This window comes from Adiantum capillus-veneris, chromosome 20 (assembly GCF_014529385.1).
Source record: "Adiantum capillus-veneris isolate H3 chromosome 20, ASM1452938v2, whole genome shotgun sequence".
Taxonomy (NCBI): Eukaryota; Viridiplantae; Streptophyta; class Polypodiopsida; order Polypodiales; family Pteridaceae; genus Adiantum; species Adiantum capillus-veneris.
Genome location: NC_140950.1, coordinates 119,535,495 through 119,607,583, shown reverse-complemented (window position 1 = coordinate 119,607,583; position 72,089 = coordinate 119,535,495). Strand labels below are relative to the sequence as shown.

Genomic DNA, 72,089 nt, shown 5'->3' with positions numbered 1-72,089 from the left:
CCTGTAAGACCATATGCTATAGTTCTCTTTGGTCAGCTTCTCTCCAACAATCTGTGTGACTTGAGTTGAACTTTCTGCCATCTTCACTCTCTCAATTTCTTCTAAAGGATTTTGACAAAATTTTGACAGAGTTTCGTTTGTATTTGGAAAATATCTCAAGTGACAATCTCAACCAAAGTGCTCATAAACACTGACTTTAGATACAATTGAGCTTGGGCCAACACCAATGCGGCAAATAGCTCACACAATATGGGTAAAATAAGCCAGATACAATCACAAACTAGAGCAGAAACTTCGCTCATAGGAGACACTTACACAGAAAAACATGAGGAAAAGAGTGAGGAATTCGGCAAAATGGACAACGCCATCACGTTCGAAACGTCCCAAAACCCCAGTCTACAATGTCAAAGTGCTCAAATCCGACCTCGGATGAGCATTTTACGGCCAAAACAAGCTCCAAAATGAGCAAAAACACACCTGCGGCTGTTCCTCCTCTCTTCTCCACGTTTTTTCTAGTCTTCTCTTTTTTTTTTCAGTTCCCACACTTAGCTTTATTACTTGGGAACCCTTGGCCTTTTAGATGACCTCAAACGGACCCCGAACAAGCCAAAAACTGACGTCGCAGTGCATAGTTGTCACCTTTTTGCATCATTCGCACACTTGGCACTCACCTTTTTCCAATAATGCATCTCGCCACCATGTGAAGTGGCCCCAAAAAAAGGTCCTCATGATGACCTTTTTGCATCATTCTCACAAGCAAACATCCACGTTGTTTCCGTACTTCTTCGCGTACAAGTATTGACCCCATTCGCCCTCCTGACGCCACTAGATGCCATCTGACGCACCTGCTTACCTCATGTCGTCGGCCCGCGGATAGCTTCCTCGAGAATTTTTACGCGCTACCAACTCCTCATTATTATAGAAAAAACACACTGGTACTAGTAATAGTGAAAATCGATGCACTATGTACATGTTGCCCTACCTGTACACATGTGGGCCCCACATAACCACCTGGCTAAGGGAAATGGGCAATCCTTTATTCGATGCACCATGCATGGATATGTACATATGCGCAATTCCTTGCTCCAGAAAACTCCTGATATAATTTTTCCACCCCCTAGTCTGCTAGAGCATTCATGCTCAGCAGTAGCACTAGTAGATGCTCAATCCACCTGGATCAAAAGGCCAAAGGCCTATCGCCTGATTGACAAGAAGCATCATAACACCACACCTACATTTGTCAACAATCAACCAAAATGCACCATAGGAATATCCAACTAACACATCTGCCCTGTCTGGAGTTCCAAAAGCATAAATATTGCATGCCACATTCAATCCAACCGACTGAGACAACTCAAGTGACTCATCACCTGGCATCTTGGCTTCACCAGCCATAGGAACAACCTGCAAATCATGCACCCAAGTATCTAAAAGCATTGTGTGAAATTAAATTTGTTGATATCCAAAGCACAAAAGTATCCCCGCAGCACACATATCCCTAGCATAGGCATCCACATAGCTGAGATTGGACTCATATATGCCAAACCCCTTCTCATCATCATAAGCATACTCATCATCACACATAACTTTATCCACATCATAATCATGGCGAGCACCACTATCCATAGCTTCTAGCATGGGTTCATCAGTCTCCAAGAATACAGATCCCTGCTCTAAACCACAATCATGCTCACAAATCGGTTCAATCACTGCACATACATCAAAATATGGCTTCAAAATAGGTTCCATATCCAACAAATCCACAAAATGGCTCTCAACCTTGCCCTCTTCCCTAATTTCCAAGGAACTAGTATTGAAAGATACGTGCTCATCATCAATAAACTCAACCTCACACTCACACCCAGAATCACAAAGTACACCAGTAGCCAATGCATCCTCTTCAAGACTTTTCAATCCTGTATCCAAAGCATTACTCACCTCTTTAGGCTCTTCCATAAACCTGTCAACCTGCAAGACCTCTTTACGCTTCACAACAGACCTTGGGAAGAAACGAGAAACATCATAGGATAGGCTACTTTTCACCTGCCTAGGCTTAACTTCATCTTCCATGTCAAATCCATTTTGCACATGCATACGTGTATTGATACCATTAAGGCGGTCCGGGGAGGGCAACAAGAGAGGCGACCTCTAAACACCCCTCAAGGCTCCCGTGCTGCTCAATTGGGGCTGGGGCAACCACAAGCACAACACAAAAACAAACCCACAGTCAAACCCAAACAAGATAGGGGCACCACCTAGTTGTGGTATGCGAACTAGGACTCAAGAGAGAATTTGGCACAACCAAGAAAATGCACCACACAACACACACACAAGCAACCTCACACCAAGACACACATGAAATGGACCAGAGAGAGCTAGAGCAAAGGGAAGAGAGAGAGGAAAGGATCTTGCGTAATACCTTATTTGTGACTTGCAAATGGAGATGGTTCGTTATGATGCTATCATAGAACTTGTATAAAACTCACTCAATGCTTAGTGATTGCTAAACATTGCCAAAACACACACACACTGTCTTAGGGTGTGGGAGACCTCTCACCACAATACCCTCTTACAATGGACAAAAAAATGGCAATGAAAAACACACTAAACCACTTTCTAAAATCAAGATCAACCGATAAAAACTCAAAATACACAAGTCACCTTGAATTCACCAAACCGTATTGCACAAATGGAAGGACGAAGATTTGAACGTCGAATCACGCCTTTGATGCACCAAACCTCAATTTATTGATGATGAAGGAGCATATACAATAGTGGTTTTGAGATTTGTGGAACTCACACTCTCTCACTTACAATGTGTATCTTGAAGGTTTCTCTCACACCAAGAGTGAAGCTCACAAGTGGTTGCTACACCTAAGTCTCTCCTCACACATAGAGTGTTGGGGTGCTATGTGAGATATTGGAGGTTGTTTTACAAGAAGGAGAGGAGCCTATTTATAAGTTGGAGACCCCTCATTAAGATTATTAGAAATCCTAATTTAAAAGCTAACAAATCAGGATTATGATTTTTTTGAATATCAAAACATTGCGGGCCTTCTTTGTCTGCTTGAGTCATGGATGTGGGCTCAAAAAAGAGCATTATTGATGGTAGATCAGGTGAAAGTAAAGTTTTAAGTAAGGAGAGAGAGAGAGAGAGAGAGAGAGAGAGAGAGAGAGAGAGAGAGAGAGTTACTTTACACATGTCTTGAGGTGAGGTGTCTTTTATGGTTAGGTCAATGGCTATTTTGTGTTAGTATGTTAGTGGTTAGTGTTAGTAATCACTAGAAAGTTAATGATATATTTACAATGGGTAGAATGGGGGGAATGGTTGAAGTAAGATGGTTGAATGAAGTGAGCAAATCCTTGTGATGGTGAAGCTTGAAGAAGTTTTGGACTTACTTGTATAGGTTCTTAAAATGACTATCGATCTTCTTCTTCGTCTTCCCTTCTTTACTCCACCGCCGCCAAGGTTGATTATCGTGATGAAAATGGTAATTCCGTTGATGAGATCTCTTGATTTGCAGAGGTTAAGCATGGTACACATGTTGAATGTATGTATATATATAAGGAGTAAGATGGAATTGTACTTTGGAGATAATAGAGAGAGGCATAGAGATGGTGTATGTACATGGAGAGCTCATATGAGAGCTATGGAAGTAAGTGGGGAGGTTAATGGTGAAGAAGGTGAGAGAAACCATTGAAGGTGCAGGTTTGAGTGAGGGATTGAGAGAAATGTGTGTGTGTGTGTGTGTGTAGAAGTGTGGAAAGAGGTGAGAGAAGACTATGGGCTACTTGTGAGAAAAGTGGGCAGATTGGGGTCCACTCAAAAAATCATAGCTCACCACTGGTAGCTCCAAAAATCATGAAAAACTTTGAGGTGATTATTCAGAGCGTGGGCTACATTTTATCTTTTGAACACTGCTCCAAATTCGGAGTGGAGATAGGTGCCAAAATTCTCACCAAAAAGCCTGTTTTTTATACCTGCAAAAGTCTTTTAGTGGCCCCCTCCTTTGTTGAATTTGTACAATGCATCCAAGAGTGAGCCCCTCCTTTGTCATATTATAATACAAAGCATCCAAGTTGCCCTTGACCCATGCATGGAGGACTATTATTGGTGAATAAAGAAATATATACATGGTGGGAGTAGTGTATGGACTATTCATGGACTTTAGCTCAATGAGCACATGGTGTTAGAATAATGAGTAAAAATAATAATAGAAATATGGAGGAGTTATGGATACGGAAAGATATTGGAATCATATGATATGGTCCCTCCTTGAATTATTTTGGGTGAAAGAGGAAAAGGTATGCAAGTAAATAATATAATGAACGTAACCAATGAGTAGAAATCAATTTTTGTTTTCACGAGGGTGAGGGTGAAAATGTGGGAGTGATTTGTATAAAGGAAAAATATGAGGTTAGAGTATGTAAATATTGGCAAAAAATATAATTATGGTGTAAGAGGATGAAAGAAGGTGTACATAGGTTTAATAAAACACACACCTAAGTAGAAATATTTAAATAAAATATCAAAATAATTATAAAAAATCCTTATATTTAGGCCATATATACAATGAAATATTTACACACAAAGAGGCCATAATATACTTTTTTTTTTATTTTTTTTAATTTTTTTTGGCTCAACTAGCCTAGTGACTAGCTAGCTGAGGATTTTAAGAAGATATGGGAAAAGCCCCCTAACTCACACACGCCTATTTACAGTGAAATGGTAGGGATAGCCATAGTGTTTGGGTGAATTTGGTAGGGTGAGGTAGCTTACTATGGAAATTATGGAAAGCCGAAAAACGGCTATCATTAGTCCCCCCCTTAGATAATGGTACATTCATGTACCATTTATCCGATCATAAAACATGTATATTATGTAACGTCTGTCTTTGTCTGCTCTTATCTTTGAAGAACGTTTGTTGTATGATTAAAAAACCTTGTGTGATATGGAAGGTTCTCCGAGCCAATAGCAAGATGAAATGAAGTGACGGAGTAAACCTCCTCCATTGAGAATGTTTCCATAAGCACCCCCCAGGATCAAAGATCTTGAAATATCTTTCCCAAAGCGAGATGTATGGTATGGAATCACTTACTGATTTTGGTTGAAGAAACTTGTAGATTTTACTGTTGTCCATCATTGCATCTATCACTATGAATGTGATATAAAAGATTGGTTGCTCTTCCTCCTGTGTAAAGGTGATGTATCTGCTACGAAAATCAAGAGCTTGTATGAGAAAATTCTTGAACTGTAGCTCATAAAATTCATTCAACCTGGGTAGGCTCATCAACAAGTAAAAAATTCTATGACCTTCATGATTTAGGAAAGCTTGATCCATGCTTCGAGCTGCTATTGGAAGATATTGCAAATAGTTTACCACATAAGTAGATAATAGACAAAGGTTTCTATTGCTTCCAATACATTGGAAGAGAATAGATTTTGGTACTGATTGATGAAATATCCACATGTAGCAATCAACAAGTTTTTCATCTATGATGAAGACCAGAAGCATCACAATGTGCGACCTCCATACACCAAAGAACCAAATGAAGAAGATTTGGAAACATCCATTTATCACCAAGTATTCATGTCCTCTTCCGCTTAAGAAGGTATGGTGTCCCCGATGAAAGGTATATGTGAAGAGAGGAGAAGTTTACCTTGAAGAGGTGAAACCCAATATGAAGATGATTGGGGCTTCAAAAGCTTGGATTTCCTTGCTAAGAGATTGTCCCATGAATGAAGAGCCACCCACTAAAACACCATTGGAGAGAATGATACCCTTTTGATAGTTTCCTTTTATGATTTTATCTTTTACTACTCTCCCATGTTCTTCATCCCCTTCTAAGCCCCCCCTTTGGCAAGGTTGTAACTCCTCACATCGTACCACTTCAAAGGTTGATGGATAACTGTTTGATTTTGTGAAACATTTGGCTTCTTGCATGATAGGTTCCTCCATGCTTAACATACATGGGTCATACCAATGCTTTTCAACATCCTCAAACACTTCTTCAAGATTATCCTCACATGGATTCAACTCATACTCTTCTACTTTGTTTTGGAGTTGGCATTCCATGTACACAATCATCTCTTTATGATCAATGTGGTCTATGATCTCTCCACCTATGATTTCATCTTCTTCTTCACTCTCTTCTTTTAGACAAGATACACTCTCAGAACATTCCATAAAATCAAGGTTATCTTCAAGGTCTTCATTCTCCATAGAGTCATGTTGCACTAAAGCTTCGTCTGCTCGGACTAGAAATTGATCCTCCGCCAAAAGGTTGGATGTATCCATTATTGAAACATCAATGCCATTTGAGATATCTTGTGTCGATTTTTGCATGCTTGTGATGAAGGTAGAAGAAAGAGATTCCACATTTGAATCTTGGCCACACACTTTAGCATTTGAATAATCAGTTGGCATGTAAGTAACTTCTTCAACATTTATCCGAGTAGAAGGAGACAAGTATGGCAAAGGAGATGAATCCTTGATAGAAACACTTTCATGATGGTTGGTTCTTCCAGCATGATGGAAACCATTTTTGATGTAGAAGTATTTGTGAAACTTCCTTCTGGCAATAGTGACCGCTTCTTCAAAGGTAGAGGGTCCACTACAAGTAATCTTAGTCTTTAGGAAAGGAGACAAACCCGAAATAAATTGATTCATTTTTACATAATCTGGAAATGTAGAACTAAATCCACATCCTTCCCATTGACGAGAAAAAATATCCTCATAAGCATAGTAGTCTTCACCATGTTGTTGAAGTCTCCCTAGTGAAGCCCATGCTTTCTCCGTTGTTGGAACTTTAGAGAATCTGGCCTTCAAAGCTTTGGAAATTTGGGTATATCCATCTTCAATCTGAGAAGACATACTCCAAAACCATTGCTCAGCGTTGCCTCTAAGGCATAGCAATAGAAAATCCCCTTTTTCAATGTCATCCCTTTTACCAAGGATATGACAAACCATTCTAAAATCAACAAGAAAATCATCAACATCTTCTTCTGGATTTCCAAAGAAGATTGGGATATCATCAAAGGTATAGCGTGTCATAGTCTCTCAATGCTAGAACCACACAAAGATTAGTTCCAAACAATCATCAACTAACTACACAAAGTTTTGAAAGGTCTTTCAACATGAATTCTAGACTTTTATGTGAAAATGTTTTTTTCCTTTCTTATGTTATGCATAATCCGAACCATATTCTAGATCAATTTTTGTTTCCTTGAAATTAAACTCGGTCATACATGTTTTCATGATTCATAGAATCTACTTGATTATGTTGAAATTCAAGCATTCATGGAACTCAACAACACTAAGCACACAATCGCTCCTCAGTGGGGGCACCAAAATTGAGGCGGTCCGGGGAGGGCAACAAGAGAGGCGACCTCTAAACACCCCTCAAGGCTCCCGTGCTGCTCAATTGGGGCTGGGGCAACCACAAGCACAACACAACAACAAACCCACAGCCAAACCCAAACAAGATTGGGGCACCACCTAGTTATGGTATGCGAACTAGGACGCAAAAGAGATTTTGGCACAACCAAGAAGATGCACCACACAACACACACAAGCAACCTCACACCAAGCCACACACAAAATGGACCAGAGAGAGCTAGAGCAAAGGGAAGAGAGAGAGAAAAGGATCTTGCGTAATACCTTATTTGTGACTTGCAAATAGAGATGGTTCATTATGATGCTATCGTAGAGCTTGTACAAAAACTCACTCAATGCTTAGTGATTGCTAATCATTGCCAAAACACACACACACACTGTCTTAGGGTGTGGGAGACCTCTCACCACAATACCCTCTTACAATGGACAAAAAAATGGCAATGAAAAACACACTACAACACTTTCTAAAATCAAGATCAACCGATAAAAAATCAAAATACACAAGTCACCTTGAATTCACCAAACCGTATTGCACAAATGGAAGGACGAAGATTTGAACGTCGAATCACGCCTTTGATGCACCAAACCTCAATTTATTGATGATGAAGGAGCATATACAATAGTGGTTTTGAGATTTGTGGAACTCGCGCTCTCTCACTTGCAATGTGTAGCTTGAAGGCTTCTCTCACACCAAGAGTGAAGCTCACAAGTGGTTGCTACACCTAAGTCTCTCCTCACGCATAGAGTGTTGGGGTGCTATGTGAGATATTGGAGGTTGTTTTACAAGAAGGAGAGGAGCCTATTTATAGGTTGGAGACCCCTCATTAAGATTATTAGAAATCCTAATTTACAAGATAACAAATCAAGATTATGATTTTTTTGAATATCAAAACATTGCGGGCCTTCTTTGTTTGCTTGAGTCATGGATGTGGGCTCAAAAAAGAGCATTATTGATGGTAGATCAGGTGAAAGTAAAGTTTTAAGTAAGGAGAGAGAGAGAGAGAGAGAGAGAGAGAGAGAGAGAGAGAGAGAGTTACTTTACACATGTCTTGAGGTGAGGTGTCTTTTATGGTTAGGTCAATGGCTATTTTGTGTTAGTATGTTAGTGGTTAGTGTTAGTAATCACTAGAAAGTTAATGATATATTTACAATGGGTAGAATGGGGGGAATGATTGAAGTAAGATGGTTGAATGAAGTGAGCAAATCCTTGTGATGGTGAAGCTTGAAGAAGTTTTGGACTTACTTGTATAGGTTCTCAAAATGACTATCGATCTTCTTCTTCGTCTTCCCTTCTTTACTCCACCGCCGCCAAGGTTGATTATCGTGATGAAAATGGTAATTCCGTTGATGAGATCTCTTGATTTGCAGAGGTTAAGCATGGTACACATGTTAAATATATGTATATATATAAGGAGTAAGATGGAATTGTACTTTGGAGATAATAGAGAGAGGCATAGAGATGGTGTATGTGCATGGAGAGCTCATATGAGAGCTATGTAAATAAGTGGGGAGGTTAATGGTGAAGAAGGTGAGAGAAACCATTGAAGGTGCAGGTTTGAGTGAGGGATTGAGAGAAATGTGTGTGTGTGTGTGTGTGTGTAGAAGTGTGGAAAGAGGTGAGAGAAGACTATGGGCTACTTGTGAGAAAAGTGGGCAAACTGGGGTCCACTCAAAAAATCATAGCTCACCGCTGGTAGCTCCAAAAATCATGAAAAACTTTGAGGTGATTATCCAGAGCGTGGGCTACATTTTATCTTTTGAACACTGCTCCAAATTCGGAGTGGAGATAGGTGCCAAAATTCTCACCAAAAAGCCTGTTTTTTATGCCTGCAAAAGTCTTTTAGTGGCCCCCTCCTTTGTTGAATTTGTACAATGCATCCAAGAGTGAGCCCCTCCTTTGTCATATTATAATACAAAGCATCCAAGTTGCCCTTGACCCATGCATGGAGGACTATTATTGGTGAATAAAGAAATATATACATGGTGGGAGTAGTGTATGGACTATTCATGGACTTTAGCTCAATGAGCACATGGTGTTAGAATAATGAGTAAAAATAATAATAGAAATATGGAGGAGTTATGGATACGGAAAGATATTGGAATCATATGATATGGTCCCTCCTTGAATTATTTTGGGTGAAAGAGGAAAAGGTATGCAAGTAAATAATATAATGAACGTAACCAATGAGTAGAAATCAATTTTTGTTTTCACGAGGGTGAGGGTGAAAATGTGGGAGTGATTTGTATAAAGGAAAAATATGACGTTAGAGTATGTAAATATTGGCAAAAAATATAATTATGGTGTAAGAGGATGAAAGAAGGTGTACATAGGTTTAATAAAACACACACCTAAGTAGAAATATTTAAATAAAATATCAAAATAATTATAAAAAATCCTTATATTTAGGCCATATATACAATGAAATATTTACACACAAAGAGGCCATAATATACTTTTATTTTTTTATTTTTTTTATTTTTTTTTGGCTTAACTAGCCCAGTGACTAGCTAGCTGAGGATTTTAAGAAGATATGGGAAAAGCCCCCTAACTCACACACTCCTATTTACAGTGAAATGGTAGGGATAGCCATAGTGTTTGGGTGAATTTGGTAGGGTGAGGTAGCTTACTATGGCAATTATGGAAAGCCGAAAAACGGCTATCACCATGTTCCTCAAGACGCTTAAACTTCCATTCCTTGTGCTTTGCAATGCATATCGCATCTTCAAAAGACTCGGGCGTCTTCAACTCAACCTCGAACCGCAACCAAGGTGACAAACCATCAACAAAAGAACTTTTCTTCAATGAACAAGGGGGGGTCTCATCCTTAAGAGCAACACACCAACGAGTCCATAAATCTGTAAAACCTTGTACATAGGCATCAACACCTTGACAAGAACCTTGCTTAAGATCATTGAGCTCATTCCATACTGCATTTGCATCTTCAAAAACCTGGAAACGCTCTAAAAAAGCTTCTATAAACTTGTCAAGACTCAAACCATAAGAAGAAGCCACTGCTTCTTTAGCTTCCAAATCCATGAACCAAACACAAGCCTCATCTTTCAAAAGCAATCCAAATAGCGTCAAAATCTTCTCTTCATCACACATATTGTTGCTTATGCATGCCACCTCGACTTGCTCCAGAAAGTCTTCTGCATCTTCACCACTTCTTCCATGAAATTCTGGATAAGAGAAAGCCATGGCTACCCAAGCTTAATGCTTTAAGAACCTCTTCGAACACACGTGCAAGAACCCAAAACTTTTCACTACTCAATCCCCAGAAACTTCAATAGAGCTTGTCTTTAGATAAGGACAAACACAAGCACATCAAATGAGTTTTCATAGTTGATCATCGGAATTACAAAAGGCAAAGGACATTCCAGGATCTCTCTTAATCTTCTTGGCCCAAACATAAAGACTATGCGCTGCTAGAAAAAAATCTTCCTAGACACATGAACATTTATTTGGATTCTTTGAGTTAAATGAAAAGGAGTGAATTGAGGTCCATTTTGATCATCCATTAAAGCCAACCATGAAGCTCCCAAGAAAGCACACCTGTCTTATCCTCTGATTTTGCCAAAATTTCAGCAGCATAACATCATAAATGCCTTAAAAGACCAAAAGACCAGCCATCATAACTTGGAAAATTTTTGGCAGAGTTTTCCCAGAAGTAGAGCAGTAAGAACCCAAAATATAGACTGTATATGTATGCATAAACTGCCAACAATAGAACCCGAGCATCAAATAGGACTCACTAGTACATAGCCTATGGCGAGGTCACGAAAAGGGTGCTTCAGCTACCTGTATCACCGAAAGGATCTCCACATTTGAGAATCCCCCAGCTTAATAAAACCTCACGCTATCGACCCTCACACGAAGGCTAATGCAAATCGCGTATAGTCAAGTCTCAGAAATGACTATCTTCTAGACCAAGTCTCAAAAACGATTGGGACTGCCAAATAAAACCAAGTATGGCTCCACAAAGGTGTACAATTGGCAGTTTCTACAAGTAACGTACAATCCAACAGACAATGCACTCAAACATGCGCCAACTGATGCATACCCACGGCAACTGCAAGTGACTGCCGCTTGCCAATGTATCACTGAACTCCAGCTACGTGTACCTGTGTGAATCACCTGTACCTGTACCTATCCCTGTCACCTATAACCTGTAATCTGTAAGCTGTAATCCCGAATCTCGAGGCTTGAAGCTCGAAGCAGAAGGTACTCAAAGAAGATCCTCCGTGGGGGCTCCAAAAGAATGTGAGCGGGATGAAAACACACACAACGCCTCTATAACGACCCGACACACACTCTTGGGAAGATACACACACACACTATGGGGCACCACTCGGCTTACACAACACACCTGACCGAGACAGGGAACACACCTCTGGAGTGAGAGGAGAGAGACTATCCACTTGCCCACTCCACACAGACACACACACACACACCCAAAAAACTCAGCTCAAAAAAGGAGAATTTCTGATGTTTAGATACAATTGAGCTTGGGCCAACACCAATGGGACAAATAGCTTACACAATATGGGTAAAATAAGCCAGATACAATCACAAACTAGAGTAGAAACTTCGCTCATAGGAGACACTTACACAGAAAAACAACAGGAAAAGAGTGAGAAATTTGGCAAAATGGACAGCGCCATCGCATCCGGAACGGCCCAAAACCCCAGTCTACAATGTCAAAGTGCTCAAATCCGACCTCGAATGAGCATTTTACAGCCAAAACAAGCTCCAAAATGAGCAAAACCACACCTGCAGCTGTTCCTCCTCTCTTCTCCACGTTTTTTCTGGTCTTCTCTCTTTTTTTTCAGTTCCCACACTTAGCTTTATCAGTTGGGCACCCTTGGCCTTTTAGATGACCTCAAACGGATCCCGAACAAGCCAAAAACTGACGTCGCAGTGCATAGTTGTCACCTTTTTGCATCATTCGCACACTTGGCACTCAGCTTTTTTCCAATAATGCATCTCACCACCACGTGAAGTGGCCCCAAAAAAAGGTCCTCATGATGACCTTTCTGCATAATTCTCACAAGCAAACACCCACGTTGTGTCCGTACTTCTTCGCGTGCAAGTATTGACCCCATTCGCCCTCCTGACGCCACTAGATGCCATCTGACGCACCTGCTTACCTCATGTCGTCGGCCCGCGGATAGCTTCCTCGAGAAGTTTTACGCGCTACCAACTCCTCATTATTATAGAAAAAACACACTGGTACTAGTAATAGTGAAAATCGATGCACTATGTACATGCTGCCCTACCTGTACACATGTGGGCCCCACATAACCACCTAGCTAAGGAAAATGGGCAATCCTTTATTCGATGCCCCATGCATGGATATGTACATATGCGCAATTCCTTGCTCCAAAAAACTGCTGACAACGTCATCAAGACCGCTCCCACGCCACGTCAGTCACGGCGCCTTGATTGCATGGTGGGGCAAAAAATCAAAGAGGGCTATTATAAGGGGATGTAATGAGAAGGGAGATTGAGGAAAACAAGGGCAAGAAGGGGAAGAACCAAGGAGGCAAGAGAGAACTATCGAGAGGCTTAAGCAAGGAGGACTCTCGCTCTCGGCTTAAGCAAGGAGGACACTCTCGCTCTCGGCTTAAGCAGGAAGGACTCTTTTTCTCTTGACCTTTGCTAACCAAAGGGACACTCTCTCTCTCGGCTTAAGCAAGGAGAGAGCAACCAAGGCTCGTAAGCAATCATAGGAGAAGAAATCCAAGCTTCGGCATAGCAAGAAGGGCAAACTTTGAGAGCTCGGAGCAAGTCGAGCATGAAGGGAAATCGAAAAGTATAGAGCAATTAAAGGCATGAAACTCGAGTCGCGGTCAAGGAGGAAAATCTCACTCTCTCTCTCTTTCGAGCTTGGGCAAGAGAATCCCCCGGCCTTGAGCTAAAGAAATTCGAAGATAGTGATTGAAGAAAAATCAAATAGATGGAACCAGCACAATAGGATTTTCCTCATCAGCAGGCAACCTAATTTAGTTATTTCTTTTTTATGAATTGCGGAGCCGTTAACGGCCTGGAGTAATTTGTTATGGGAGTTTAAGCTCCTAAACTGTCATTAGCATTATTTAATGGCGTTGTTAACGGCACTTCTTCTTGATTGCGTATCAATTTCACCGATGTTACCAATTTTTAAGCAAGTTTTCTACGTCGATAGGATTACCAAGTAATTAATAGCTGTTGTATTGTGCGGTGTGGAAATTTTTTGCTCTCAAGTTTTCCACAGCCAGTAGCCCGACGCTGATTCAAGTTTTCCACAAGCAACAGCCAGTAGCCTGACTCTGACTCAAGTTTCGAACCCTTATCCCCCCACAACAGGTAGACGTCAACTCTTTTTTTATTCGTTCAAAAGTTTCAAAAGGTGAAAGGCTTCCATTGTTTCACACATGGAGGAGCTCTTTCGCCTTCAGAATTTTAAGCTCCATTATATATGTATAGATTTCTAAACTCAAGACATGTCCATCATTATATTTACACACTCTTCATTTAGATAAGTGTCCACTATCTTATTTCAATCAATCAGCATTTTTTGATAGCAAAAAATGCTTGAAAATACAACCCACCCTTTTTCTCTATTTTAGTCACCAAAACGAGAAGGCATCTCTTATATAGCATTTGCCCTTTGGGCAGGTCAAAAAGGCAAAAAAATAAATCGTATTCCATGCCATGGGCAGGCCAAAAATGTTGGCACAGCGAGCCAAGAGCCTGAGAATGAGAGCCCAAGGGTAGCGAGGCCTGGGGACTATCTAACACAGGCATTGAGGGGGTGGGATCTACGGTGGGATGAAGGAGAGCCGTAGATTGCGGCAAAGTAATCTCGGGTACCCGAGATTACAAAATGTACTTTGCACCCGAGATTATTTCACACCCGAGATTACTTCTCGGCCGACCCTCAAACCCTTGACCTCACCTTTGCGATTTCCATGCCCTAACCACGAGCACCCGCGTGTTTATTGTGATGGTATGGGCCCGAGATTACTCTTATACTAAAGGTGACCAAAATTAATCTCGGGTATAAAAAGTAATCTCGGTTATTTTTTATACCGGAGATTACTTTTTGCGGTGCTGACAAGATCTACGACGCTCGATGCTCTCACCGTAGATCCCATGCCCCCATGCCCGTGTCATATAGTCTTGAGGCCAGCCAGCAGGGTTTGAGCCCACAACCTGCCAACCTGGGCTTTCACATATTGGAAAGACACCTTTAAGAATTGAGCAGCGAGCTACAAAATCACCAAATTTTAACACATTGACATAAACTTGTGTGTACACTGTATGCTATCACAAGAAGATTTAGAAATTTTCTCATATAGGAAAACGAGTCTTTTTCAAAGTTTTTCATACAATGCATAACATCATGAGCTTCTGCTCGAGGGGCACCGTATACCTAGCTAGGTACGATTGGGGGCAGGGATCTTCGGCCCCCCCACCGGGCTGGCGGCCCCTGGCCCCAATCGTACCTAGCTAGGTAGTAGGTATGCAGTGACTCTCTCACAGAAGCCCATGATGTTGAGCTAAGTTGAGAATCCGTCCAAAACTTCTTGTGGGCTGATATGATGAACAGGTTGAGACGTCGTGTTCACGTAAAGGAAGGTTCTTCGTCCAATCAAGACTCAGCACTAGTCTGTTAAGGCTGAGCAAGGAGATGTACACGTTGATGTGGACAATGCTTTCTTGTTATTAGACGCAACCATTTATTCCCGAGTTGGCCGGGAACTGATTGTTATCTTGGACTGTAGAGATTGAGAGTTACAGGGCCTGGTCGCGTGAGACCACTCTACAGCCTTCCTGTGGAGCTGGGAGGGCAGGCAACGAAGTGAGCTGCCCAAATAACGGGTGGTCGCATTCACACATCGTCACCATTTTCTAAGAGCCACTTTTTCGCCTGAACCCACACCAACAATTCGAAAATAGGCAGTCGATCATCACACAAAGGATTCAAAAATAGGCAGTCCCATAGTGGGTTGTCGAAGATGACGGGCGCTCGCAGGTTTGCATATTTATAGGCAGCTTATAGCGCTTCATTTCCTTTTGTTGCAGCCCCTGCAAGCCTATGTTGAGACATGAGGGCTCTAAGCAAGAACAAAATTCATGCGTTTTGCTGCTGTCTTTGGTCGCCAAGGAGCTAGAGCTCATGCCTCTACCAGGTCCTCTAAGCGAACTTGGGAGAAGATTCGTGAAAGATAGTGCAGCCGGTTTAGGGTGCTTGTGACATGAGACAGATTTGGGATGATTGCAAATGTATGCTACATGTGGAGGACCTTGATGATTCAACCATTTAGTTTGCATCACGGTAACTTGAAAATGTCAATGCTGAGAGCCATGCATGTGTCTTGAGGAAGAACCTAACCCTACAGCTTGCAACTCCATACCTTTGGGAGAGTGTGACATGTACATAAATTGAGGAAGCATCTCGCATCTGTACTTCAAGCAATGTATTCCAATGATATTGTCTTCAACCAAGTTGCAAGACATGGACTTGGCTTGGCAAGTGAATATAGGGATGAGTGCTGCCTCACCAGCTTGCAAGTCCTTGTCTTATGTCCATTGTTTATGCCTTGATTGTTGGATATGCTTAGCAACACTTATGCGTACATTGAGGTTGTTGTGAAGTTGTGATATGTATGTAGTGAGAGTTCTCAGAAACTGTTGGGCCGAACTACCGATCCTATGATGAGCCTGGCTCTATGTATATTTGAATTTATGCAACAAATTGTGAGAAGATCTGACTAGAACTTGTAGATCAAAGTATGCCAAGTTGTGGGTTCGAAATCATTGTTTGTCACTGTAGCATTTTGATTTGAAGTTGCTATTGGTAAAGCATGGCCTCACAGCAACAACAAGTGCTCTTCTCAATCATGTGTGGTCTACTCTTAATGCTTCTACAATTGCTTCAACGAAGGAAGCAAACACGAAGCCATCTTGAAGCTTCTCGGTTACTAGTTCGCAATCGCCAAAAAAGGTTAGCTTGCACAAGGAACACAGATTGCAATGCATTCACTACTTTATTACAAATGTATATTGAGCGCTTCAGCTTGGAAGCTTGCATTGCACAACGTGCAATCTCAAAGTGGTATGTGAAACCGCGCACACTTAAGTGGTGGAATTATTATGTTGGTTTTGTTCAAGCTGATGATCAAAGATTTAAGAGTATCTTCAGATTACCTTTATCTCTCTTTGAGAACCTCGTTGAGCTTCTTCGAGAGCAGTTGCAACAAGGTAAGATACCGGAGTCATTTCTAAGTATACAGGGTAGAGTTCTTCCGGTTGAGAAGCAAGTTGCGATTGGTATATTTCGTTTGGCAACGGGCACTTCAACCATGGCCATTAGTGAGTTGTTTGGCGTTGGAAAATCTACAGCTGTTGAGACTATCAATCGTTTTGTACATGGCTTCTTGGTCCATCAACGTAAATTTATAGTTTGGCCTAGAAGCTTATCTCAGATCAACAAGGTCAAGGTGGGATTCTTTGCTAGGCAAGGCTTGCCTAATGTGTGTGGGGCTATGGATGCAACGCACATTGTCATGGAGAGGCCGCAAGGTGAGCTAGGCTTGGATTGGTAGGATCGGAACAAAGACTATTCCATGTTGGTTCAATGCGTAGTGGATAGTGACATGCGATTTCTAGATGTTTTTGCTGGTTTTCCAGGGTCTGTCAATGATGCTAGATTGCTTCAAAATCCAGCATTTTATCATTGTCCAAATCGTGCTTTGATTCTAAATGGTGACAAGTATACAAATGGTTCTTTCTCAGTCAGAGAATACATTGTTGCAGATGGTTGGTATCCCTTTCTTCCATGGCTTATGAGACCGTATAGGACCCCCTCCACTCCAACTGAGAAGCTTTTCGACTACAAGAACTCATCTACTAGAATTGTGGCTAAACAGGCTTTCGGCTGGCTTAAAATGAAGTGGAGATACTTGCATGGGAAAGTGATGAAACCACATCCGCACCATTTGGCGAGGGCTATTATTGCATGTTGCATGCTTCACAATATATGCTTGGACTATGGGGAGGACACAGAGCAGCTTGGAACAAATGTTGATAATGCTCAGGAGATCATGAATGAAGACTTGCTTTCAGATGCTGAGGTAATGTGAGACTCATTGGCAAAATTTCTTCACCCTGCATGAAGGTGCATGATAGGAATGTAACGTGCCATCACCCAATATGTACACCTATACACAATTACTTTCGAGTAGGCATGTACCTATATTTATGCGGTGCTTATCCCTGTAGGTTTGAGTAGATATGCTCATAAGTTTGCACGACTTCTGTTACCAGTACCAACTTTCAAGTTTGAGTAGTCTCTTGAAAGAATATGTTCTACTACTGTAGTCCTATGCGCACTTTCAAGTGTACTGGACTTCTTTAAATGTAATCGTGTTAGTTGGGGACTGTTCAAAAAAATAAAATTGGCACAATTTTTGAGAGGAGCTTCCTATTCCAAATGCAATTTCTTATAATAATCTTTTTGCAGGATATGTCTGATCTACATGGCAAGGGTGTGGACACTCTGGGTTGTTTTCATTGGGTGTGAATAATGTCCTCTCTCTTGGAAGGCTTCCTAACAAGGCTACGAGATAACTTACAATGATATCATTGTCTGATCATTCTTCAATTGGTTTACTCTTCTAGCTGCTCGCTGAAAATGAAACATGTGAAGCTTGAAATGTTAGTCTTGTAGAGTATGGTACAACAAGATTGACAAATGTGTCAACATATGTCTAAATGGGTAGGAATTATGTAGTTGCTAGCATGGCAGAAGCAGCTTCATGAGAAGAAAAAATTATCATTTAGAAGCAGCCAGGAAAATGCTGTATGCATGATAAGAAGTCAAAATTGTCCTTTAGAGGCAACCAGGATGTAGCCGTTGGTTTGGTGGAAGTGGAAAGGCTCATAAATTTTCTATTGGGGACAACAAGAATACACAAAGAGAACGAGGCCATTCAAAGATATGCCTGTTTTGCCAATTGGGCGACTCCAAAAAGGTCTTGCTTTGTTAGCATAGTAAGAGTACACCAAAACATGAAATCTGAGATTGCTTTGCAGCATACATGTATGTCAAGGTCTGAGATTGCTAGCCACAGGCCGATGAAAGAGAATTTAGTGCCTGGCGCTTCTATTAAGCTTCTTTTCTCTGGCCTTTTGGAATGCATAATAATAGGAAATGCCAACAAAACATGGCCAGGTGCTTATATCATATCACAAACCATAGACATGCAGGTTTCGTACTGGGATTTTCAGCTGTCTTCGCTTATTTTCTAGTGAGGCAAAGATATCAATCTATGAATTCTATAGTAGCGTCTTAAAATTCAATCCTGCTTCAGAAAAGACCCCATTTCCACTTGTTTATCTCTGTGGTATTATCTGAAAGCAAGAGTGTCTTGCATGACTAGCTGCTTGCAATTAGGAACATTGGATGCTCAGCTTGGAAAAAAAATAGCAACAATATCAAGCATTGGATGCTAAGACATGAAGAAAGAAAACAGTAATAAATCAAGCCAATTTTCTCTCAAACTTTCAAAAGAAGAAAACTTCAAAGTTGCTGAGCTTTCTATTTATATCAAGGAGATAATTTTTGTAACATCAACGCTTGAGGCTGAGGAAAAATAGCATTTAAAGGAAATTTTATACATCAACTTGTTGTCAAAAAGAGATTGGTCTGAATAGCAAATTTTATACATCAACTTGCTGTCAAGCAAAAAGAGATTGGCCTGAACAGCAAAATACATTGAGGAAAGATTTTCTATGCATGGGAACCCCCCCATATATTTTTGCCCTTTTATCAAAATATTTCCCATTATATAAGTTACTTTTGATTTTTTTCTTCCTTTTTCACAAACGTTTCAACCTTTATTAAATAAATAATACTTATGCTAATCAATCACGATGTAGCATAATAAGTAAGCTTTCTTTGTTGATCTCTCTTTTGACCTTAAAAATATTAAATATATATATTCTAGTATTTTCTAATATATTTTTTCATGTATGTATATTATTCCACTCTACCAAATAATTTATTCACTAGTTTTCATTTTCAAACCTCAACCCCACTTTCAAATTTCAATAATACCTCCATCTAGATGATTGCCAATCTTTTCAACACTCTAGGTCATGTTTTCATACACATGAAGGAGCTTACACTTGAAGGCAAGAGAGAAGTCCACTCAAAGGGGACCACCAAAAGACTTTTGCAGCCACAAATAATACATTATTTGGCTGAATTTTTTAAGTAAAGAAGAACCCCGAATCTGAAGGAGCGTTCAACATGAAAGATGTAGCTCGTGATCTCAACTTTTAGCTCAATTTTTTTCAGAATTTTTGGAGTTATGAACACGGAGATATGATTTTTGTAGTGGACCCCAGTTTTCTCGTGTAATGGTGACACAGGCCATCCCCACTTTTCTTCCTTCTAGAATGGCTATGGTTCTACAAGTCTTCAAGCATGATTACAAGAGACAAGGCTCTTTTAATGAGGTCTTGGCTAGTGTAGAGTAATTCTATCACCATTTTTGGAGGATCCATCCTCATCAACAAATATCCACCTTCGACAACCTCTCTTATAATTTTCTTACCTCTCTCTTCTCTCCCTAATAAGCTTATGTCTATCCAAATCTAGACTATTGTAAATGATTTCCTATCCTCTACATCCTACCCACATTCTCTCTTTTTCTCTCTCTATTGACTCTGGTATTTTAAATAATGAGGAGACAAGATGGGAGCCACAGTCACATGCACCCCATTTTCCTAGTCACCAAAGTGGGACACTCACCTCAAATAGAAATATTGCTAAATCCTTCCCTCCTTCCCTATATAAGGAGGCCATGAGAGCTCACTTAGGGAAGAGAACACACACACACACACACACCTATCCATACACACTCTTGTGCTACATGCTTGTAGCATGAACCCTAATCACATAATCACAACACCATCATCATCACCATCACCATGCACAAAAGATGAGCACCACACCTCCACACCACTTGTAATTAAGGGTTGAAGGCAAAATTTCAAGAAGAAGAAGGGTGGACACACTCATGATATTCCTCGCCATCAACTCCCATCTCTCCATTATGCCTCCTACGATCTTGTTCCCTTCTCATTTTCCTGCCATACGCTACCTATTGTATTCATCTTTTGCAAGCAATCAATACACTCCATCTTGGTGCCATACTTTGTGTCGCTTTGGATACATCTCATTGTTAGTATGGTGTATGCTTGTTCCTTGCCTTTTTCTTTTGTGCTTATGTAAAGGTGTGCGAATTTGCCACCATACACACACACTCTCTCTCCCTCTCATATTCCTATCATCTTGCTACTTCCATATTGAGGTCTGCGGATTCGCCACCTTTTGTATGAGATGTGAGCATACTTGCATGTATCCCTGACCTCGTTATCTTCCTTACTACATGCACGAGTAGCGAGCCCATTCTCACTCACTCACCCCTCCTCTCACCTTATTCTCTGATCACCCCATTCCACATTTGGGCGTGGATCTTGAAATTGTTTTGCATGGCATGTTTCATTGTGTATATGTATGCATCCTAGCCGCATATCTTGCTAGGTGGTGCCCCTATTGTGTATTCCCCATGATGAGGCCATTGTGCATAGTCTTGGTGTAGAGGCCACCGGGTCTATTTTTTCACTTCCGCCTCTCATTTGGTGCCCCCACTGAGGAGGGATTTTGAAACCCTTCAGTTTACAAGACTGAAAACCCTAAACTATTGTGAATGGATGAATGAGTATGAAGGATTTTCTAACTGGACGACAGAAGAAGAAGAGCTCCAAGCACAACTAGACGAACTCCGCATCTCCATCGAAGCTCGAGTGCCAGGCGTAACGGTAATCGATTTGAAGTGGGAGAGTCAACCAACACGCAAAACCCAGTGGATATACATAGGCCAAGTGCCAAGAAGAAGGAGAAGGAGGTGGAAACCATGTTCGCAACCTACAACCAACCAACAACAACAAAATGGAAGGAGCTCTGCACAATAGAGAATCAACACTATTCTACTTTGAGAATCGGGTAACTCAAGTCACCGAGGTAATTATCATAGTCAGTTTTCAAGTTGCACCTGATGCTGGAGCACAGATAACAGAAGCATTGGCTCACACTCTCACTAGAGAAACTAGGGATCTACTGAGTTTGTTTCAGGAAAGAACACCACCCTCTCCTACAAGCTTGGACAGTGACTAAGCACCTCTAAGCTTCACATGAATCAGGACAACCTACCTCAAGACAGATCACACATACCAACACGTGTACGCTCAATCAAGGTAATATTGTACTTGAAGATTCACTACCAGCACGTCATTGACACCATGCCCGGTGGGGAGTGGTTTTTTGAGGTTTTGGCATCAGATCAGCCATTTGTTTTACCTTTGGTACAAGGCAATGTACCGTTTGAAGTTTTAATCTATGTCCTAGTATAATAGGGTATACACGCCTCCTTGTAAAGAAGAAAAAAATTTTGCAAGTTAAGAAGTATGTCTTTCTAGCTCTCTCTCAGTAATCATGGCAAGTGTAGCATTTCCAACCTTTACTGGTAAGGTGGGCGAGGATGCTGCAGACTTTCTAGACAACTTGGAAATAGCATGTGTCATCTTTGCGAGAGATGATGATGCTTCGCGCTTGCGCATCTTCCCACTTCTAATGAAGGTGGAGGCAAGATCATGGTACAATGCCTTGGCACAAGAAACCAAGGAACGGTGGGACTTATTAAGGGCAGCCTTTGTCAAGCGTTTTGGAGAGGGCACAACATCAGAGAAACTATGGCAATTGTTGACAGAGTTGAAGCAGGGCAGTATGCTGGAATACGCATCATATGAGTCAAAGTTTGTAGATTTATGGGGGCGATGGGTTGCATCGCTAAGAGAGGATGAGGGGGCACCTGATTTCCTAAAGAAGGATCGGTTTGTGGCTGAGTTATGGCCAACTCTTAAAGAGAAGGTGAAGGGAAGGTTTCCTGCTACGTATGAGCTAGCAGTTGAAGTGGCCTGCCTTAAAGACAAGAAGTTGCACCTACAAGCCAAGAATATCGATGGAGAGGAAGCCGTTAGGACCCCACCACCTCTAGCACCACCTACAACAGTCGCCCAGAGGATTCAACCACAAGAACCAATTGAAGATCAGCAAGACCTGCTCAACCGAATCACCAATCAACTTGAGAATCTCTCAGTCCATTTGATACAACAAGGGCATGCACACAATCGCAACCAAGAGCAAGGGAGAGGACAACGAAGGAAAAACCAAGAATACCATTGCTACAATTGTGGGGAGGATGGTCATGGCATGTACTACTGTCCACAACCAAGGAGACAGAATTTCAACAGAGGAGCCAGACAAAACCAGGTTTCACCACCAAGAGCAACACCACCACCACCAAGGGCACCACGACAAGCACCACCCATGCAAATCTTACAACCACCGATTCAACCACAACTACCACCACCACCACCACAACCTCTCATTCCACCCTTACCCCCACCACCAGTTGGCAATCAAACAGTAAGCGTCATCAGTCTTGAAGGTAAGGGAAAGGAGAAAGTGGAGGAGGATAAGACCAAGGTTAAAGGAGTAGATTCCATTGGGGTAAAATGCGCTAGGCATGGTGAATCTTCTCAAAAGGAAGAAAAGATGAAGAATAAAGGGGAATCTAGCAAAAAGCCGTCCAAGTCACGACGTAAAATTGACATTGTAGATTTCTCTTTGGGTGAATGTTCTAAACCATATGATTTGGTTCAAGATGTTTCTGTGCAGGGCCCAAAAATCACCTGGCCCCAGTTACTGGCCCCAGTTACTCCACCTAGCACCTAGGGTGAGGAGACAATGGACAAAGATGGTTAACACGAGGCGACCAAAGCCAAAGATAGCTGGGGCTATCTCTGGGAGGAATCTAGACGACATACTACCAGTGATGGATTCTTACATCAAAGGGCAACACATCTCCAATATCTACATCGATGGTGGCGCACAAATATGCATCATGAGTGAAAAAATGATGCACCGTTTGGGTTTAGAGGTGAGTCGGCCGGCACCATGCCGAGCCAAAATGGCAAATAATTTAAAATTTCAATGTGTTGGTGTCATAAATGCAGTTAGGATAAAGGCATTCAACACCGAGGTAGATGTGGACATCTTTGTCATGCCACACAAAGGGGAGGGCTATCCTATCATTCTAGGGAGGCCTTGGCTTATGGCTATGAGAGCTAAGCAGGACTGGGACACCGGCATAATCCAGATGAAGGATGCAAAAGGAAGTCCAATACTTTACGACATGAAGATAGGTCAACAACGCGACATGGATCTAGAAACCTCCGAGGATGAGTTTTCTAGTGGTGAATCTTCAACCGCTTCAGAGGAGGAGTCAACAGTGAGTGAAGAAAGTGACAGTAGCATTGAGGTGATGGGGATCATTCTCAAGGACCCTAAGAAGATGGAGCAACCTGATGCCTCATCATCAAGCCAAGGGGAGACACCAGGTATACAACCTCTGGTAGAAGCAAGTAAGCTACATCAAATGCTCTCTAGTGAGTTGTGTGGGAAGGAGTGTGAAGATTTTATTTTGATGCTAAGTAATTTTACCACATTGTTCATTGATGAATATGATAAAATCACTGGCATCACAGTAGCTCAACATCACATTAAGCTCAAGGAGGGAAGTAAACCTGTAGTGCAGAAGCTCAGGCGGCTAGGAGTAATTCAACAAGACGCCCTACTCAAAGAGGTGAGGAAATTGCTAGAAGCCGGTTTTATCTATCCTATTGAAGACTCAGAGTGGGTTTCTCCAGTGGTAGTCACACCAAAGAAGAATGGTAAGTGGAGGGTTTGTGTTGATTATAAGCCTCTTAATGCAGCCACAAAGAGGGACCATTTTCCTCTTCCTTTTCAAGACGAAATACTCAATGAGGTAGCAGGACATGAGCGCTACACGGTATGTGATGGCTACTCAGGCTACTTCCAAATTAGCATCGTTGAAGAAGATCAAAAGAAGACAACCTTCATCACACCATGGGGATGTTTTGCTTACAGAGTTATGCCTTTTGGTCTCACTAATGCTCCAGCCACTTTTCAGCGATATGTGACATTTGTTTTTCAGCCATTCTTTGGAAAATCAATCCGTGTTTTTATTGATGACTTTTGCATCTATAGCTCACGCTCTCTTCATTTGGAGAAAGTTTATGAAGGTCTAGCTAGGCTACAAGCTTTGGGTGGCCAACTCAATGTGGACAAATGCCACATTGGTGAAAGCAAGGTTACTCTTCTTGGCCATGTGATCTCGGCCAACGGCATTGAAGCTGACCCAAGCAAGGTTCAAGCCTTGGTGGCTTTGACCTCTCCTACCACAACAAAGAAATTGGTCTCTTTTCTTCAAAAGGTGAGGTATTTGAGTAGGTTCATTCACTTGCTCTCCCAAGTGGTTCTTCCTTTACAACAAGTTACCCATCAAGAGATCTTCACTTGGAGTGAAGAAAATGAACAACAATTCAATGAGGTAAAACAAATTCTAGCTTCACTTCCCACCATAGCACCTCCAAAGTGGGACGAGCCATTTTATGTAAACCCTAGTGTTGGCAATGACACACTTGGGGCTGTATTGATGCAAAAGGATCCTCAAACTTTGTTCATGCGTCCTATCTACTTCTCTAGTCGAATGATGACCCCATCAGAAAAGGGATACACGGCAGTGGAGCACATGGTGCTTGCATTAATGTTTGCTACCACCAAATTTTGCTCTTATTTATTGTCTATACCATTAATAATCTTAAAAATGGAAGAAGTATTTCCTTATGTAATGCAGCACATGGATGTTTCTTCTAGGATTTCCAAATGGCTCACAAGGCTACAAGAGTTTGACTACACAATGCAAGTGGAGAACTCCACAAGGGCCAGTCTAGGAGGTATTCTCACTCATCGCCACTATGAAAAGAAGCTAAAGATAAAGCCAAATGATCAAGATATTACACCTGTGCTGGAAGTCCCTAAGGTAGAGGAGGCTCACTCTCTTTTCTTTGATGGAGCCTACAAGAGGAAAGTGGACAAAGCTGCAGCAGGCATTGTCATCTTCAACGAGCAAGGGGACAAGGTTTTCTCCATTGGGAATCTCTTGGATTCTCACTCTAACAATGAGGCAGAATATGCAGCTTTAACTCTTGGGTTAGAGTGGTGTGTGACACAGGGCATTCAACGGTTAAATGTATTTGGTGACGCCATGCTTTTAATAAAACAAATACAAGGAACTTGGGCTTGTAAAAATCATATCTTGCTAGGCCATTTGCGCAAAGTCAAGGAACTTTTAGGGAAATTTCAAGTTGTACAATTACATCATGTCCCTCAAGCAGAAAATCAAGAAGCAGATGCTCTAGCTAGAGAGAAGTTGCAAGATGTTTCAGTGGTGGGTGCTATCAAGTTGAAGCTGCCTCTCTTCCAAGGTAGCGATGCTATGCCTGACATCATGAGTTTCTTGGACACAGGAGAGTGTCCTAAGGATCTTACTAAGGGCCAAAAGCAGTGGCTTGTGCGCAAGGCAACAAAATACCGCCTTATCAATGACGACCTCTACTGCAAGGGTAAGGATCAAATTCTTAGGCGTGTACCTCTCTGTAGAGAGATCACTGAAATCATTTCAAGTTTCCATGATGGTGTTTGCGGAGGACACTTTGCACTTGACATCACTAGTAGAAAGATTCTACAAGCCGGCTTTGTATGGCCTAGTCTACATAGGGATGTGCATCATTGGTGTAAAACATGCAAGGAATGTCAAAAGGCAGGGGATAGGAAGCTCACATATGAGCCATAGACTCCTATAATCTCATATGGACCATTTGAGAAATGGGGAATTGATGCTATTGGGCCTTTGCCAAGGAGCCAATCAGGTAAATTTTATATCATCATGGGTGTGGACTACATGACCAGGTGGGCTGAAGCAGTTGCCACCACCCGGATTACAGCTAAGGAAGTGGCTAAGTTCGTATTTGAAAACATTTGTTGCCGTTTTGGCACTCCTCTTGAAATAATTTCTGACAGGGGACCAGGTTTTAGAGGGGACCTTGTAGGAGAGCTAATGGAGAAGTTAGGTATCTCACGACAACACTCAACTCCCTACTACCCACAATGCAATGGTTTGGTGGAAAAGGTAAATGGTATGATCTGCAAGATCATCACTAAGCATGTAAACAATCACAAAAGTGATTGGGACAAGCATCTTATGGCTGCACTTTGGGCTTATCACACTTCATTTCGCACATCCCTTGGGTTCACACCATATCACTTGGTGTTTGGTAAGGAAGCCATTTTACCCATTGAAGTACAATTGGATAGTCTCAGGGTGCTAGCTGGGCAGGTGGAACGTCCTAATGCTCATCTCCACAACCACATTCTTGATCTAGAGAGGCTTCAACTAGACAGAGAAGATGCTATCAACTATCATGCAGCACAGGCAGAGCAACGTCGACTTACCTTCAACAAGGGACTTAGGGCAAAAGGTCTCAAGAAAGGTATGTTGGTCCTACGGTATGATAACAGGTTTGACACTAGGAAGGATAAAAAGTTCTCACCCAGATGGGAAGGGCCATTTGTCATTAGAAAGCGCTACGCCAATGGCAGTTACCGATTGATGGATGTAGATGGTAGGCTCCACAAAACACGTGTCAATGGATGGAGGTTGAAGCAATACTTTTTGAGATTTGATCAAACACCTATGATGGAAATCCCCGAGGAGGGAGACTCCTCCACCTCAATTGAAGAAGAATCAGGTACAACGCTAGAGGCATGAATACCTCTAGCCTTAGGGGGAGGGCTAATGAGGAAAGCTTTTCTATGCATGGGAACCCCCCCATATATTTTTGCCCTTTTATCAAAATATTTCCCATTATATAAGTTACTTTTGATTTTTTTCTTCATTTTTCACAAACGTTTCAGTCTTTATTAAATAAATAATACTTATGCTAATCAATCACGATGTAGCATAATAAGTAAGCTTTCTTTGTTGATCTCTCTTTTGACCTTAAAAATATTAAATATATATATTCTAGTATTTTCTAATATATTTTTTCATGTATGTATATTATTCCACTCTACCAAATAATTTATTCACTAGTTTTCATTTTCAAACCTCAACCCCACTTTCAAATTTCAATAATACCTCCATCTAGATGATTGCCAATCTTTTCAACACTCTAGGTCATGTTTTCATACACATGAAGGAGCTTACACTTGAAGGCAAGAGAGAAGTCCACTCAAAGGGGACCACCAAAAGACTTTTGCAGCCACAAATAATACATTATTTGGCTGAATTTTTTAAGTAAAGAAGAACCCCGAATCTGAAGGAGCGTTCAACATGAAAGATGTAGCTCGTGATCTCAACTTTTAGCTCAATTTTTTTCAGAATTTTTGGAGTTATGAACACGGAGATATGATTTTTGTAGTGGACCCCAGTTTTCTCGTGTAATGGTGACACAGGCCATCCCCACTTTTCTTCCTTCTAGAATGGCTATGGTTCTACAAGTCTTCAAGCATGATTACAAGAGACAAGGCTCTTTTAATGAGGTCTTGGCTAGTGTAGAGTAATTCTATCACCATTTTTGGAGGATCCATCCTCATCAACAAATATCCACCTTCGACAACCTCTCTTATAATTTTCTTACCTCTCTCTTCTCTCCCTAATAAGCTTATGTCTATCCAAAGCTAGACTATTGTAAATGATTTCCTATCCTCTACATCCTACCCACATTCTCTCTTTTTCTCTCTCTATTGACTCTGGTATTTTAAATAATGAGGAGACAAGATGGGAGCCACAGTCACATGCACCCCATTTTCCTAGTCACCAAAGTGGGACACTCACCTCAAATAGAAATATTGCTAAATCCTTCCCTCCTTCCCTATATAAGGAGGCCATGAGAGCTCACTTGGGGAAGAGAACACACACACACACACACCTATCCATACACACTCTTGTGCTACATGCTTGTAGCATGAACCCTAATCACATAATCACAACACCATCATCATCACCATCACCATGCACAAAAGATGAGCACCACACCTCCACACCACTTGTAATTAAGGGTTGAAGGCAAAATTTCAAGAAGAAGAAGGGTGGACACACTCATGATATTCCTCGCCATCAACTCCCATCTCTCCATTATGCCTCCTACGATCTTGTTCCCTTCTCATTTTCCTGCCATACGCTACCTATTGTATTCATCTTTTGCAAGCAATCAATACACTCCATCTTGGTGCCATACTTTGTGTCGCTTTGGATACATCTCATTGTGAGTATGGTGTATGCTTGTTCCTTGCCTTTTTCTTTTGTGCTTATGTAAAGGTGTGCGGATTCGCCACCATACACACACACTCTCTCTCCCTCTCATATTCCTATCATCTTGCTACTTCCATATTGAGGTCTGCGGATTCGTCACCTTTTGTATGAGAAGTGAGCATACTTGCATGTATCCCTGACCTCGTTATCTTCCTTACTACATGCACGAGTAGCGAGCCCATTCTCACTCACTCACCCCTCCTCTCACCTTATTCTCTGATCACCCCATTCCACATTTGGGCGTGGATCTTGAAATTGTTTTGCATGGCATGTTTCATTGTGTATATGTATGCGTCCTAGCCGCATATCTTGCTAGGTGGTGCCCCTATTGTGCATTCCCCATGATGAGGCCATTGTGCATAGTCTTGGTGTAGAGGCCACCGGATCTATTTTTTCATTTCCGCCTCTCAACATCATCATCGCCATCAAAAAGGTAGCGACTCGCGTCAAAAATAGGCATAGATACCAGCCTAAAAGGGCTGCAGCTACACATAGGACATTGTCTAGAAGCTTTGCTTTGATGTATGCACCACGAAGCACGTGAATGCTTCAGCAATTTGTTTGAGTGCTAAATTGGAATCCTCCTCCAATGCCAAGTGTTTTCTATTAAGTGCCACAGCCTCTTCATCAAACTCAGCCTTTGTCAACTCCATGATCTCATCATCATGATTTGTCCTTCTCGCATCTATATTGTCCATGAGTGAAATGAGCTGCTTAGTTGTGCCTTCCAACTCTTTCTTCAATATCGACATCTTGTCGCCTCTCTTGCGCTTTTTGCCGGAAGAGGACCCCTCGTTCATGACATCGTTGTCTTCTTTCTTCAAGCCACTTGCCTCGCTTGGTGAAGCAATAGAATCTCCTACACATGAAACACAACATTACAAAACATAACCATGAAAAATTGATCACATTCAAGCATTGTCAGAAGCGAGAGAACTTTAGCTTAGCTCACCTAAATTTTCTTGCATAGTATCATAGACAATGTCACCAGGGTTAATCACTCTTTCTTTTCGCATACGATCAAGCATGGTGGAATAAAAATCCTCTGAAAAGCTGCGAGGGAGCTTCATCTCTTCTCGTTTGTTAGCAGACATATTCCAGTAGCTATCACAACCAGACGGAATTTGTCGCTCATAGTCATGCACCTTCTTGAAAAGTGTCGAAATCCGATCCCATCGAAAGAGACATTGATCAACTGAGCGAAGCACACCACGTTGAATACAATATTTTGAAATAAACTCCCATCGCTCATCTCCCGTCTTGAGAATAGCATTCATATTGCCACTTTTCATGTCTTCAAATAGCTTTGCACGTCCATCTAATAAAGTTGCAGTTTCCTTGATTGTGCAATTCCCTGATGCAAAAAACATGGTGGGTTGAATAGGCTTTCCACCGCCACAAGAAGTTTCCTCCTCCTGAAACACTGAAGGGATGCTTATCGGCACATGCTGGATAGTTACATGTGAGATTTTTGGGGGAGTTCCAACACAAGGGGGTTGAGGGGCTGTTTTTGGAACTCTCTTCCCCTTTCGATTGTTTGACTTGTTCTTTCTTGATGTGACTTGCGAAGAATTTGTTATATCTCCCAAAGGAGAGTGTGATGGTGTCAAACCCTTACAAGGAGCCTACAAAGATTGAATTGGATCAACATTGGGGAAGTTGCAATGTTGGACAGGAGTATTAGGTGCTTTGGGAGGGATTAATTGCCCAAGGCCAACTTGAGAGAGGTAGTGTTGAACACTTTCATCCATAGACTCTGATGATAACAGCGATTGAAACCCGCAAATCTGAGAATATTGATTGCAAGGTTGGCTACAAGGCACAAATTCATCGTCCTCGGACCACTTCATGTTAAGATCTGGAGTAAGGCTTTCCATTTCCACGTGCCAGCAAAACAAAACAAAAATATAGAAGGAAAAAAGTAGAGTTAGTACTGCAAGAAAGAAGTTTGAATCTTGCTCTGAAGGTTAAATATAAGCTATAAATGGTAGACAAGGATCGGGCAGAGTGATTCAAGCAGTATTGTCTACTCTGTTGTGCTTCCACTTCAACTATTGAGGCTGGGAGAGCAAGGGTTTTAGACAACTAACAAAAGGAGGCATATACTTACGCTGTGAGCTCCTGCAATGGCCCCAAATCAAACGAGGAAGGAAAAAGCCAGGGAGCACCTGTGAACAAAAGTTACCTTTATATAATAGTTTATTAAAAAGTGTTCTTTTAATATTTTTTTATTAATAAGCAGGGCCACTGCCCTTCGCGTAGTGGAGAAAATCTGGCTGTTAATCAAGCTAGATACTGCCCTTACAGACTGGATGGCGGTCCGTTCCCATCATGCATGCGATCACCTGGATACCTGCCTTCCTGTGCAGCAGTCCTGCTTTAAAGACAGGGTTCCAGGCTCATGCGACCAGGCCCACAGTCTCTATTTGCTAGCTAGTTATATAGCCGAGCGATTATAATTCAGCAAGCATGGGAGATCAGAGTGGCAATACGTCTAGCTGTGTGGCAGCAGACAAACCTGTAGGTACGTTATTGAATAAATTTTGTAGGCCTTTAGATTTTGAAAAGTTTCATTTAAAATTTGACGTGTTGTTTTTTGTGAAATCTGTTCAGAAGGCGAAGAAAGCATTGATGACCTAATTCTGGGTAACTTTCAATGGACTAGACGGCTAAAGCTAATAACTCTGGATTACCTGCAAATGGACATGGACATGGACGTCGTAGACGAGTGGATTGAATCTAAGGTATCTAGAACAGCCAATATCTAGATCTTTTTGTTTTGAAAATGATTTCACTCAATACAGTACAGCAGCCAGCTCGGTAAATTAGGTTCCAATGTCCACTTAGCCTAAAATCGGTCCCATGCAGGCTGAAAGATATGGGTGAACCGGCCTCCTCAAATTTTGAAGATTTTAGTTATCCGACTTTAATTCCGAGTACTTCCAAGAGAGCCAGAATTAGCATATCTATAGCTTGCAGAGGCGAGGGCGATGTAGAGCTGACCGTTAGAAGGTCCAGTCAACTCGGATCGGGTTAGCTAGGAAGGGGGGGAATCATGAACACACCGAACCATCCAATGTAAAGACGGTTTTCGATGCTCAATCGCAGAAACGACACCCCATAAACTTAGCTTGCACGGTTCGGGTCATTCTAAAGTTGGGGTTGATGATGATGATGGTCGGTTTTCGAGAGAGGATGGTCTGTTGCCCTGGGGTGGGACGTGTCGATGGTCCGGCCTACCTCCCACAGCCAGCGCTTTGATAGAAAGCAAGCTCTCATAGTTTTGAACTGTAGCACAGATTACTCCCAGCCACCTCAATTTTGGCTTTACTTTTAATTCGATCGAATGGTCGATATAACTGGGGCTAGAATGGAGATATGAGGTGGGAGCTCATGATATTGTTGAATACTGTACTCAAGTTTTGACTCATATATCGGGGAGGATGCGACATAGAAGGGGAAAAAGAAGGGAAAGGGAAAAAGAATGTAGAAAACGTTTGTTTTTCAGATGAACTTCATGTCATGCAGAGTACATGTGTGATTCTAACTCAGCTGAATTGCTGCAAGTATATGAACAGACTTGGCTATTAAATTATAAGGACGATCATCTATCAAATTATAAGGACGATTGGCAATTAAATTATAAGGACGATCATCTATTTGAGCCATGGCTACAAGCGGTAGCTGAACTATGTCCACATGATCATCAACAACAGTTGGCTTCCTTCCTCCTGCACGATAAGGAAATCCCTCCAACCTATCTATGGTTTGCTGCAAAGACAACGGCCCTAAGCAACAACAAGGAACTGATTCTTGGCCTCATCGGCAAGCTCGACCCAACAAGCACACGGGATCAGTTATCAGCTACATGGCTCAATCTAAATCAATTGTAGAAGCAAGGGGTTCTGTTCAAGGTTTGCAACAAGAATACAAGCTTCACATTAAGTATCAATATCCAAAAACATTGGATGAATCAATTAAACATGCCGAGACATTTGATGATAATCTAGAAAAGGAAAAGAAGGATGCAGGTCAACGATACTTGGTAGCGTTCTAGTTTTGATTTGTCGTGTGTCAATGGATACAAAAAGCATGCAACATCCCCTCTAATCTAGGGAGCTAAGAAGGAAAAAAGTTTAAAAGCATTAGGAAAGAAATGGACTCATTTTCATGCCTTTTAGCTCTAGTGAGAAAATGCTCCTCAGCCAATAGTAAGAAGGCTAACGTTACGTAGAGAAAGCCCTTTTTCTTATTTCTTAAAATGTCCATAAAAACCATTTAGGTGAAATGGTTACTATTACCGGCACTTGATAGTGACATCTTGCACAAACGTCAAACACCTTTTTATGACATGATGTTGCTATCCTATAAAGTGAGGTACTTGTACGTGTACATCTCGCATAAGCATCAATCACCTTTTCATGAGCTACTCGCAATTCAAATTTGAACGGATCATACTTGATAGCAATTTATTATGTACTATTTAAGACTATCAAGGGGTCAGAACCAAGCGAATAGAGGTCCTTAAAGGGTCTCTTAAGCCTCGATGCGCTTGAAGCTGACCTCCCTAAGCTTAAAAATTATATATCTTGAGCTAGAGACGTGAGATTTGAGCGTTTTAAAGTGCTATTCTAAGGTTTTTGGATGTTTCAAATGCATCTGTGGTATTCTATCTATATTTTGAAAGCATCTCTTATGTGTTTTCTCTCATCGCACATCACATCACTCATTAAGATTTATGGACATGGTTTTTTGTGCACACTTAAGTTGGACTCTCGAAAAGCATCTTTTATGAGTATGCATTTAAGTGATCGAGTAAAATTTTACGTATGTACTATGAGAAATAAAATTCCAAAAAATTAATTTTGTAGTTTTCAAAATTACCTCTCTCTATGTTGAGTTGGTGTTTCTTACAGGGCCAAAATTGAGTCCAAATTTCTCCTAATGATGGATCTCTTTCGTTGTGACAATATTGAGAGCATACCAAGAAGGAAAAACTTTGCTAAAATTTTCTTTCTAATAAGCATTCGAAGAAAGATTGTCCACAATTTCAAAATAAGCACATAGAAGCATCTAAAGGGAAAGTGAAGGCTTTACACATCGTACGACGCTTGTCCAAGATGTTTTGTCTTTGTAGCTATGTGGTAGTCCACTTTTGGTCCACATGAGTTGTTTCATATGCATGACACTATTAACAGACAAAGAGTTTGTATTTTAGTGGTTGATGGAGTGACTCATAACTTTCTTAATTACAAGCTAGTCAAGAAATTGTAGCTTCCCAAGACTACCTGTTCAAATAAGTACATTAAGGGGATCGGGGAGCACCACAGACGGAGAGTGAGAGAGAGAAGGAGACACACGACACACAGATATGGGTGGGGAGACTCAAAAGAGTGAGTAGCCCCCTATACACTTATGCTATGTATAAGGTATACAAGTCAGTGAGCGCCCAGACTCTAGGCGGCCAGGCAAGGCACATGCGCTTATACCCCAACAACCTCCCACTTAAAGGCGACTATGCCTTTAAGCAAGGGAACCTAGTCTAAAGACTACAAAAGGTGAGAGAAAACCGCTCTCAACCGATGCCCACTGGCTGGCTGTGATCGTGTGCATCCGGCTGTCCTGCTCCCGTGTAAGTCCATACACCACCAGACGTACCGCACACGTACTGCAAGTATGTACGCAATACTTGCATATTTCCCTCGTGCACTATGCCATCATCAGTCAACAAACCATTGACAACCCCAACTGCAAATGCTCCCACTACAGCTGTGATATCCGGTCTCAAGATCAACATCTCATACATGAGACGACCGAATGCCAATGCAATGCTAGCGGGCCCTGCTAGCTCTACGGAGCATGCATCAACATATATATCCCTGGCAATAGGCATCTCTGACTAACAAGGCGCGTCAACCACATGTATCTCATGATTGTCCACAAAAGACGCATCAACCTGTCGTGCAACCTCAGAGCAAACCAGCTGCTCTAGGTGTCTGCTGGAAGACATATCCTATACAACTATATCCCCATGCTCATTGTCGAGCATAGAAAGGAATGACTGCATAATCGCTGACATCTCAGCCTCCTCTGCAATCATCCATTGCAAACATGACCACTCAATCTGTTGTGACTCACTAGAGCTCTCATGCTCTAACTCCGTATGCATAGACTCTTGCACAACGTCCTCCTGTCGTGACTCACTAGAGCAAGACCGCTCTACCTGTCTATCCTGCATAGAAGTATCTTGCACAACTGACTCTTTGCTTTGCTCAGTCACTAGCAAAGCATGCATGTCTAACTCTGTCACCTCTCTGTGTGACTGCTCAAGTCATGCCCCAACTGTGTGCACAACGAGCTCACTACTCTGCACTCCATGCAAAGCATCCTGCAACCCATAAGAAAAAGAGACTCGCCTACTCTCTCGCTCTCTACCTGGCTGCGTGATCACAGAGACAACACCGTCTCTCGCGTGATCCACATGCAATGGGTAACCTGTACCACTCCTGGCACCTCTCGCAATGACTAGCGAACCCAAATGCATCACAAAATCTCGCTCTCATAGCAAAATCTGACATCCACAATCTCTAAGCTGACCAATCGAGATCAAACTCACTGTCAAATCTGGTACATAGCGCACATGTCGTAACAAGTAAGATGCACCACTCGGTAATGACAGTCTCACATCTCCTGCACCTGCTATCGCATGCACCGATCCATCGGTCAAACGTACACTGCCAAGCATCCCGCTAGAATAGCTACAAAACCATGCACGATGTGGCGTGACATGAAACATAGCATCTGCGTCTAGCAACCACTACGAAGGGAGTGCACTATCCACATGTATAGCATCTCGTGCATAGCTCGAGGTAAAAGTGACATCCCCGTCACTAGTATACTCCGACACTACATCTGCCTCAACTGTCAAAGCAACTGAGTCCATGGCATCACTACATACATCTCTGAGACTGCCATGTCTCCTACGATGTCGCATACGAAGAAAACAATGCCGTCTAACATGTCCAGAATGACCACAATACCAACATGTCACCTGTCGGCATACTCGTGAATGTACATGTCTCACATGAGTCCTTGATGACTCATATCTCTCATACATATCATGTAATCTGCGCCAAAGTGCTCTCGAAGTAGTCTCATACATAACAAGAGCATATACAGATTCGGCAAGGTGCAAAGAGAGCGTAGATAGTGCCATCTCCTCTAGCTCCTGCCACTGATCGTCAGACATGTTTGAAGGTCTACCTGCATCACCACTCAATGGTCGATGCAACCCTCGCTGTGTCAATGCGTCAAGCATACACTCTCTCCATGCCGCAAAGTCTGACCCATCAAACATGCGCATCTGTGAGAGGTCACAATCTGATCGATCACCTGTCTCTGCCATGAGCACAATGTAGCAAACTAGAAAGGAAAACCACCTCACCAACAACACCTGGAAACTGTCTATAAATATGGCCAGAAACACAATGTAAAACCTGTGAGACACACTCCAAAATAGAGCTCCCACAATGTCAATACAAGCCTTGCATGCTCTAGTATCACACTGCAATCTGTGAGCTAATCACCAAGCCCACACTGTGCGGTATCGATGCATACACACGCACAAATCTCCCACATGCATAGAACACCGCACGCAAATGCTGAGTGCAACCCGCAATCTCTACCTAGATCGCATAAATGATACGCATAAATGATACACAAACTGACAAAACCTGTCAAAGTGAGAGTAAACACTCAATCACAAACTATGGCGAGAATTTGGGAAAAATTCGACAGAATTTTCCCTAAAAACTGCGCAAAAAACTCAAGTACAATCTCTACCATAAACCATAACACTACTCAATGCCAATGAGTAGAAATGCCAAAATGGCTCCACATTTTCACAAACAATGGAATTCCGCACTCAACGTACATCAACGGAGTGACTGCGCATAAGCAAACGCCAAAAGATTTGCAATCTGGAAACTTGATCAATGCGAAAACAATGCTCTCAAGAGAGCTTACCGACACTTGAAAGTGCTCGCCAAAATGCATATATAATGGGCATCAACCATGTGCCATAACCATATGCAAACCATCCGCAAAGACCATGAATCCAAGCACAAAATCACTGCCAAAGTATTTTGTGAAAACCAGTGAAAGAAGCTCCACCTGTGTACTCCAAAAACCTGCGTCTCTTAAGAGACCGCCTCGATGGTGTGTAAACGCCTCCGTACTTCGTTGCCCATGTCACCAGCGTGTGACTACTATCTATCCTTTTTGTTGATTTCTTTCTTATTATCTATTTACTTTCACTTTTTGGAAACACCCCTCGGGAAATCTAACTGCCCTGCATTGCATAGCTAGTGTGGAACTGTCCAGAGGGAGTCCAGGCCTGAGGGCAAGAGAGCACTAAGGTTGGACAAAGACTATGGTTAGCCAAAGTGGGGTCATTGACTAGCCAAAGTGGAATCCTTTGCTATAGAGGCTACATTTCAGTTCTGGATGTGGCCGCAGTGTACAAAGAGGGTCGGATGACCTAGAAAGATACAATGGCAGCATCTCCTAAAATTTAGGGAACTGTTATTTTGGGACCTGAAAATGTGTTGACGTCATTACCTCCCGAATGACAAGGGGAACATTTTCTAACTCTGCCGTGAAGTCAACTGGGCAACCGGTTGGGAGATTTTTAGGCGGCAACCCCGAAACGGGAAAATGCTTGTAAATGTGCCAAGTGGCACATTCTGGTGCACTTGCCTCATGCAACAAGAAGTGGCGCTGAATTTAGGAGGGGGAGAGCCTCATTTTCAGATTTGTCATAGGTTAAGAGCTATGGAGTGCTTGCTTTTCCTCTTATGCACAATGCGGTGCCAGGAGTGATGCCTTGCACGCTACGCACTGCCCTCTCTCTCCCCTTTGGCAGTATGTTATGCCCCTCTAGTGGGCTCTTCATTTGACCAATGTACAGTTGTGTGGTTTCATGCGCGATTGCCGAGGCAAGAGCCTCTTGCACAGGTACTGGATTAGCTAGCGGCTAATCCCCGGTAGGTACAGGTGAATTCGGAGAGGTTTCACGCCAGAAATCTCGTCCGATTCAAAGGGCAATTAGCCCTACAGGTGCGGGAGCTTGAGGACTTGCTACGGATGCGACCGACACGCGAAACGGAGCCCGAAACATTAAATTACAGCCTGTTGTGTATTGTTGCAGGTTTAGGGTTTTGGCCCTAAACGGACCCTAATACCCCCAGGAGGTTCAAGGACGCAAGGGACCACTGTATAGGTGATCTGGCGCATTTTCCGGGCTGAAAACAGAGAATTCAGCGTGCTGCAGATTCTCGCCAGGTTTTGCAAAGTGCCCGTATGCGTCGGGAAAGTCATTCAATGCGTGGGAATACTGACTGTGAAGGGTCCTAGTACAGTTATGCTGCCGAAATCAGGCCGGAACAGTCAAAATTCAGCCAAGTTTGTGCGGGGCAGCTTGTAGGGATCCACAACATTTATTCCCTCTTTTAAAGAATAACGAAATACCGAAAGGGGCGCCTAAGTTAGGGGCCAATCTGGTGTCGGTCTTCTCATACAGGTGCATTCTAGCATCTGTATCCCATTCCCCTCTCTTGTGTCACTATAGCGCAGGTTAAATAGATGACTAATAATGGGTGAAAGCTAAATCAAGGTTTGAAGTAAAGTCTACCGCCCTTTTTGGATTGAACACGCCGATTACATGGTTCCATTGCCGGGACTTAATCACTTTTTTCCATAGAAGTGAACCTTGGTCAGTTTTGGGCTTGAAGACACAGGGGATCATAGACCAGACACAGTGAATTGCAATTATGGCTAAGAGACTAGATGATGTGACTGAAGAGGTTTCCTCTTCACAGGGTCAACAGACACATGAAGTGGGTGAGTCCTCAAGACCACCACAGACAGATGACGATATATTCAGGACCCAGTTGGCTACTGTTGTGGCTATGTTCACACAAGTAATGCAGAACCTGAGGTTTTTAGCCTTTCTGCAACCTCCTGTTCCGTCTCAGCAAGTTGGGTCACTGGATCATATTCAAAAGCGTGTTAAGGCTCGAGCACAGGTGATTCATACCGCACAGTCAATGGAAACACCTGTACACTTGACGGAGAACATGCAGTCTCCACAACCTATGCCTAAGGTGCAAGAATAGGTGGCTGAGATGCCAGTCTTTCAAGCTGCACCAGTTCAGCCTGCAACCTTTCAGCAGCCTATAGCTGGTTCTAATGGGCAGGGAAGCAACCTACAGGCTATGCAACAGGTCTTCCCACCACCTTCAGTACACCCTGGCTATTTTGGAGGTGGATCGGTATTCCAGAGCATGGCTGGTCATGCACCTGGAAATCAGTTTTACACGCCAGGAACAGTGTTTGGGGGTGCTCAAACGATGATGCCTAACCCCATGTACAGTGTCATGGGTATGCAACCAGGGTTTCAGAGCACTTAGGGCCAATTTGGGATGCCACAGGCAAATTTTGGTATGGCTGGAATTACAAATCAGCAGCCAAATATGGCATTTCCAGGTCAAGTTAATAGCGGCCAAGGAACACAGATGAACCCTAACAGTGTTCCCATGTTTCAGTCACTTCCATATGACAATTTGACACTGCTGGAGAGGCCAACTCCGTACAAAGAAGGTGGCAAAGGTGTGTCTTTCAGGACCTTTACAGGGTTTGATGACAGGAAGAAGGCTCTCTCATTGCTCCAGCAGTTTGACAAGGCCTATGCAAGGGGAAACTTTACAGAGGCTTCAAAGGTCCGCAAGGCAGCCAATTTCTTGACATGGAATGCGGGACAATGGTGGACAACTTTATTGCTTCAAGGGCAAGCTCCGTCCACATGGATTTACTTCAAGCAGATTTTTGCAGCAGCATGGTTATCTGATGACTTTGAAGCAGATGTTATGACAGAATGGCACCAGCTTAATGCTGCCACTTGCAGAAATCTGGATGATTACAATTGGAAGTTTTGGAAAGCTCTACTTCCAGTAACTTCCTATAGGTTTGTGCCATTGACAGAACAGATTGAAAAATACTGTTGTGGCCTACCTAAAGGATTGAGAAAGTACTGCACGAAGACAAAAGTCACTACTTTGACGCAGCTCATCGAGGTAGCAAACACTGGCAATGGTTTTCTCAAGGGAGAAGATTGTGAATTTAACACTGGCGTCAAGGCAGGATCAGGCAAGAAAAATTCAGCCAAGAAGCACGTTCCCAATGAGGCTCCTAAAGGGACTCAGGAGTCAGCCAACGCAGGGAAAGACAAAGCTACGACTGAATCAGAAAAAGGACCAGCAAAGAAATGGAAAAGACGTTTTCCTCGCAAGTTAGAAGAGCAAAAGAAGGTCCTGAGGACAGAGAACAAATGCTTTATATGTGAGCAGCCTGGCCACATTGCTTACAACTGTCCTACAAAGAAAAGGCCAGCTGATTCTGAAGACAAGGAGGACAGGAAAGGAAAGAAGCCCATGGCTGGTCTAGTGCCAGATATGGTGGGCGACAAGCCAAATTCAGATGCAAGTGAGCTTTGCAGAGCATGGGGAAAGGTCAGGGATCAAACAGTGCTTATCTTCTTTGATCCAGGTGCCAAAGCCAACTTCATTTCCCCAGAATTGGCTTCAAAATTGGGAATCAGACCTGAAGAGATGGGGTATACAGCAGAGGCAGGTTTGGCATGTCTTTGCCATACAGAGGATGTGACACCCATCATTGGAAAGTTGCGTCTACATATCCAGTCCTATGTAGATGCTGAAGAATTTTACATCATGCCACTGGACGGATGTGATGTGTTGTTAGGTATTCCTTGGTTGTTTCGTGTACAGGGAATCATGGATGCCTACAACAAAAAGATCACTGTACAGAGCAGGGGAAAGACTCACATTCTGGATGTAAAGCTTAAAGGGGAGTCTATTCCTACTGTATCAGCTTCTGCTATTACTTCTGTAATGAAAAAGCATCTTTCTGCGTACTTGGTTTTTGCACGTGAAGTGTCAGATTGTGATGAATCAAATTTATCTGTGCTAGATAAAGAAAGTTCAATGTTTTTACAACAGTATAGTGACTGTTTTTCCGATTCATTACCGTCTCAATTACCGCCAGAGAGACCCGAGGACCATGCGATAGATTTGGTGCCAGGCAGTAGCCCACCAAATAATCCTCCGTACAGGGTTAGTGCGGTGCAGCATGGCCAAGTACAAGAGCTGTTAGAAAAGGGGCTGATTCAGCCCAGTTCATCTCCATTCTGTTCTCCAGTGTTGTTGGTGCAGAAAAAGGATGGCTCATGGAGTATGTGCATCGACTACCGTGCACTGAACAAGAATACCATCAAGAATAGGTTCCCTATACCTAGAATTGATGATATTATGGACAAATTAGAAGGAGCAGCTATGTTTAGCAGGATAGATCTAAAGAGTGGGTACCATCAGATCCGCATTAGATCAGAGGATGTGCACAAGACTGCTTTTAGAACAACGTTTGGCCTTTACGAATTTTTAGTGATGCCCTTTGGTCTCGCAACTGCTCCTGCTACGTTCAATAGGATGATGGACAGAATTTTCCGTCCACACCAGTAGTTTGTTGGTACATTCTTTGATGACATGATAGTCTACTCAAAGAATGAAGAGGAGCATAGGCATCACTTGGCCATTGTGTTCAAAGAGCTACGCAGTCATAGGTTGCTCATCAATGCAAAGAAAAGTGAGTTTTTTCTGGAAGAGATTCACTTTCTAGGACACATTGTCTCAAAGGATGGTGTCAGAATGGATCCTGCAAAAGTTGAAGCGATCAAGTCATGGCCAAATTTGAAGACGGTGCATGATGTCCGAAGCTTTTTGGGATTATGCTCCTATTACAGAAGGTTTATCCGAAATTTTGCTGAGATTGCTTCACCTTTACATGCTCTTCAAAAGAAGGCAGTCACCTTTAGATGGACACAAAAAGAGATTTCAGCTTTTAATCTCTTAAAGGAAAAGATGACTTCGGATCCAGTCATTGTGTTGCCAGATCTTAGGAAGTCATTTGTGGTCCAGTGTGACGCCTGTGGTAGTAGTATTGGTGCAGTGCTAATGCAAGATGGCAGGGTAGTAGCCTATGAGAGTAGAATTTTGCAAGGGCTAGAGATGACCATGTAGGTCTATGAGAAAGAGTTACTGGCTGTGATTCATGCGCTCTTAAGTTGGAAACACTACCTGCTAGGTGCAGATTTCGTTGTCCAAACGGATCATCAGACCTTGCGATACTTCTTGACACAAACAAAGTTATCTGAGAAGCATATGCGATGGGCAAATATCTTGTCCATGTTCCATTTTCAGATTGTGCATGTAGAAGGCAAGAAGAACGTTGTGGCTGATGCCTTGTCAAGGAAGCCACAAATTTCAGCTGTGTCGATTCCTTATCATCACGAACTTGATGATATGAGAGAACAGTATGCAAATGATGAAGATTTTGCAAGGGTCTTCGAGAAACTAATGGATGGACAACGTCATGAACACTATCTTCTTAAAGACGGGTTCATGATGATGCATGGCAGATTGTGTGTCACAAATCCATTGCGACGCAAAGTTATGGAAGAGAGTCATGTCCCACCGTATGCAGGGCATCGTGGTATCGATGCTACAGTTAAAGCGGTTGAGACATTCTTCTATTGGCCTACATTGAGAAGGGATGTGGATGCCTTTGTGTGAGAATGCCTAATATGCCAAAAGGTCAAGTTTGACAGGCAAAAGGCACCAGGGTTATTGCAACCACTACCTATTCCAAATAAACCATGGGAAAGTATTGCTATGGATTTTATCTTTGATCTTCCGAGAACGCAGACAAGAAACGATGGTATTTGGACCATTATTTGCAGATTCAGCAAACAGGCTCATTTTATTCCTTTCAGGAAGAAGATAAAGCCAGATCAGATGGCACGCTTGTTTATGAGCAATATTTTCAAGTATCATGGCATGCCACAATCGATTGTTAGCGACCGTGATCCACGCATGACAAGTTTGTTCTGGAGAGGCTTGTTTGAGAATATGGGCACCACGCTCAAATTCTCTTCGTCATTTCATCCTCAAACAGATGGGCAGCCAGAAGAGGAAAATTCTACTGTCCTAGATCTGCTGAAGTGCTATGTGCCAGAGCATAAAGGAAAGTGGGAGCAGTATTTGCCATTGGTGGAGTATGCACACAATAATACAGTGCATTCATCAACTGGCAAGGCACCCTTTGAGATAGTTGAAGGTGGAAAGAAAGTTCCTCCCATACTGCATACAAAGGATAAGATATTTGAAGCAGATAAGTATGTTCAGGACATGGATGAAATGTACAAGAAGGTCAAAGTGGCCTTAGAAAGGACTTAGGCAAAGCAAAAGAAAGTAGCTGATCGTCACCGTCGTGAAGTGGTATATTCACTTGGTGATTGGGTGCTTTTACACTTTGAAAAGGCAAGGTTAAAGAAGATGAAGGGCAAGGAAAGACTGTTTCCAAAGCTCAGCATGCGTTACTATGGGCCTTTTCAAGTATGCGACATAATCAGTGATGTTGCATATAGGCTGAAATTGCCTGACAGTTGGAAGATTCACAATGCGTTTCATGTGAGTCTTCTCAAACCCTATGTGGGTGATGTGCCAGAGGATATGCCAGCTGAAGATCAGCCGGAAGTTGAGGAACTTGATGAGATCTTTGTCCTTGAACAGATTTTGGCACACAAAGAAAGGAAAGTGAAAGGCAAGGTTGCTAGGCGTTACTTGGTAAAGTTCAGAAACTATCCACCAATGGATGCTAAGTGGATGGAAGAAGGTGAACTTGCAGAGTCACCAACTGTGTTATCACTTTACCTAGAAGCCTTCGATTTGCAACCTACCTTGACCCCTTGAGTTTCAAAGCTAAATGGATTGTCAGTGTGACAATGGCTTCTGAAACAAATGATGTACATGGTATTTAAAGTGAGCTCAAATCAAATACCTGTTACATGAATGTTAGAGCTGTACAGATTGTCAGTTTGGAAATTGCTCTTATGGAATGTCCAAAAGTTTGGTTAGCGCTATAGAAGTGAGTATTTCTTGTCAGTTTGTCAAGGATACAGTGATTGCTTCTATTGAAGAGTACATGTGTAACTGCATTCTTAAACTGTCGGTTTGGGTATGCTCGAAAGTGTTACGGGATCCAACGTGTACTATAAGACAGTGGCAAAATGTGCAGCTACCATTTTGTCATTGGAAAGTTAGTGACTCAAAGCAATGGCAGAGTGCAAAGCTACCACTATGTCATTGGGACAGGGTTCACATGTAGGCAATACATGAGTCGACGAGGTGTTGAATACACCAAGGTTGACAATGAGCATGTATGTGTCGTATATGTGTCGACAGGTGTTGAATACATCAGTGTTGACAGTAAGCATGTACGACATAGATGCAAACGAGGACGTTTGAGATTTCAAGAGGGGTGTATGTCACCAGCGTGTGACTACTATCTATCCTTTTTGTTGATTTCTTTCTTATTATCTATTTACTTTCACTTTTTGGAAACACCCCTCGGGAAATCTAACTGCCCTGCATTGCATAGCTAGTGTGGAACTGTCCAGAAGGAGTCCAGGCAATCCGCACTCAACGTACATCAACGGAGTGACTGCGCATAAGCAAACGCCAAAAGATTTGCAATCTGGAAACTTGATCAATGCGAAAACAATGCTCTCAAGAGAGCTTACCGACACTTGAAAGTGCTCGCCAAAATGCATATATAATGGGCATCAACCATGTGCCATAACCATATGCAAACCATCCGCAAAGACCATGAATCCAAGCACAAAATCACTGCCAAAGTATTTTGTGAAAACCAGTGAAAGAAGCTCCACCTGTGTGCTCCAAAAACCTGCGTCTCTCAAGAGACCGCCTCGATGGTGTGTAAACGCCTCCGTACTTCGTTGCCCATGTCACCAGCGTGTGACTACTATCTATCCTTTTTGTTGATTTCTTTCTTATTATCTATTTACTTTCACTTTTTGGAAACACCCCTCGGGAAATCTAACTGCCCTGCATTGCATAGCTAGTGTGGAACTGTCCAGAGGGAGTCCAGGCCTGAGGGCAAGAGAGCACTAAGGTTGGACAAAGACTATGGTTAGCCAAAGTGGGGTCATTGACTAGCCAAAGTGGAATCCTTTGCTATAGAGGCTACATTTCAGTTCTGGATGTGGCCGCAGTGTACAAAGAGGGTCGGATGACCTAGAAAGATACAATGGCAGCATCTCCTAAAATTTAGGGAACTGTTATTTTGGGACCTGAAAATGTGTTGACGTCATTACCTCCCGAATGACAAGGGGAACATTTTCTAACTCTGCCGTGAAGTCAACTGGGCAACCGGTTGGGAGATTTTTAGGCGGCAACCCCGAAACGGGAAAATGCTTGTAAATGTGCCAAGTGGCACATTCTGGTGCACTTGCCTCATGCAACAAGAAGTGGCGCTGAATTTAGGAGGGGGAGAGTCTCATTTTCAGATTTGTCATAGGTTAAGAGCTATGGAGTGCTTGCTTTCCCTCTTATGCACAGTGCGGTGCGAGGAGTGATGCCCTGCACACTACGCATTGCCCTCTCTCTCCCCTTTGGCAGTATGTTATGCCCCTCTAGTGGGCTCTTCATTTGACCAATGTACAGTTGTGTGGTTTCATGCGCGATTGCCGAGGCAAGAGCCTCTTGCACAGGTACTGGATTAGCTAGCGGCTAATCCCCCGCAGGTACAGGTGAATTCGGAGAGGTTTTACGCCAGAAATCTTGTCCGATTCAAAGGGCAAGGAGCCCTACAGGTGCGGGAGCTCGAGGACTTGCTACGGATGCGACCGGCACGCGAAACGGAGCCCGAAACATTAAATTACAGCATGCTATGTATTGTTGTAGGTTTAGGGTTTTGGCCCTAAACGGACCGTAATACCCTCAGGAGGTTCGGGGACGCAAGGGGACCGCTGTACAGGTGATTTGGTGCATTTTCAGGGCTGAAAACAGAGAATTCAGCGTGCTGCAGATTCTCGCCAGGTTTTGCAATGTGCCTGTATGCGTCGGGAAAGTCATTCAATGCGCGGGAATACTGACTGTGAAGGGTCCTAGTACAGTTATGCTGCCGAAATCAGGCCGGAACAGTCAAAATTCAGCCAAGTTTGTGCGGGGCAGCTTGTAGGGATCCATAGCATTTATTTCCTCTTTGAAAGAATAAAGAAATACTGAAAGGGGCGCCTAAGTTAGGGGCCAATCTGGTGTCGGTCTTCTCATACAGCTGCATTCTAGCATCTGTATCCCATTCCCCTCTCTTGTGTCACTATAGCGCAGGTAAAATAGACGACTAATAATGGGTGAAAGCTAAATCAAGGTTTAAAGTAAAGTCTACCGCCCTTTTTGGATTGAACAGGCCGGTTACAGCCCAAGTTTACCAAAAAACCCTTAAACCACAAGCTTAACACAAGCTGCAATTGCATCTTCAGCTCAGAATTTATGCACTCAACTTCAAGCATCTCCCGTGCTTCCAAAAGTGCATGAAACTCGCACATAATGCGACAACAGAAAATCTGGAATTTCTGTATACAGTCAGTCTGAGCTGAATATCAGCAAAACGGTGATGAATTTGCAAAAAGTTTCTACTGCAAAGTTGTAGACCACGTCGAAACGGATGGGCGCTTCTAAACAAAATTCTCAGATCTGCATTCTACAAGGAGAAAAACGAATCTGAAAACTGTGTTGCTGCGCACACAATTTTAGGGCAGCACCTTCACTTACACACAATCTTCCACACTCCTTTCTGAGCTTCCACAAAAGCATACATCACTCTCAACTGAGCTCACAAGCTCCCATTGCATTCTCACAAAGCTTCCAAGCTTTCTTAATCTCTCTACTGTCGAGAGCGAGCGAGCTATCGCCTCGAAGCTCTCAAAGCCGTCGTGCTCTCCACGGTCACCATAGCTCTGATACCAATTGAAGGGGATCGGGGAGCACCACAGACGGAGAGTGAGAGAGAGAAGGAGACACACGACACACAGATATGGGTGGAGAGACTCAAAATAGTGAGCAGTCCCCTATACACTTATGCTATGTATAAGGTATACAAGTCAGTGGGCACGCAGACTCTGGGCGGCCAGGCAAGGCACAGGCGCCTATACCCCAACAGTACATTGTGAAAAAGATGATTGGACATGATAAGGAGGTTTGGGACACAATTGTACAAGGAAAGCTCAATGTTTAGGAGAATGTTATGAAACTTGACGTGGAAGTTCTAGGTCATGAACATGGACAAAGTTGATATGGTTACAGGACAAGCTAATAATGGTTGCATAGTTTAGGAAACACTTTTGCACTGTAGTCCTAAATATTACTTTTTGTCACTTTTCCTAGATGTGAAGCATGTAGTTACTTCATGAGAAGAATATACCAACAAGCCCTCTTATATATAATGCAGAGGAAATTTAATTGAACAAATATATTTATGTCATTGTTTGCCTCTAAAGTTTTTTTTGTTTCTTCTTGTCAACAAGATAATGTGAATTCTAATATGTAGTATGCTATGAATTCTTTAAAGACGGAACAAGATGTTCCTAAAGTTTGAGTTCTTTGTCCTCAAGCAAGGGAGAATTTAGATCCCAACCACCCTTTGAGGATGTGTAAATGTTCTATCCAGCCATGTATCCATGATGTTGAGAAGTTGCCTTAGGGATAATTGTGTTATGGTGGTAGCTTCTAGGGTGAAAACTGATGTGGGCATGCCCCATTCCCCCTCATAGGTTCCCCCTTTTGTACGCATCGGAGTCTAGCCTTTTCACAGATATTTCGTGCTGGGCTTTTCATGGCACCCACCGTGGGTTCTTGTATAAGAAACATGGTTGGACGCAGCGGCGGGCTTGCCCTCGTCACTATATGGCACGGATCTAACCAGGGGGGATCTAAGGCTCAGATTTGGCGACGCGAGGCGGCTTTAATCTCGACCGTCAGATCATGTAGTGAACTTGGGGTGAACTCGGGGTGAACTAGGGGTGAACTCGGGGTGAACTCAGGGCAAATATGGCGCCCCGAGTTCACTCCTAGTTCATCCCTAGTTCACCCACCTTGCGGGGTGTGGGTCGAACCTGGGACATCTCGATTATCACACGAATACCCTACCACTACGCTAGCGTGCGTCACTGTCCATGTTGGCATGACACATGATCATATCCTACTTTAGACGCCCCTAACTCACCCCCAGTTCACCCGCCCCTAGTTCACTATTAGTTCACCCTCAGTTCACCCACCCCTAGTTCGATGTGTGATCCGACGGCGGAGATTAAAGCCGCCTTGCCCCCCAAATTTGGGCCCTAGATCCCCTCCGACCCGGCGCCGTGCCATATAGTGACGAGGCGGCATTGGTGACCAGATCTTATGATGCTTCTCCGGCAGGGTGGGCTCATTGTGGCAGAATGTGCTTATCGTCGTGCTACCGGTGGATGGTCATTGGTGGGGTGTGCTTCCTCTTAAAGTTTGGCTTCTGTGCTGTTCGGCTCGATTGGCACTGTGAGTGCTTGTCATCGAAGTTGGGGCTGCTGGTTCTTTTTTCGACTTGGGTTTTTGCTGGTATGTGTTCCTTCAACTTTAATCGGTTGTATTCTTGCTGGTTGGGCATGGCTTGCGTTGTGGGAGGTGGGAGGTTATAGTGGCACCTAGTAAGCTTTAGTTAGCTAGGTTGGATCTTGTATTGGTTAAAGGCTTCCGTGTATAAAGCATGCATATCTGGATTGTGTTGTGGTTTTATGGGGTTTTGGTATCATGTAACCATCTGATGAACGGTTGTGGTGGTGTTGTACCCATGGCTCGTCTGAGCATGGGTTTTATGTATTTTTGTTTAGCTTTAATACAATATCACTCACTCATTATGACCAAAAGAAAAAAAACATGGTTCCTTGGCCCTGCACTCTCTATCTTTCTAATATGATTTCTGCTTTCATAGAAAAATAAATAGAAGTTAATAAATAAACCGTCTTAAAATAATAAATGTAAACTTATCACATATATAAAACTAAGAGTAATATCTTGAAATTAAATGAAAATTGGTATAATTTTAATTTGTCTCATTTTATGTGAAGCTCCTTGATAAAGTTCAGGATTGGCAAGATATCGGGTCCAATAAAAGTTATTCCCCTGATGATGGATGGACATTCTTACATTTTGCTGCTGCATGGGGAGATGCCAAGTGCGTCGAAAAAGTGCTCACAGCGGTGAAGGAGAAGACCAAAATAAATGGCTATACGCCATTACATTTAGCAGCTTACCATGGGAATGTTTCCATTGTGAAGTTACTGTTAAAGGAGGATGTAGGTGGGAGTAAAGAAAAAGACAGCAAAGGGCGAGGGTGTTTGGATTCAGTAAAAGCATTGTTGGATATTACAAAAAAGGACGTGGATGCAGTTGATGAAAATGGAATGACCCCTTTACACCTTGCCAACTGCCGAGGTCATAGTGCAGTAGTGAGTGAGCTGCTGTGTCATGCACATCGACCCGATAAACAATGTGACAAGAACCTTACTGCAACGATTCACAGACTATTCATCCCCGTCCTTCTTAAAGAAAGAAGCGAACGAGTGTGGTCTAGCCAGTTTTCCATCCCCAACCCCGACCTTGAGTCTTGTTTCGCTCCCAATGCCGTCTTCCTAGAACCTAAGCAACTGCAGTCAGAAGTATGGTGCCCTGGAGGATTCAATGCTCTACATTTTGCTGTTGTTTATGGAGACAAGAGCACCGTGACGGAGATCTTGCAAAATTATGCCCCAGACAAGGATAAACTTATTATACTACAGTCGGCTAAAGACAGCTTAGGTCTCACTCCTGTTGATTGGGCCCAATCTATGGAAGCACTTGAATCATATAGCAAAAGCAACTTGCTGGTGCAGCCCATCAATTTTGAAAAGGCCAAAAGGTACGGCCATCATATTAGGGAAGCCGAGCAAGAGAGAAGGAAACTAGAATGGGCAATTGACATGACCGAGGCTATACTAAGCAGAAGATGGCTTGCAGCGGGATGCATAGCGCGCCGTGGGGTGACAGATAAAATCGTAATTGACAAAGCTGTGTGGGACCATCTAGAGAACGCAATCACTGTGGTATTGAAGCATAGGTGCACGAAAGAATATCGTAAGGATCTCATTGAGAGGATGCTGGCGGAGTTGGTGAGTAGGGAGGCTTTCTCCGAGAGTAGCTTAGTAATGCACAGTTTCGTGAAATGGGCAATTAAGCAGGAGATGGTGCATCTAGTGAAGGAGATTGTGGAAAACACTAGGAAGGTAGGTATCTTCCTGACCAGTACTATGGAGGTGGACCATTACGGCATGATTGATCAATCATCTGATAATGACTCTCCACTGGAGGCAGCCAGTAGAATAAAGGGAACAAAGGGATCACAAATGGTGGCAGCGATAGAGGAACAGGCAGAGGTGAAGAGGATTCTACTTGAAGACCGGCGGGTGTACGTTGAATATTCCAACACAATCTTGGTAGGGGCGGTGCTGGTAGCAGCACTGGCATTCCAAGGGTGGGTGCAGACACCGCAAGGGTATGCAGGGATGCCACTAGACTCATCCAGCAAGGGCATGCTACTCTTTGCACGCTGCAACAGCTTGGGTTTCTTCTTCGCGATGGGGGCATTCATGGCCGGTGCGGTGGGTGCGATGCCACCGAAAAGTGGCGAGTTTGTTAAATACAGCGAGAAAGTGATTCGAGCAGCGTGTGTGGCCAGCCTCCTCATGGCGGTGGCGGTGGCATGTCAGGTGGTGGACTTCCCTTTGACTTATGTTTGCCCACAGTGTTCAACATTATGAGCATAGGTAGCTACGTGCGGTGGGGGGACTGTCCCCTCCACCATCTAGCGCGGTGGGAGAACTTCCCCAACCGCCACATGGTTAGATATGCTACGCCTTGCCTAGAGACGCTCATGATGTCGTCTTAAGTTGTAACGTGGAAATTTGTCTAAAACTTCTTGTGTGCCGGTGGTGGGCTTTGCCAGCGCCCTGGTAGCCATTCAGTCTGGTGGCCGACACAATATTGAAGACATGCTCGTCTCTAGCAAATTCGGAACCATCATCATTTTCATCCTCTCCGCCGGGTTTCTTGCTCGCCTCAACAACCTGATAAATATTTTCTGCCTGCTTCTGGAAGCTCTGCCCAGAACCCTCCACTATATCTTCATGGTCATCTTTAACTTATGGCCCACATTCCGAAAGTCCCCACCCTTTCGGCGCTTTGTCCTCTATCCTTTCTTTCCTCAAGACTAAATAACACATAGTATTAATGAGGGAGGGTAAGGGGATCGAGGACAGAGAAGTGCGCGCACGAAAATCGGAGAGGTTGCAGCCGTAGATGGGCACTTAAAAACTAAACCCGGTCACAGACTGAACTCGACCACAGATTAAACCCGGGCAGCGCCTATGTTTTAAATATAAAACCCCAAAAACTCGGGCCATGGGTACAACATGTGCGCACGGGTGGGATGGTTACCCCATGCCTCACAATCTGGGCGACGAGGCCCTGGGTTCAAATCGAGTCGTCGCCTGGGTTCCTTTTCGCGTTGACTTGCCGCGCGTCCGGGTTTAATCTGCCTCGGGCTCCCCGCATCCACTTCCGCGCCGTCGATCTCCTTACCCCCCCCTCTTCAATGTTATGTGTCACTTAGTGTCGTGGCCTTTCTATGGACTTGTGTTACACCGACTCCCTCCTGTCCTTTGTCAACATGTCAGACGCATAATTTGCCTCACCTCTTCAAAGTTTCAATCAATTACTCATGGTTTTAAGTCCAAATTAGACGTTCTGAGATTTTTTTTTTTTTTGAGCAGAGTGATAATGATTAATAGAAAATAAAAAAGGAGGTACAAAGGTCCCACAGGTAGGGGGTGAGACAGCCCCAAAAGGTTCTACAATAGGAGATCCCTCATGCTGAGTCTGATAGGGGAGTAGAGCCTAGAGACCTTGGTTTTCCATTGTTGCCATCTATTCTCCTTCTGGATATCAGTGATATTAACAGTAGGGTCAGGGGCTTCATTGATAGACTTACATAGCTGGGAGGCAGAGGACAACAATTTTATCCATGACTGGTTGCAAGAGCAACAAGCATTGTACGAAGGAAAGCGAGATGAACAAATGCTCCAATTACGACAAAAAAAGGAAGATGTACACGAGGGTCGAGCTCCCCTTCTCACTGTTTAGAGGGTCAAGTGTTGAAAATTGTAACCCTTCCCTAGTGGTCTAGCCCTACACATGCATGTTAGTACTTTTGTGACAGGGCTTCCGACGAAGGGCATGCCATTTAGAGACCCCTCCCCAATGGACGAGTCATTTTGAAAAAAAGGTGCTTATTTAAAACTCGAGCCTAAGTTCTAAGGTGTAACTCGGATGTGCTGCTTTCGGGATTGACTTGTTTGTGTTTGAGCCTTGTGGTGGTAGGAAGTTTCTTTTGGGAGCTTATGGTTTGCTATTGTCATGCTTCATTTTGTCGTCCTGTGCACTAGACATATTGGTGTGGTGAGGCAAGCACCCCGATGTGGTGACATTTGTTGCTTGAGATCTTTTTTTGAATATATTTTGTGTAAAAGCATGATCTTAATTTTTATGGTGTCTCTGCTCCCGTGACATGTGATATGCATGGGGTTGTCATGGTGGCATGGATTGTGGGTTCATGTAAAAGCCAAGATGTTTGTAGTGTTTTTCTCCTTCAATATTAGTAGCTCCTATTGAGCGTGGCTTATACTTAGAAAAAGAAAATCAAAGCTTGAGTTCTAAGGTGGTAAAATATAAGTTATAATTATTTAAATTTGAGTCATACCTCCTAAATTAAAGAAGAGAGAACACTTTTGATGTCTTATGTTTAACAAAGGCCTACAAAAAATCAAAATGCGACAGGACTCGAGAGTTATAGCTTAATTGTTGTGCTTTTTCTACAAATGTAGATGCTTATCATTGCAAAGATTGATGCAACCATTCTTGTGATGTTTGCCACGTGTGTGTTGGTTCTAGAATCTAGCGGCCGCTAAGCTCCTCTTTTAATGTTCTAGCCTCTAATGCACGTGTGACTACAAGCTATCGGTTGTGAGAAATCACATCACACACAAGAGATAAGGGACCAATGTAGATAACCTATACGTGTGAGTAAGCACTTCATGATCAACTTAGCCATTTTTCGCTAGTTCATAATCATATCTTAAGGATTTTTGCTACAAAGTGCAAAAACAAGTGCCAAAACTTAAGGACCATCAACATATTTTTCTTGTATTTCATATTGTGTTGATTGATGGTAAACTCAATCATTTTTTGGTGGGTAATAAGTATTTTTTGCAATTTTTTCTCAAATACTGATAACAAGAGGGAGGGAGGTTAGATAATTGTTTCGAGTGCAAACGCATGACCTACAACACAAGGCAAAACAACCATAAATGCTAGGTATCAATTGGAGCATGTCCAAAATTTCACTTATTGTCGCGGTAGTGATTTGATAAAATGGAGCTAATGGGAGCTCATAATCTTGAAATCAAGCACGATTCGATCCGTAGCATAAGTATAAGGTCTATTGAGCACAATGGTGCACTTAAACAATATACTAGTATGGCCGGTGAGCTTCGCCCGCCCACCCCCGTCCCCTCCCTCGCCCTCTCTCTCTCTCTCTCTCTCTCTCTCTCTCTTCACTATGTGCCCAGAGGTGCAGGGAACACTGTTGGCTCAAAGGTGCTTCTTGTTAAAATGTTTGTAAGTGGGAGTACACTCCACCCCAAATTAGGCCCACTATTTTCTCACCAGCCACTCCTAAATCAGTGGCCAGCTACCTCCCAGATTAGCTCTTAGCTACCACCCATAATCAACTGCCATTCATGTATATAAACAGGTCTATCAATTCAATTTATTATTATGCAATCAAGCTTCATTACATTCAGCTGAGTACTTTGTTTTTATCTCACTGTGTGCATTAGTGATTAGCTTGACATATGTATTAGCATTCGTTTAATTTCTCTTACATGGTATCAGAGCCCCTCTTAGCTTAACAACCTACTCAAGCTTGCAAGGAATTAGATCCTTAATTCCTTGTAACAACATTCGTCTTGCTACTTCCTCCTCTCTTCCAAGGCACCCGGAACCTTACAAGATGGAAAATAGCTCTTCCACCCCTTCTCTTAAATCTAGGTATCACACCATAGACAGGCTTAATGGCAACAACTATCAAGTCTGGAAGTCGAAGATGGACCTCTACCTCGAGGAGCTTCAACTATGGGATGTTGTCTCCACTCTAGCTCCAAGTCCTTTGCTAGCTGAGTGGGCGACTAAAGACAACACTGCTCACATGGAGATTATCCTCCATTGCGGAGATCGACAAGTGAAAATGGTACGGTCTCTGAAATGAGCAGAAGCTATATGGTCCTTCTTTCAGAATTCATATGAGCATACTGACTTAGTTTACCAAGTCTACCTGATCAAGAGATTGGTGAACACCGACATGCAAGAAGGTCAAAGCGCTACCAAGTTTGTGGATACTCAGCAAGCTCTTCTTGATAAAGTCATCATCTCGTGATTGTCGTCCCTAAGACATTACAAACTGTGATTTTGCTGGCAGCCCTTCCATCCTCTTGGTGGGCATTCATCACCACGCAAAGCCTCAACTGTGAATCTGCAGCTACAACCCTTGGTAGCCAAAATCCACCAAGAAGAGGCTCTCTATGCTCAATCTACGGGAGCCCAGCCAGTGGCACTTGCTACCACCATAAAGCCATCTAACCCTCGTCGCAATACCTCCAACCGCCAAGGCTCCTTCAACAACAGGAAGCAACCTCCTCGCCATCACCATTTAAACTTCAATCATGGTTGTTGTCAATGACAGTACCATGGTGCTAAGAGCAACCCTCATGCTCACTTTCAGTGCAACTTCTGTCACAAACATGGACACCTAGAAAAATATTGTCATAAAAAAAAGAGGAATCAGGCAAGTAGAGGACTTCTTCCAAGCTATGTCCACCAAAAGTATAATGCGGGAAACTTCAGCCCATATCCTCAATCCCAAGCTCATTATACTGAGCTATCTCACTATGATGGCACCAATCAACCACTTCTCATGCCGCCCCATCCGCCCATACAGTTGTATGCTACTTTCCTAGATGCCAACTCTACCTCTATTGATATGTGATTTCTCGATACTGGTGCCACCCATCATATGACATACCACAAGGAATGGCTCAAGAATCTTACCTCTCTCTCTATCCCATTAGAAGTCACCTTAGGAGATGATAACACCCAATCTAAAAAACCATTGTACCTCAAGCCTACTATGTTCCTGGGTGTACGCAAAAATATCATCTCTGTGTCTGAACTTACTGATCAAGGTTTAAAGATGGAATTCTCTCGTCTCAGTTGTCACATCCATCCTCGTGCTCATAGTGTCCAGATTTTCACTATCACTTGTCCTCGGCAAGGTAAGATATACCCTCTTGGTAATTCATCTACATCGGCTTATGCTTTCGTCACTATAGCCAACACCGCTATGCAAGAAGAAACCCTCAAGTGGCACTATAGGCTTGGCCACATTTCTAAGCGTGCTCTCCATTAAATGAAGAATCGACAGCTAGCTCTTGGTCTTCCCAAACAATTTTCTTCCATTAGCCTCTGTGAAGGTTGCATCATCAGTAAAGCTACTCAAAAGCCCTTTCCTAAATCTTCATCTTGCACTTCATATCTGCTTGCTCTTATTCATTCAGATATTTGCAGCCCTCTCCCTGTCTTATCCCTCACGTGTCATAAATATTTCCTTACTTTTATAGATGATTATTCCCGCTGCACATCTATTTATTTCCTATCAAAAAAATCCTCCACACTTTCTCACGTTCTAGCACTATAAAGCTCAAGTTGAGAATCACACTAGACGGTGCATTCAACGATTGCGCTCCGACCAAGGTGGTGAGCACACTTCAAATATTTTCCGCGATCTTTGCCACACAAGCGGCATACTTCATGAATTCAACATCCCCAACCACCCATAAGAGAATGGTGTAGCTGAGCGTAAAAATCGCACTTTGCTTAATGCTGCTCACGTCATGCTCGCTCAAGCGCAATTGTCTCCTGGATACTGGGAGCAAGAAATTTCTACGGCTTCATATCTTCAAAATCGCAGCTACAACTTCAAGATGAAACACCGTATGCTCCTTTGTTCGGCGCTCCACCCACTCTCAATCACTTACGTATCTTCGGCTGCCCTACATATGCCCTTAATACCCATCCACCTCCAAATTGGCACCTCGGAGTACTCACCATATCTTCGACGGCTATGGTGATCCCATAGGCATAAAAGCTTACAAGCTCTTCAATCCAAGTAAACACACTTTTCTCTATATTCGTTATGTCGTCTTCTCTTTGAAGACTCCCTTCACCACATGTACTCCTGCAACAACCTCGCTATTCCCTCAACATCAGCACCGGCACCACCTTTTTGAGTAGTTGACCCGCCCACACTCTTTCTCTTTCCAGTATCTCCACTACCTGGTGTTTCCTCATCCGTGAGTTTGCTTATTTCATCCTCATCTATAGCTCCTCACTCACCTACCCCGCTCTCTTCCGAGCCCCTCCCGGCTAGCCCCTTACATGCCCACGCTCCTTTCCCTGTGGGGCTGCACCCACTCCCTTCCCCTTCTGCCTCTACATCTCCTCTATACAACCCTACTTTTTTCGCTCCTTCCCCTATTCCAGCCACGCAAGAGCAGCCTCTTGCTGCTCCATCACATTCGACTGAAATTTCCCTAAATTGAGTCCCTTTTAATTTCACGCCTATTAAGGCTCAATCAACTCATTTCACACCCTCTAATTTCCAACCACGTCCAAATTTTGCCTCAATTTACTCGCGTAACCTCGGCAAAAATTTGCCTACACTCCCCTACAGTCTGTTAAGTATGGAGCCTGATTTACCTTGTAATCTTCTGTGGTAAAAGCGCACATTTGTCAGGCCCCCATTATGAGGAGAAGCCATCGTGCGTGAAGGAAAATCACTCGCCGAAAACCAAAATTTTAACGGCAAAAAATCAGGGGCAACTTTAGTTCCGCCCGAGTTTTTTTTTCTCGCCGTAATATTCCTTTTCGCCAGAATATTATGGCTGGACGGCCGCCGGAAAGTGGTTGGCAAACAACCGTCGGTTGGCCGGTGGCCGAATTTAAAAGCGGACTTGTCTTCTCAAGGGCGGCCACACATGGGCGGATTGGAGGGTCCGATTTGGATTTATCTACACAAGGGCGGCTACACATGCCTGCCTCTCATGAGAGAGGGAAGCCCTTTTGGCCTATAAAAGGAGGCCATTTCTACACACATTTCGTAGTGTGAAGTTGATGCAACAAGGTGAGTGTGAGGTGGTGAGAGTGAAGCAAGGCGGGAGCTCCATTAAGGGTATAATCCCTTTGTAAACTACTTCTTGTTTTGAAGTACTAAAGCCATTGAGTGGCTTCTTTCCCGTGGACGTAGCCCACATTGGGTGAACCACATATATCATGTGTACTCTCTCTCTATCTCTCTCTCTCTCTCTCTCTACTCTATAATCTCGTGTATGTAAATCTGTCTCTCTCCATTAAGTAATCTACTCAATTATCTATTTAGCTACGTTTTATTTCCTACTTGAGTCACCCTCACCTCCCTACAACACGCACATCACCTATATCTACATGCTCTATCCCTCCTCTTCGCACATATCATCGTCATGTTTGGTGTACCCCTGTTGCAACTCTCCGTGATCTCTTTCACACCATGGCTCAAAAACCAGCCCACTCCTCCGTCAACGGTAGCGCCACTCCCTCCTCCCCCTCTTCCTCACAGCGTTTTCATCATCTCAGCCGACCCACTCACATTCAAGCTGCACTCTCCAATCCACCTTTCGCTGCTCTCACTACCAACTCGCCTCACCCTCTTTGAAGTCGAATATCAAATCTCTGACTCTGCTACTTCTCCCCATCCTCTCTGAAGTCGAATCTCAAACCTCTGACTCAACTACTTCTCCCCAACGAACCTCATCATCAGTTGCCACATCCTTGATGTTCTCTCCTCCTAGTTGAGTGAAGATTCACCCGTTCATCCTTAAATTCGCTTAATGAAGGACACCTATCAAGCAACCTCTTTTCACACCACCCTCTCCGAAGAAGCTGTCTCCCAAGAAATTCCCGCCATCCTTCAAGACAATGTCGTTCCCTCCATTTCAGCTGCCCTCAACTCTGATGAAGCCCCCGCTTGGATCAAAGCAATCCATGCTGAGCTCACTGCCTTTCATCACTCTCACACTTGAATATTGGTTCCCCGACCACCTCATCATAATATCATTGGCTAAAGTGCCTCCTGAAGCGCAAGCTCCGCCCTGATGGTTCTGTTGAGCACTACAAAGCGCTGCTCGTTTCTTGAGACTTCACCCAGTGTCCAGGCGTCGACTACAATGATACTTATTCCCCCGTTCTTGGTATGTCATCTTTTTGTCTCCTTGTCGCCATTGTTGCTGCTTTTGATCTCCCACTACATCATTTCGAGATTATCACTGCTTTCCTACATGGTCTGCTACAAGAAAAAAATTATAGTCATCAACCTCCCCACTTCATTGATCCCCATCACCCCAATTATGCATGTTGCTTGCATCACCCTATATATGGTCTCAAACAAAGCTCTCGTCAATGGTATTTGTGCATGCACAATCATCTCTCCAACAATGGTTGGATTCGCCTCTTTGTTGATCCTAATGTCTATATGCTTCACCGTCCTTTTGGCTTTGCTATTGATAGCCGTTTTTCGGCTTTTCATAATTGCCATTGTAAGCTACCTCACCCTATCAAATCACTCAAACATTTTGGTTATCCCTACCATTTCACTGTACATAGGCGTCTGTGAGTTAGGAGACTTTCTCTATATTTTCTTAAAAACCCTCAATTAGTTAGTCACTAGGCTAGTTGAACCAAAAAAATAAATAAAATAAAAAAAACAAAATATATTATGGCCCATTTGTGTGTAAATATTGCATTGTATATATGGCATAAATATATGGATTTTTATAATTATTTTGGTATTTTATTTAAATATTTATCCTTAGGTGTGTTTTATTAAACCTGTGTATGCCTTCTTTCATCCTCTTACACTATAAGTATATTTTTTGCCAATGTGTACATACTCTAACCTCATATTTTTCTTTTATACAAATCACCTCCACATTTTCATCCTCACCCTTGTGAAAGCAAAAAATGACTTCTACTCCCTTAGTCACGTTTATTATATTATTTTCACTTACTTGCATACCTTTTCCTCTTTCACCCAAAAGAATACAAAGAGGGACCATATCATATGATTCCAATATCTTTCCATATCCATAATTCTTCTATATTTTTTTATTATTTTTATTCATTATTCTAACACCATGTGTTCATTGAGCTAAAATCCATGAATAGTCCTTACACTAGTCCCACCATGTATATATTGCTTTATTCACCAATAATCCTCCTCCATGCATGTGTAAAGGGAAACTTGGATGCTTTGCATTATGATATGACAAAGGAGGGGCTCACTCTTGGATGCATTGTACAAATTCAACAAAGAGGGGGCCACTAAAAGACTTTTGCACACATAAAAAATAGGCTTTTTGGTGAGATTTTGGCACCCATCTCCACTCCGAATTTGGAGCGGTGGTCAAAAGATAAAATGTGTAACAAGAGCTGAATAATCATCTCAAAACTTTTGGTGATTTTTGGAGCAACCACCGGTGAGCTAGGATTTTTTGAGTGGACCCCAGTCTGCCCCCTTTTCTCACAATTAGCCCTTAGTTTTCTCTCACCTCTTTCCACACTTCTACACACACACACACACACACACACACACGCTCATTCCTCTCAATCCCTCACTCAAATCTGCACCTTCAATGGTTTCTCTCACCTTCTTCACCATTAACCTTCCCACTTACTCCCATAGCTCTCATATGAGCTCTCCATGTACATACACCATCTCTATGCCTCTCTCTATTACTTCCAAGGTACAATTCCATCTTACCCCTTCTCTATATACATATAATTCAGCATGTAAACCATGATTAACCTCTGAAAATCAAGAGATCTCATCAACTAAATTACCATTTTCATCGCAATAATCAACTTTGGCAGCGGTGGCATAAAGAAGAGAAGACAAAGAAGAAGACCGATAGTCATTTTGAGAGCCTACACAAGTAAGTCAAAAACTTCTTCAAGCTTCACCCATCACAAGGATTTCCTCACTTCATTCAACCATCCACCCCATTTTACCCATTGTAAATATATCATTAACTTTCTAGTGATTACTAACACTAACCACTAACATACTAACACAAAATAGCCATGACCTAACCATTAAAAACATCTCACCTCAAGACATGTGCATATCAACTCTCTCTCTCTGTCTCTCTCTCTCTCTTTACTTACTTTCACCTTATCTACCATCAATAATGCTCTTTTTTGAGCCCACATCCATTACTCAAGCAGACAAAGAAGGCCCGCACCGCAATGTTTTGATATTCTGAAAAAATCATAATCTTAAATTTGTTAGCTTGTAAATTAGGGTTTCAAATAATCTTAATGAGGGGTCTCCAACCTATAAATAGGCCCCTCTCCTTCTTGTAAAACAACCTCCAATATCTCACATAGCACCCCAACACTCTATGCGTGAGGAGAGACTTAGGTGTAGCAACCACTTTGTGAGCTTCACTCTTGGTGTGAGAGAAGCTTTCAAGCTAGTGAGAGAGCGTGAGTTCAATATCTCAAAACCACTATTGTATATGTTTCTCCATCATCAATAAATTGAGGTTTGGTGCATCAAAGGCGTGATTCAACGTTCAAATTTTCGTCCTTCCACTTGTGCGATACGGTTTAGTGAATTTAAGGTGACTCGTGTACTTTGACTTTTATCGTTTATCTTGTTTTAGAAACTGTTTTAGTGTGTTTTCATTGCCAATTTTGTGTCCATTGTAAGAGGGTATTGTGGTGAGAGTTCTCCCATACCCTAAGACAGTGTGTGTGTTGGCAATGTTTAGCATTCACTAAGCATTGAGTGAGTTTTGTACAAGCTCTACGATAGCAACATAACGAACCATCTCCATTTGCAAGTCACAAATAAGGTATTACGCAAGATCCATTCCTCTCTCTCTTCCCTTTGCTCTAGCTCTCTTTGGCCCATTTTATGTGAGTCTTGGTGTAAGATTGCTTGTGTGTGTTTTGTGGCGCATCCTCTTGGTTGTGCCAAAAATCTCTCTTGCGTCCTAGTTCGCATATCATAACTAGATGGTGCCCTTTCATTTGTTTGGCTATGGTTTTGTTGTTGTTGTTTCTTGCTTGTGGTTGCCTCAACCCCAATTTAGCAGCACGGGAGCCTTGAGAGGTGTTTAGAGGTCGCCTCTCTTATTGCCCGGACCGCCTCACTATCTTAGGTCTCTTTTTGGATTATATCCTTGTGGTTGCATCTGATCATCTTGTCATCATTGACATAGTGCATGAATGGCGCGGCTTGAAGCTTCTCTCTCATGAGTCTATCAACAAGTATGTAGACAAGTTTTGGGATTTACATCTCAAAGCTACTGTCTTTCAAAAGATAGACTTTGCCAAGAAAAGACATCAATTCTGTGCGGGATTACCTGAAGAGATGGCCGAATACATCAACTCTCAACGGCCTGGTACTATTACCAAAGTAATCCATCACACCATGGTTGCTTCACGTATCAATTTCCATCAAGGGGCTAGATTACGTTTCGCACAACATTTGGTCTTTATGAATATCTAGTCATGCCTTTTGGCTTGACTAATGCACCAGCTACTTTCAATCGTCTCATGGAGAAAATTTTTAGACCATATCATAAATTCACTGGAGTGTTCTTTGATGATATCATCATCTACTCCAAATATTTGGAGGAACATAAGCAACATCTCCAAGTGATTTTTCAAGCCTTGAGGGAAAACAAACTTTTTCTCAACCAAAAGAAAAGTGAGTTCTTCCTTCAAGAGATTCAATATCTAGGTCATATTATCTCTCACGATGGTACTCGTATGGATCCATCAAAGTTAGAGGTAATAAAATCATGGCCTAACCCAAGGAATCTACATGAGATAAGAAGCTTTATTGGTATGTGTGCATACTATAGACGCTTCATAGCAAAATTCTCTCAAGTAGCAGGACCACTACACGACTTAACAAAGAAGAACGTTAAGTTTGTATGGATTGCTAAGGAGCAAAATGCTTTTGAAAAACTCAAAGAGAAGCTTACTTCCCAACCAGTCCTCGTGCTTCTCGATCTCTCAAAGCCATTTGAGGTCCAATATGATGCGTGTGGTGATTGCCTTGGAGCGGTCTTGCTTCAAGAAGGGCATGCTATAGCATATGAGAGCCGAAGGCTCAATAGTGATGAACGAGTCTTGAGCATTTATGAGAAAGAGCTTTTAGTTGTTCTACATGCCCTAGATACATGGAAGCACTACCTATTGGGGACTCCATTTATCCTATGAACCGACCACCAAAGTCTCAAGTATTTCATGACGCAAACCAAACTTTTCGACAAACAAATGAGGTGGGCAAATTTTCTTTCGCAATTTAATTTCCATATTTCTCACATAGCTGGTAAGCACAATCAAGTTGCCGATGCACTTTCACGACGACCAAAAGTTAATGCGGTGTCTATAGCTACTCACAATGATCTATCCTCTATGATAGATGAGTATGCTACTGACCCTGACTTTAGAGACATAATGTCAGCCCTTGCTTTGGGGAAGAAAGAGGAACCATTCACCTTGCAAGATGGTTATCTTCTTCACGGAAATAGGCTATGTGTTACCCATTCCCTTCGTGAGAAGGTTATGTATGAATCTCATGCTCCTCCATATGCAGGGCATAGAGGTATTCAACCTACTCTCCGAGGAGTAGAGACGTATTTCTATTGGCCTACCATGAAAGTGGACATACAAGAGTATGTTTCAAAATGTGTAGTATGCCAAAAGACCAAGTATGATAGAGTGAAGCAACCTGGATTACTCCAGCCATTGCCTATTCCAAATTCACCATGGGAGAGTATATCCATGGATTTCATCTTTGGATTACCCAAGTCTATCCATGGGAATACAGGAACATGGACAATAGTCGACAGGTTTAGCAAGCAAGCACATTTTATTCTTGTCAAAAAGACTATTAAGGCACATCAAATGGCAACTCTCTTCATATCTCAGATTTTCAAGCACCATGGATTACCCACATCCATCGTGTCAGATAGAGATCCTAGAATGACCAGTAAATTCTGGAAAGGTCTCTTTGAAAATCTAGGAACAAGATTGAATTTCTCTTCGGCCTATCACCCATAAACGGATGGCCAAAGTGAGATAGCCAATCTTACGATACTCGATCTACTCAAGACTTATGTTACCGAAGTAGATCAACGCTCACAATGGGAAAAGTATTTACCTCTAGTAGAGTATGCCTACAATAATACTGTACATACTTCTACGGGGAAAGCACCTTTCGAGATCATAGAGGGAAGACCTAAAAGTCCCTTGCTACTCAAAGTACATGGGAAGATCTTCACCGCCGATGAGTATAGCCGTGACCTACAAGAATCTTTTCAAAAGATTAGGGAGGCTATAGCCATCTCTCAACAAAGGCAAAAAGCTGCTGCTGATAAGCACAGAAGAGCCTTAATGTTCAAAGGAAATGATTGGGTCTTACTCAAGTTTCCTAAGGCTCGATTAAGGCAAACGACGGGCAAAAATCCTACGGGCCATCAAAAGTATTATGCTAAACTAGCAAAAAGATACTATGGTCCTTTCCAAATCTTGAAGCCATCAATGAGATGGCTTATCAACTCAGGTTGCCCAACCGTTGGCTTATACACAATTCCTTTCATGTAAGCCTACTTAAGCCCTACAAAGGAGAGCCACCAACTAAACCAATTATTGAAGACCCTCCCGAAGTTGAAGACCAAGAAGAGGTGCTACAACCCGAAGCTGTCCTTCGGCATGAAGACAAGGTACTACGACATGGTAAGATATTCCGACGGTATCTTATTAAGTTCAAAAATTATCCTTTTGAAGATGCTAAATGGATGCAAGGAGTACAACTTAAGGATAGTATGAACCTTGGCAATGCTTACAATGCTACATTAGAGTAAGCAAATATACAACTCTCTTTTAAATGACTCATGTTTTTGTCTTATAAGACTAATCCTCTTTTTAATTGTGCACAAATTTAACTAGTATGCATGCTTAGAATCATGTTTGTGATGACGACATCTCTCAAACACCAAGTAGAATTTGTCACTCTACTTTGGGAGAATGAAATGGACTAAAGAGCAGACATGCTTGCGGCAGCTATGTCTACCAAGCACCAAATGGATTAGTCATCCATCTTGGAAAGATGTCGTAGGGTAGAAAAGGGATCCTCTACCCGCTAAGTACGATTGACTAATGACTAAGGCTTTATCTCTTCTACCTCATAGTCGAGGACGACTATGATTTCAAGAGAGAGGTAATGTCATAAAATCTAATATCTAACCAACCCAAATGATTTTCTCATATTAAATTGATCACTTAATGTGGGAGAATAAATGGGAACAAGTGTTAAGATATAGATATGTGCTTATAGATCTATCTCAACACGGGGCCAATAGTAAAGGGGCCCAAATGGGAGATGGTCTATCAAGAGCAAGGCTAACCAATGGAGCATAAGACCTTAGGGTTAGCTTCATTGAAGACCTCCAATAATGTGTGTAAAAGTCTTTTGACCTTAGGTAAGCTAGGGCTGAGCTTGAGGTGGGAACCCGGCCCAAGCTCAAGGTGCTTGTTGTGCTTGTCCTGCTTGAGGTGCTTGTCATGCTTGAGGTGCTTGATTAAGATGCTTGAGGTGCTTGACTGGCTCCATGCTTGAGGTGCTTGACTTGGTGCATGATTAAGGTGCTTGAAGTGCCTTGAGAAGCTTGCCTGAGATGCTTGTGGGAACACCCCCTACTTCAAGTGCTTAGTCATGCTTGATGACTAAGGGGCTTGCTCATTCAAAGTCAAAAATATCCCTACAAGGAGGGGGGCGAGCCTACAAGGGGGGGGGGGGGGGGGGGATGAGAGAGAACACACACACACACACACACACAAGGGAAGCCCCAGCTTGAAGAGGCAGCAAGGACACTTGTCAAGTTCCTCCCCATGTTGCCCTCATGGTGTGCTTGAAGCCTATTGGTTGGCCACCCAAGGGGTCCAACGATAATTTACGATATTTAATTAATTGATTTTTCATTTATCAAGTCCTCTCTCTCAAAGGGGAAAGGGAGACACTTGTCCCAAGGCTACCCATGTTGCTTGTAATGGCTCCTGCTTGTGATTGGCTAGGCCTGGAGGGGTCCAATGAGCTTCAAGCATGAGGTACAAGGGGGGGTCGTGCCAAGAAAGCTAGGGGGGTGCTTAGGGGGTATACTCACCCACACACACTCACAAACACTCTCATTGTGTACTATGCAAAGTGCAAGAGCTCCCTCTCCTGCTCCAAGCAAGTAGAGGTTGAGAGCCTACACCAACACTCTTGGCTATGGAGTGTAAATCCATCCAAGAGCCATGCTTCAATGCTTGAGCTTTCCATCTATTTCTTCTTAATTACTATGCTATTATGTATGCTAGCACAAGAGTTATGATAAGTGAGGAACTAGCTCTTTCTCGTATGAAATGTTTCTTCTTCCTCTTCCCTACCCTCATTCCCTGCTAGCTCTCTCCACCTTCGAAGGTGTTTGAGGTCTTGGGACTGAGGCTTGGTATAGTTAAAGCTTTCTTCAAGTTTAGGTTATGCTATGATGGTGATGCATGAAGCTTTCCATCTTCATTGCTTCACCTAGGTCACAAGGAACACAAAGAATATATTGTAACAAGTCTCTCTTTATGGGAGAAATCATAATACAAATGCCTATTGGAGGGGGGACCGGCTCCACATAAATCCGGTCCTCAACTGTTGTCATGTTCTCTAAATTCTCTCTCTTGCAAAAGTATTGTCCATGCCAAGTTAACTAATTGCTATAATTATGTTGCTATCTTCAATTATGTCTACCCGCTATGCTCACAAAATCATTTCTTGAAATTACTCTCATTAAATTCCGCTACTCTCAAATTGAATAGGCAAATTCCATTACACACAGTACCTTTCAAAGTATCGGGAAATCATATTAAAACTAGAAGGTTTAGATGAATTCCAAAAGATACGGGGTTTTAATAGTGGTCTTGAAAAAAACTATCGTCTTCATGTCAAGACCCAACATCCAAAAACTTTGGAAGAAGCCATTAGTCATGCACAAAGATATGATGATGACCAAGAGAGGAAAGGAAATGTTCCCTACTGTAAGAATACTTTTGCTAAGAGAAATGTGGTTGAGAGCCAATGGCGAGGTAGATCTCCCACATGTTCCAAGAGGAATAAGAGACAATCTATCTCTCCACGCCCACAATAGGCTAAGAAGCCTAAGCAATCACGAGACAGTCCATGTGGGTCTCTCAGCACTGCTGATTTTGAGCATGCAAAGAAACACAATTTGTGTTCTAGGTGTCTTTCGAACTAACATAACAAGAAATATTTTTCTCTTTTGCAAGGCAAAGAAAAGGCCATGCACACGGTGCAACGCCTCACATTAGATTCATCTCCTAAATATTGTGCTGTACAGGTTCTTCATATGGAAGAAAAGCATAAGTGTTGTGTGCCTACTTTAATGTGGCAACCCACCTTTGGCCCCCATGATTTGATTCGCATGCATGGCACTATTAACGAATAACGTGTTCGTATTTTAGTGGTGGATGATGGTGCAAATCATAACTTCTTGAACTATAAGCTAGTCAAGAAATTGAAGCTTACACAGACTCACTGCTCTCAAAAGTATGTGGTGGAGCAGATGTCTCAGAATGATAAAGAAGTATGGGACACGATAGTTCAAGGGGTTGAGCTTATTGTTCTCAAGACCATACAATGACCCTTGACTTCCAAGTTATGAACATGGACCGTGCTGATGTAGTTTTAGGACGGGAATGGTTCCATGGTTTAGGAAACACATTGCACACTAGTTATGAACACAACTCCTTGTCCTTTATGGCCAATGGCAAACATGTGATTTTGATTGGTTAGAAAAATATACCATCTGCACCTCTTATATGTACAGCCGAGCTTTCTATTTTGTAGAAAGCAAATTTAATAGATGAGGTCCTTTTGTGTTACTGCTTGTCTCCAAGTCTTGTGAATTCTCAAGAGCCAAGTGTGGTGAATTCTAGTAATGGTATGCAAAGTGCAATGAATTCTAGTAATGGTATGCAAAGTGTAATGAATTCTACTGATAAACAAAGTGTTGACAAATCTAATGGGAAAAGTGCTCTCAATTTTAATTCCATAGAGCAACATGCAACTGTTGTAAAACAAACATTATAGAAATTACAAGATTCTCCATCCCATCATAACTCTAGTTTACTTTCTCCTTTTGCACGGCAAAAGCTGACTCACTTACTCATAGAGTATAGTGATGTGTTCTCAAGTGATTTACCACCGGGTTTACCCCCTACACGTGATGTGCAACATGGCATAGATGTCTTGCCAGGCACTAGACCGATGAGTAAACCACCTTATCGTATGAGTTCTAAAGAATCCAAGGAGGTTGAGAGTCAATTAGCTGACTACCTCACTCGTGGTTTCATTAGACCTAGCACTTTGCCTTGGCCATCACCAATTCTATTGGTAAAAAAGAAAGATGGTACTATGCACATGTGGGGAGATTATTGCGGATTAAATGCGATAACCATCAAGAACAAGTATCCTCAGCCTCGAGTGGATGAGTTGTTTGATCAACTCCATGGGGCAAGATATCATACAAAGATAGATCTTTGTTCAGGATACCACCAGGTACTAATCCTATTGCAAGATATCTCCAAAACTGTCTTTAGAACACGGTTCGGGCATTTTGAATTTTTGGTTATGCCTTTTGGTCTAGCCAATGCTCCAACTACATTTATGACACTCATGGATAGTTTCTTACCTCCCTATCTTGGAAAATTTGTTATGGTTTTCCTTGATGATATTCTCATAATAGTAAAACTGAAGATGAACACATAGAACACTTACAATTAGTGTTTGAACAGCTACGAGCTCACGCGCTGTATGCAAAGCAAAGCAAGTACGATTTTCTCAAAACAGAGATACATTACCTCGGTCATGTGATCTCTTATTCTGGCATCAAGATAGACACTGACAAGGTTGCTGCCATTCTTCGATGGCCACATCCCAACACGGTTAAGGATCTTCAAATATTTTTAGCCATGGCTGGATTTTATGGACAATATATCCATGACTATGCCAAAATCACTGTTCCTATGATGGATCAACTTAAAGCAAAAGGTAAGACCTTTTCTTGGGAAGAAGCCCGAAAACGCAGTTTTGAACAACTCAAGGTAGCTATAGCCACTGCTCCCATCCTAGCAATCGTCGACCCACTTAAGCCGTTTGTGGCAGAGATTGATGCTAGTGATAAAGCCATCGATGCGGTACTTCTCCAGGAGGGAACACCTATGGCCTTTGAAAGTAAAAAGTTAGATAGAGCTCAATAGAATTATTCTGTCTATGAGAGAGAGCTCTATGCCATAATTCACGCTTTACGAAAGTGGAGACACTATTTATATGGTACCGAGTTTGAAGTAGTTTTTGACCATGAGAGTGTCAAATAGTTTACTACTCAAATAGACTTGAAGGGCCGTAAATCTAGATGGACAAAAATCCTTCAAGATTATGATTGTAAGCTACGATATCGCAAGGGGCGATATAATGTAGTAGTGGATGCACTAAGTCGGATGCCTCATATTAATTCACTTGATTTAACGGAACTAAAGAGTGGATTTTTGGAGTCATTGTGTGGCAAGTGTGCACAAGATCAATCATATGCTAAAGTATGGAGTGCAGTTTTAAAAAGGGATCCCTCACAGTCACATGTCTCTGAACAGCAAGATCAACATGTCTCTGCACGTGCAGATAGAAACTCCAATGCATGGAGCTCCACCCCTACTCAGGAAGAGCTTAAGCGATGAAAGAGTTCTCTATTAATGATGGCTACCTACTCCACAAAGGTAGAGTATGTGTGTCAAAGGACTCAGACACTAGGCACCAAATCTTATTTAAGTGTCACGATAGTCCAAGTTCTGGTCATCCAGGTATCCGTAAGACGTATGCCTTAGTTTGAAGGCAATTTTATTGGCCGGGCTTACATCATGATGTTCAAGAGTACGTACTAAACTACCAACAATGCCAAGTTAATAAGGCAGAGCGCCTCAAGGTAGGTGGCCTTTTACATCCTTTAGAGATTCCACAAGGTATGGGAGAGTATCTCTATGAATTTTGTAGTAGGACTACCTACTACAAATCATGGCCATGATGCCATTTGGGTAATTGTAGACCGTCTCACAAAGATGGGTCGATTCATTCCCACTAAGACTTTGATTAAGACACCGAGATTAGCACGGCTATTTGTAGAGCATATATATAAACTCTATGGTCTTCCATCTAGTATCATTAGTGACAAAGATCAAAAGTTCGATAATCACTTCTAGAGAATTGTGTTCCAAAAGTTGGAAACTAAACTTAATCTAAGTACGGATGATCATCCAAAAACGGATGGTAAAAAAGAAAGAGTTAATCAAGTGCTAGAGGATATGATATGAGCATTGGGGAAGACTACTTACCTATATTGGAATTTGCTTATAATAGTTCAAAGCATGTGACTACAGGGTTTAGTCCATTTATGCTTTTGTATGGATTTCAACCTAGATCACTCATTACGGTGGGGTTGGCTAAGGAGAAGATACAACAAGAGAAGGATTTTCTCCAAGACCATTTTGACATGCTTCAAGTTGCTCGACAGAATGTTAAGTAAGATCAAGATCAATATAAGAAGTACAAAGATGAGCATCATCGTCTTGCTACTTTCTAAGAAGGAGACAAGGTTTTCCTTGAAGTTTCGGAGCATTCAGAAAGTTTGAAGACGGGAAAAGTTGCTAAACTTTCACCACGCTATTCTGGACCGTTTATCATTATCAAACATATAGGTCAAGTGGCCTATAAGTTAGCTCTTCCAGAGCACTCACGAGTTTATCCTATTTTTTATGTTAGCCATTTACGAAAACAGCTAGGATAAAATGATAATGTCATTGACACAGGTGTGTTGGTTGACCTTATCGCACCGCCAAGCATTCCTCATGAGCCAGAAAAGATTTTGGCTTCTCATGAGCTTTGCACCAGACATCATGTCAGACGACAGGTGTTGGTAAAATGGCTAGATAGACTTGAAGAAGGTTCTACATGGGAGAATGTCTTCGCACTTAAGAAACTTTTTCCTACGTTTGTTTTTGAGGACAAAAATGATTCTCCAAGGGGGGGTAATGTAAGGACATGGATCCTATGGGCAAGGCTACCCGCACGGCCGGAAAGTGTGTATGCTAGGGGGAGGCTATAAGATAGCACGATTGGGTGGAGACTAGCACACGCATTACCACCACCCTTTCACTTCGCTATGTCAAACACACTATGCATTATTCCTTAACATTCCATCACCAGGATGGTCCTTTTGCTTTTATAGGATATGTGGATGCCGATTGGGCTGATCAAGATCCTCTTTGACACTCTACCTCAGGATATGTCTTCACACTCGCCGGCAGAGCTATTTCATGGACTTCCAAGTGCCAAAAAACCATCACACATTCTTCTACAAAGGCGGAGTACGTTGCATCCTCACTTGCTTCTTGCGATGTCCTTTGGCTATCTCAGCTCATCTATGAGATGCGTCTTCCCATCCCCATGGATCAGAGCCCTACTTCCCTTCATTGTGACAACCAATTAGCCATTGCCTTCGCTTCTGCTCCGCAGCTCAGCTCAAAGACGTGGCATATCTCCATTGCTTATCATGCCTTGAAGGAATTGGTGGAGCATGGTTTCATTTCCCTCATCTACACTCCTACAACCAATAATTGGGCTGATTGTCTCACAAAGCCTATTGATCAAGCTAAGTTGTAGGTATCATGTCATATGCTTGGTCTACTCTCTTAAACTTAATTTTCAGGGGAGATCTCTCATCACACTCATCAAATTCCCTTTTCTTTGTTGTCGTGTTGTCCCACTTAAGGGGGGATGTTGAAATTTTTGTAAGTGGGAGTGCACTCCACCCCAAATTAGGCCCACTTTTTTCTCACCAGCCACTCCTAAATCAGTGGCCAGCTACCTCCTAGATTAGCTCTTAGCTACCACCCATAATCAACTACCGTGCATGTATATAAACAGGTTTATCATTTCAGTTTATTATTATGCAATCAAGATTCACTACATTCAGTTGAGTACTCTGTTTTTATCTCATTGTGTGCATAAGTGGTTAGCTTAACATTTGTATTGCCATTCTTTTCATTTCTCTTACACTTCCGCCACGTGTTAGGGGGGGCACAATCCCTCCCCCTTTTATATTGTATAGATAAACGTAGAATGAAAGGACTCACATTTTACAATCAATGTGTGTGTGTGTGTGTGTGAGTGAGTGTGAGTGAGTGAGAGAGAGAGAGAGAGAGAGAGAGCTTACAATCCACCCAAACTTTAAAGGACTCACGTTTCACAACTGAAAGTATGTGTGTGTGTGTGTGTGTGTGTGTGAGAGAGAGAGAGAGAGAGAGAGAGAGAACTTCAAATGATGAAAAGAGGAAAGGTGGACACGTATAAAGTTTTCATTTCATGGAAAAAGAAGCCACTCAAAGAAATCATCAATGTAGGTTGTGGTCATGCGAGGAATAGTTATCCGTAATGGGTAACTATGCCCTACTATGCTATGCGTAGGTAACTATGCCTTGGCTATGGTCACACGATCGTGCAGTTACGGATAGTTCACCGCCCCTTGTACATCTACTCTACGGGCATTTGAAGGTTGCCGAGCTTGGGGGGAAGCAAACCATCGACAACACGGAGGGGCCCATCATCATGTAACGATTGGTGCAACCTCTTCTTAGTGCAGCTTGTTCAAACTTTTTTTATCTTTTTTATTTCAATCATTCAATGCTCTAACGGGTTACTTTTGCAACTATGCCAAAATCGACAGAGTTGCAGAACGTAAGGCATAGTTGTACTGAGCCTGCTTCATTTCCTCGGGTTACAATGAATGAGGCTTAGTTATATGTCAGGGTTACTGATAACTAAGCCTCGTGTGACCACACCCTTACTTGGGACTCATCACCCATCTTCCCAAGAACCAAGCAAAATGAAAGCTCAAATCACCCTCAAATTGTGCCAAATAATAGGATGTAAGCTCTCTTAGACAAAAAGTGATAA

General features: G+C 42.6%; 2 protein-coding genes across 2 annotated transcripts; one reads left to right on the top strand and one right to left on the bottom strand.

Moving 5' to 3' along the window:
• Positions 1-29,254: 29,254 nt before the first annotated feature.
• On the bottom strand, positions 29,255-29,821 carry LOC147433167 (uncharacterized). The gene is made up of 2 exons (XM_086492044.1): positions 29,704-29,821; positions 29,255-29,610 (listed from the first exon to the last, which is right to left on the bottom strand). The coding sequence occupies exons 1-2, from the start codon at positions 29,819-29,821 to the stop codon at positions 29,255-29,257; spliced, it is 474 nt and encodes a 157-aa protein (XP_086348170.1).
• A 19,602-nt stretch (positions 29,822-49,423) lies between these two features.
• Positions 49,424-50,574, top strand: LOC147433166 (uncharacterized). Its single transcript, XM_086491721.1, has one exon. It carries the CDS (start codon positions 49,606-49,608, stop codon positions 50,572-50,574), a length of 969 nt encoding a protein of 322 aa, XP_086347847.1. The 5' UTR covers positions 49,424-49,605.
• The last annotated feature ends 21,515 nt before the right edge of the window (positions 50,575-72,089 follow it).

What these genes read in the sequence shown, in the direction of transcription:
- LOC147433167 (XM_086492044.1), bottom strand. Translation starts at nt 29,821, where the DNA reads ATGAAGCTCCCTCGCAGCTTTTCAGAGGATTTTTATTCCACCATGCTT. An exon ending in TACTATGCAAGAAAATTTAG is followed by an intron (nt 29,611 to 29,703) that starts GTGAGCTAAGCT and finishes TTTCATGTGTAG; the next exon opens with GAGATTCTATTGCTTCACCA.
- LOC147433166 (XM_086491721.1), top strand. Translation starts at nt 49,606, where the DNA reads ATGGAAGCACTTGAATCATATAGCAAAAGCAACTTGCTGGTGCAGCCC.